The sequence below is a fragment of the Anomaloglossus baeobatrachus genome, chromosome 4 (genome assembly GCF_048569485.1).
Source record: "Anomaloglossus baeobatrachus isolate aAnoBae1 chromosome 4, aAnoBae1.hap1, whole genome shotgun sequence".
Lineage (NCBI taxonomy): Eukaryota > Metazoa > Chordata > Amphibia > Anura > Aromobatidae > Anomaloglossus > Anomaloglossus baeobatrachus.
In genome coordinates, this window is record NC_134356.1 from 114,649,341 (window position 1) to 114,718,584 (window position 69,244).

The window sequence follows — 69,244 nt, forward strand, 5'->3', positions numbered from 1 at the left end:
ATTTTTTAGATTTTCTGAGATGTTTAATTTTGATGACCTAGGATAGTCCATGGATATTTGATGGCTTACTCCCTATTCAGTGATTTCTAATATAGTAGGGTGAAATCTACAAGAAACACATGCGGGATTGTGTTATGGATTTGTGACCAAATCTGCAGCGGAAACCTTTGTGCAGAGTGTGAACGTGGCCTAAAACAGCTATCCATTTGTAATTGTTCCCAAGGGTTGTATCTGGTGCTGCAGGTCTGTAATATAGATGTAAATCTGACTAACCTACAGGAGCTGGCCATGGGTGGACCCCGACTAGTCTGGTCTCCGGCTATGGTCCCGAGTCGGTTCTTCACACTGTTCTCTCTGAAATGCCTGATCATTTCAGAGAAATACATACCTGTCTGAAATAGCATGACGGCATCGGATTGATGCTGCCTGCAGGAGGAGCAGTATGATTTTATGAAAAGGTTCCACCATATAGAAAAACGTTTTCTGCTCTCCTATAAAATTAGAGTAAAAATAAAAAAAAAATTGTCATACCAACGTGGCAGTCTGCAGAGCATTACTTGCCTCTTAGGCTATGTGCTCACGGGAGCTTACACCTGCGGATATATCCGCAGGTACGTCCGCAGGTTTCCCGCAGCAGCTCCCCGGAATCCGCAGCTATACATAGCTGCGGGATTTCAGCGAAATAGCTGCGGAAAACCTGCGGACATTCATGCGACTTACCTGCGGAAGTCCCGGCCTCTATCTCCATAGTGGAGAATAGTCAGGAGTAATTGACATGCAGTTATGTGCGGCTGCGGGACATCTGCAGCATATTCCGCAGCTGCACATACCGCAGCATAGACACAGACACTCCCCATGTGCCATAGGTTAACATAGGGAGTATCTGTACTTGCTGAAACCTGCGGATTTATCTAGAAAATCCAGATAAATCTGCAGGTTTTCTGCGGCAAAATCCGGAGGAGCGAGCTCCTGTGGGCACATAGCCTTAAACTTACCCCAGCTCTTATCCTCATACCCCAGTTTTCTGTGCATCCTGGGAGCATGACCCGCAGGATCAATGGCCATAGTGGTGATGTGCCTTAGGTGCTGTTCACATTACTTTTTCGCCATGCTAGAAGAGTGTTGGAAAAAAACAAACCTTTATTATGAGGGGCTGCTGATAAGTCTTTGGTTTTACCCAGAAAGAAACAAGATAGGATGATGAAAATTTACATTTACTCCACATACTCCACTGATGTCAACACACTTTTTACATCGGTTTCCAAGTTCTGTAAGCCTAACAAAAAGAAGGATTTAGGTCAGGGGTCTCAAACTCGGCTGGGTGTATGGGCCGCACAGAGGAAAAAAGGAGGAAAAAAAATAATTTGGGGGGCCGGCATTATTTGCAGGACAAAGTGACATTTTTATTGGTACCATATATAATATATATATATATATATTTTATTTTTTTACACACCTTGGGATCACTGATTTTGAACATTTTCACTTGTTCATTATAGCAAACGTGCACATTCTTTGTTTAAATATAAACATTTTTTTTTTTTTTTACATTTTATCCCTTTCTTGTAACTAATAGTCTTACAATTAGCAGTATATAGAAATTTTGACCAACATCTTTTAGTAATGTTCCCCATATTGTTGTAACGTGCCCATCCTTGTCCCCTTGTAGAATTGTGCCCCATCCTAGTCCCCATCCCACAGTAATGAGCTCATCCTTGTCCCCATCCTAAAGTAATGTCCCCAGCCTTGTCCCCATTTTGTAGTAATGTGTTCATCCTTGTCCCCATCCTATAGTAATGTCCCCAATCTATAGTAATGTGTCCATCCTTGTCCCCCATCTTATAGTAATCTTCCCCATCCTTGTCCACTTGTAGCAATGTCCCCATCCTATAGTACTGTCCCCATTCTATAGTAATGTGCCCATCCTTTAGTAATGTGCCAACCTTGTCCCCACCCTATAGTAATGTCCCCAGCATTATCCCTATTCTATAGTAATGTTTCCCATCCTTGTCCCCTTGTAGTAATGTCCCTATCCTACAGTAATGTGCCCACCTTGTCCCCATCCTATAGTACTGTCCCCAGCCTTGTCCCCATCCCATAGTAATGTGCGCACTTTGTCCCGATCCTGTAGTAATGGGTCAGCAGCTGCCGTCACCTAATCCACAGACGCAGGAGTGAAGCTGAGGGGAGTGGTCTGCGGCCCCAGATCCACAGTGATTGGACAGATCGGTCACAAGGCCGGTCTCTCCAATCAGAGCTGGGGGCGGGTGAAACACAGGTCACCCAGCTCCAGCCAATGATCATGGTTACAGCTGCACTGATCTTGGCTGGATTTCAATGTTTCAGCGATTTTCAATGGCTAAAACATTGGTGGCTGTGATTGGCTGAGCAGCGTTCGTCAGCCAATCACAGCCTCCGTAGGTCCGGGGAGGAGACACCACCCCTCCTGAGGTCCCCTCCTCCCCGAATCCTAGGTATTTGCAGCGATCGCAGCCACCGGGCCTGTGATTTCGCCATGACGTACTGGGTACGTCATGGGTCCTTAAGTGCCAGGGAGCGATAACGTACCCAGTACGTCATAGGTCGCTAAGGGGTTAATGTCACACTCTCACACTCACAAACCATTCTTCTCACCTGTCCCGCGCTCCCTCCGCTGCCTCATCTTTGCTTCGTGCGGCCCTCAGGCCCGGGCCCCGGTCACTATCGCGGCAGCTGCAGTGTCACTGTCAGTGATTTATGTCAGATGATTGTATTGCCGGCGCGAGAGCGCAGCACCGACAACACATTCATCTGACATAAAGCGCAGACAGTGGCTGCGGCCCCTGCACCTGCCGCGATAGTGACCAGGGGCACGGGCCTGGGGACCGCACAAACTCCCCTGAGGGGCCGCATGCGGCCCGCGAGCCGCGTGTTTGAGACCCCTGATTTAAGTTGTGCCTTAAACCAGGCATCCGTAGCAGCCATGGCATCAGAAATGGTGTGAAATTTGGTACCCTTGAGATGTTTTTTCAGGTTTGGAAACAGATGATAGTTGGAGGGAGCTAAATCTGGTGAACAAGGTGGGTGGTCAACCAGCTGGAAGCCCCGCTCTGCCAGTTTTGCTGTGGTTGCTGATGCAGTGCGAGCGGAAACGTCTTGCAGGAAGAAGATTCCTTTGGACAGCTTGCCGCGCCTTTTGGCCTTCAGAGCTGCCTTCATGTGGTCCAAAAGTTGAATCTACACCGTGTGTAGAATTATTAGACAAGTTGTATTTTAGCGGATTTTTTTCATTATTGATCAACAACTATGTTCTTAATCAACCCAAAAGACTCAGAAATATCAAAGCTTAATATTTTTGGAACTTGGAGGGTTTTTTTTAGATTTGGCTATCTTAGGAGGATATCTGTTTTTGCGGGTAACTATTACTGTGCAGAATTATTAGGCAACTTAATCAAAACCAAATATATTACCATCTCATTTGTTTGTTTTCACCAGGTAAACCAATATAACTGCACAAAATTTAGAAATAAACATTTCTGACATGCAAAAACAAAACCCCAAAAAATTAGGGACCAATATAGCCACCTTTCTTTATGATGACACTCAACAGCCTACCATCCATAGATTCTGTCAGTTGCTTGATCGGTTTACGATCAACATTGTGTGCAGCAGCCACCACAGCCTCCCAGCCACTGTTCCGATGCCCTCTGTAGAAGCCGGGAGCGAAACACGTGTCGGGGAATAGGACGTTTGCGGTATACACCACAGTCCCAGGTAATTACTGCTTTGGTGGTCTTGTTGCGATTTAGATGGAGCGCATTTTTGTTTCACATGGCGTTTATATACCGCTTGTTTGCGGATGCATAAGGAATTATTTTACTGGTATTACCTTGCATAGCTCCTTTAGTAGAGACCATCTCACAACATTGACCTTTTGAGTAACTGGGATAGCACGTACTTCACTTAGATGACCCATATTGCTGCTACAGTTTATATTGTGTATCCCTTATGGCCCCATGCGGCTTGCGCTGTGATGCTTTGATCTAAAGTATATGCATAGTTTATTATATTTTACCGCTATTTTGCGGACATATATAGGTCTGTCTGTCACGGGCAGTCTTTAGAGTTTTGGCTGCTTCACAGCAATGCCTTATGGAGCGATTGGGATTTAACACATGTGCTATTAATTGTGACTAAATTTCTTTGTTGCTCTTATTGAGCCTGCATATATAATATAGAACTTGTGTTTTAATAAGAACACTTTATATAATAGTATAATATCTTTAGCAATTTTGCACATATTTATATGGTTGCTCCATATGGGCTTCAAGCATGAGTAGCTTTATCTTCTTCTATATGTGCAATATTAGATTATTTAGCCTTGCATCTTTCTATAGGCTTGCAGCATAGGTCACTTTATTGACGTTTATGTGCAATATAATACCGCTAGGTCCATTTCTTCTGTTTTTTTAACTGCAATTTACTATTTTACTGGTGTGGTTTGTTTGTGGATATTTTTCATTGACATTAATAAAATTATTGATTAACTGGGACCTTGTGTGCTCCTTTTTTTTGGGAGGAAAATATGCTTATTTCCTTCTTGTGATATACTGTTCCGAGAGGTGTACTGTTTTCCCTCCCTGTAGATCTCACATTTTATGAGGGATCACAGGTTCTCTATGTGGTTCAGATTAGATGAACAAAAGGGCCATGTCATTATTTTTTCATCTTTTAGACCTTTACTGGACAGCCACGCGGTGGAGTAGTTGGATGCATGTGATGGAGATTTGTCCTGCATGAAAATCATGTTTTTCTTGAATGATACCGACGTCTTCCTGTACCACTGCTTGAAGAAGTTGTCCTCTAGAAACTGGCAGTAGGACTGGGAGTTGAGCTTCACTCTATCCTCAGTCCGGAAAGGTCCCACAAGTTCATCTTTGATGATACCAGTCCATACCAGTACGCCACTTTCACCTTGCTGGCGTCTGAGTCGGAGTGGAGCTCTCTGCCCTTTACTGATCCAGTCTCTGGCCCATCCATCTGGTCCATCAAGAATCACTCTCATTTCATCAGTCCATAAAACCTTTGAAAAATCAGTCTTAAGATATTTCTTTGCCCAGTCTTGACGTTTTATCTTATCGATGTGAGACTCGTAGGAGTCATACGCAAGTGGAACCGTACCCTCAGCCTGCTTCTCGCTCTGTATAGACGCTTGTCTGTACAGAGTGATGAAGCAGAGCTGACATTGCTCTCCCTGTGGACTATGTCGGACTAAGGATTTTTTTTATAATAAAGAAGGAGTCTCTAAATGGTTTTTTTTTGTTTTATTTCTAATAAAAAATTTTTTTATGTCTTGTGGTTTTTTTTACTGTTTAGTAGAAATTCATGGTGGCCATGTCTAAGTTGGCGTGACACCATGTATTTTGGGCTTAGTACCAGCTGATAATACAAAGCTGACCCTAACCTCTTTATTACCCAGTGTAATACCACCGCCATCAGGGAGAACAATGTCAGCTCTGCTTCATCGCTCTGTACAGACAAGCAGGCTGACACTGACAGGGACAGTCAAAGTTCAATCGAGTCCATGGCTAAGCATGGCTGAAAAAATCCAAAGACTGCCGAGTGACGAGCAGTGCAGTGAATACCACCGGAAGTTAATGATCGGACACGGAAGCAGAAGTGGCCGGGAGAAAGCGGCTGAGTAGGTCTGCAAGACGTGTCACGGGAATGGTAATTATAATGACAATGTTTATTATTAACTATATTCTTTATTTTACAGCCCCCATCACCCATTCCATAACTGTAAAGTCCAAGCCCGTGCTTCGGACATAAGTTTGCATTATCTTCGGCCCCGAACTCAAACTTTACAAAATGTTTGGGCGAGGCTCCCAATCTGAAACATCGTGGGTGTTCGCCCATCACTACCGGGCACCTTTGCATTGTAGTGCTCGTCCATCAAAAAAGGAAAACAAGTAGGCCAGAAGGTGCACTGAAATGTTTGGCCATGCCAAGGGTGCAACAAGTGTCTATGCTTTGTGTGTAGAGTCATTATGCTAATGGGGTCCCATTATAATGGCATTTTGCATGGAAATATTGTCATTACTTCCACGGCTGTAGCAGGCGTTTTTGTGTGTTCAGCTTATCAGATCATTGCAGAAGAAACAACTGCAACCTAGTATGAACATAATTTGCCAGGCATGGTGGTATGTAAAGTGGAGAAAATAAGTATTTGATACAATGACGATTTTGGAACTTTTCCCACCTACAAAGAATGGACAGGTCTGTAATTTTTATTGTAAGTACACTTCAACTGCGACAGACAGAATAAAAAAACCCATAACATCACATTGTAGGATTTTTAAAAACTTAATTTGCATTTTATTGCATGAAATAAGTATTTGATACAATAAGGAAACAGAACTTAATACTTGATACAGAAAACTTTGTTTGCAATTACAGAGGTCAAATGTTTCCTGTGGATCTTAACCAAGTTTGCACACACTGCGGCAGAGGTAGGGATTTGCCCCCTCCTCCATACAGATCCTCTCCAGATTTTTCAGGTTTCGGGGCTGTTTCAGGGCAACATTGAGTTTCAGCTCCCTTGAAAAATTTTCAATTGGGTTCTGGTCTGGAGACTGGCTAGGTCACTCCGGGACCTTGAAATGCTTCTTATGGAGCCACTCCTTAGCTGCCCTGGATGTGTGTTTCAGATAATTGTCATGCTGGAAGATCCAGCCACGACCCATCTTCAATTCTCTTACTGACTGAGGAAAGGAGTTTTTGGACAAAATCTCATGATACATGACCTCATCCATCCTTCCTTCAGTTTGTCCTGTCCTTTTTCAAGAAAATCACCACCAAAGTATGATGTTTCCACCCCCATGTTTCATGGTTGGGACAGTGTTCTTGGGGGCTGTACTCCTCCTTCTTCCTCCATACACGGCAAGTGGAGTTGATAGCAAAAAGTTCTATTTTAGTTTTCCTCTGACCATGTGACCTTCTCCCATGCCCCTTCTGCATCATCAAAAAGGTCATTGGCGAACTGCAAATGAGCCTGGACATGTGCTGGGGTGAATTGCGTGCCTTTCAGGATTTGAATTCATGACGGCATAGTGTGTTACTAACGGTAATATTTGAGACTGTGGTCCCAGCTCTCTTCATGTGATTGACTAGAGTTCTGGGCTGATTCCTGACCTTTCTCAGAATCATTCTTATACCACAAGACGAGATCTTGTATGGAAACCCAGACTGAATAAGATTGATAGACATCTTGTGCTTCTTCCATTATCTAATAATTGCACCACAGTTGTTGCATTCTCAGCAAGCTGCTTGCCTATTGTCCTGTAGCCCATCTTAACCTTGTGCAGGTCTACAATTTTGTCCCCTGTATCCCTGGACAGCTCTTTGGTCTTCGTCATGGTGTAGAGTTTGACGTGTGATTGATTGAGTGTGTGGACAGGTGTCTTTTATACAGGTAACAAGTTCAAACAGGTGCAATTAATACAGGTAATGAGTGCAGAGTGGAAGGGGTCTTAAAAAATAAATAAATAAATAATAGGTCTGTGAGAGCTAGAATTCTTGCTTGTTGGTAGGTGATCAAATACTTCTTTCATGCAATGAAATGCAAATTAATTATTTAAAAATCATACAATGTGATTTTATGGAAATTTTTTTGGATGCTTTGTGACGCCCTGGCCTATCAGGTCGTCACAGGGTATTGTACAATCTGGTGGGAGGAAACAACCATTTTTAACGTCAATACCCCTTGGTGGGCTTCCCTGATACTATACTGGGGGAGATACATAGACGACGTTCTACTGATTTGGGCAGGGACCTTACAAGAATTTAACCAGTTTTTTGGGTATATTAATCGAATTACAGCTCTCATTTTTGGATGTCATCATCAGTAAGAACGATGACGGCCTATTGGCAACCAAGACATATCGAAAACCTACCTCAACCAACAATTTGTTGCATTGGGATAGCTACCATCCAATGCCCTTGAAAAAGGGCATCCCTAAGGGCCAATACCTCAGGGCACGGAGAAATTGTTCGGGGGAACGTGATTTCTTTGAGCAAACTAGTGACCTGAGGAGGCAATTTAGGGAAAGAGGCTATCCTCAATATATCTTACATGGGGCATTCCAGCATGCGGCTGGTCGGGATCACAGCTCACTATTACAGACTGGTAAAAAGACAAAAGGAGAGGAGGGTTTGTTCAGAATAATTGGAACCTTTGATAACCAGTCTGAAAGAGTCTCCCAGATTTTACGCAGGCACTGGGGAATTCTGAGAGCCGATCCGGACCTTGCTGACGTCTTACCTTCTTACCCCAGGATAACATACAGGAAGGGGGGTTCAATTGGTGACTAACTTGTGCATAGCCACTATAGTCGACCAGTGCCGGGGGGAACATGGCTGGATAGGAGACCCCTTGGTACTTTTCGATGTGGCAATTGCAAATATTGCGATTGGATTCAACAATGCAAGTTTTGCATTAGTGCCAATACAGGTCGATGCTATTATATGAGAGATTTTGCCAACTGCAAGAGTGAGGGTCTTGTGTATTTGGCCAGTTGTAATTGTCCCCGTAATTACGTGGGAAAGACAACAAGAGAGCTGAGGAGGCGAATAGGGGAACATGTGGGGGACATTAGACACAAGAGAGACACCCCTATTGCTAGGCATGTGTAGGAATATCATCAAGGTGACCCCAAATCCATTCGCTTCTGCGTTCTCGACACCATCAGATGAAATCCAATGGGTGGGGACTGGGACAATAGAATCCTACGAAATCCCAGACCCCAAATGGCTTGAATGAAAGATTTAATTATACACCATTTATTGATTAGAGGACCTCACTGTCTCCCTTCAGAGTATTGAATTGTGAGGATTAGTGAGTTTTGACTTGGTATCGGCCCGAAACTGGGGTCAGTGATTCGACCCTAAATAGTTGACAGCAGAGATGGGGGACGGGTGTGCTGTGAAACCCTGAGAGTCCCTAGATATGAGATTATTACTGTTGCAGCCCAAGTTTAATATATCATTCTTGACAGGGGTTTGGGTTTTGTAACCCAACCTGTGTGTGTATGAGATATTACTTAGGGTGATTACACCATGGCGGAATCTAATGTGGCCTTAGTATTATCCTTTGGATTAGAGCTTGGTAGGGGTTAAAAAATTATTATAGAAATACAGATTACCCCTAATGTTGTAGGGACTGTTTGAGACCCCTCAGGAATATATTATAAACAAACATACCTAATTCCCCTATGTGCTGCTGTCGCGGGCGGAGGAGGGGACGCTGCTCTCTCCCACTGCTCGGGTCCGGCTGCCGCTGCTGCTGCCGCTGCTCGGTGGTGGCTCGAGCGGTGGGCCGGATCCCGGGGACTCGAGTGGCGCTCCTCGCCCGTGAGTGAAAAGGGGGTTGATTGGTTGTGGGGGTTTTGATTATGGATATTGTCCGTGACGCCACCCACGGTTGTGGTGATATTGGTGACACCACCGCTGCTCTAGACGGGGATCCCGGGAGCGGTGACAGGGAGCAGCTTTGTTGTTAGTTCTCCCCTCCGTGGGTAGGAGGTTGGTTGTCCCGGGGCCCGGTGATGGGGAAGGGATGGATGGCAGGCGGGTTATGGAGCCTGGCGAGGTGCAGGGTCGCGGGGCAGCGCTGTGCCGCACGGCACGGTGGTACTCACTCAGCCAGTAACACACACGGAGTCTCTGATGAAACAAACGGCTGGATGGACGAGTCCCACAGGCGGCTGCGGTGTTTTATTTCCCCTGACCCCAGGTTGGTAATGTAAGTCCTTTCCTGCACCTTCCATACGCTCCTCCTGCGCTCCGGTTTCCAGCTGGCTCCCCGGTTCAGTACCGGTGGGCCACCGCCCAGCCCCGGCTACCTCCGGTTCCACCAGACTGTCTTCCCGGCTCACACAGACGGCCACTACCGTCTGCCTCTCTGCTGCACGAGGGCCCTAGGCTCCAACCTAGGACCAAGTCTGCGTCTGCCTCTCTGCAGACCTCCTCTCTCTTCCTCTTCTAGACTTGTCTGGACCTGCTTCCTGCCTCAGGCCAGCTAGACTCTTCGGTGGGCGTGCCTATCTGCTTGACTCCGCCCACCTAGTGTGTCTGTCTGAACCCAAGGGAAGGAATCAGGTTTCACTGGGGATGTCTGCTGTGAACTGCTGGGGGTGGGGGTGTGTGTGTGTTGTTACCTGTGGCCCCTGGCTTGTCCAGGGCGACACATTCCCCCTTAGCAAAATGCAGACCGTCCACGGGCTGCCCGTCCATCGCCGGTTTTATTTTTCTCTTTTAACTGTAAAAGATTAAAATATTAAACACAAGCATTACTTTGCAAACTTCCCACAACGGGAGGCATATCAAACATTAAAACACTTTTAATAATAACAATGGAACGTGTCCTTCAGGCACCCACCCAAACAACCTGGCCCTGATGCTGCCCCTAAGAACTGGGCAGCACCCCTTGACCCCAGTCCAGAACTAGGCTGCCCAAATAGTTAACGGGATGGGTGCTTCGCTGCAGTTGCGGCCGGGCGGACTGCCGGAGCCGTCGTCATCGGCGGTGCGGCTGGGATGGAAGCCGGGACCGGTGGCAGGGCGGTGACGATGGTAAGGCCTGGGCCCTCCCTCACAGACGCTGCGAGCTCTGCTACCGGTGACAGGGGTAATGGGTAGGTCGGGGCGTTGGCCGCGGGCACGGACACCGAAGTTTCAGCGGTGCCGGACGGACGGGACATCTCGTGCAGCGGTGTTCCAGGAACCAAACACTGGCAGAGTCCTGGCGTCCCTGCTTCCACAGCCGCGGTTCACGTGCGGCCGGACGCCATCCCGTCCCCCTTAGTCTCTTTTTAGCACTTCCTTCTTCAGGGGGCGGGTCTCCACTTTCGCGCCTTTCCTGCTCGGGGAAGACGCTCAAGCGGGAATTCTTTGCGCCCAAGATGGCGGCTTTTCAAATTTTCCGGCCGGACACCTCTGGCGGTCACACAAGGCGCACTTCCACCAGTTGGTAGAACGGTAGGATCCTGTTCGTGACGCCAAGTTGTCGCGGGCGGAGGAGGGGACGCTGCGCTCTCCCACTGCTCGGGTCCGGCTGCCGCTGCTGCTGCGGCCGCTGCTGCTGCTCGGTGGTGGCTCGAGCGGTGGGCCGGATCCCGGGGACTCGAGCAGCGCTCCTCGCCCGTGAGTGAAAAGGGGGTTGATTGGTTGTGGGGGTTTTGATTATGGATATTGCCCGTGACGCCACCCACGGTTGTGGTGATATTGGTGACACCACCGCTGCTCTGGACGGGGATCCCGGGAGCGGTGACAGGGAGCAGCTTTGTTGTTAGTTCTCCCCTCCGTGGGTAGGGGGTTGGTTGTCCCGGGGCCCAGTGATGGGGAAGGGATGGATGGCAGCCGGGTTACGGAGCCTGGCGAGGTGCAGGGTCGCGGGGGCAGCGCTGTGCCGCACGGCACGGTGGTACTCACTCAGCCAGTAACACACACGGAGTCTCTGATGAAACAAACGGCTGGATGGACGGGTCCCACAGGCGGCTGCGGTGTTTTATTTCCCCTGACCATAGGTTGGTAATATAAGTCCTTTCCTGCACCTTCCATACGTTCCTCCTGCGCTCCGGTTTCCAGCTGGCTCCCCGGTTCAGTACCGGTGGGCCACCGCCCAGCCCCGGCTACCTCCGGTTCCACCAGACTGTCTTCCCGGCTCACACAGACGGCCACTACCGTCTGCCTCTCTGCTGCACGAAGGCCCTAGGCTCCAACCTAGGCTCCAGTCTGCGTCTGCCTCTCTGCAGACCTCCTCTCTCTTCCTCTTCTAGACTTGTCTGGACCTGCTTCCTGCCTCAGGCTAGCTAGACTCTTCGGTGGGCGTGCCTATCTGCTTCACTCCGCCCACCTAGTGTGTCTGTCTGAACCCGAGGGAACGAATCAGGTTTCACTGGGGATGTCTGCTGTGAACTGCTGGGGGTGGGGGTGTGTGTGTGTTGTTAGCTGTGGCCCCTGGCTTGTCCAGGGCAACACTGCTGATATGGAATAATGGTCCCCATCACAGCATGAGGAGACCTATGAGCATCAGATTATGAAGATATAGTGAAAAATGACTGGATCTCTGCAGACAGCTTGGCTATCTGCAGTTATAACACACCTACAATCTTAATATCAGGCGCTACTTTAATGACATTTAGCTGTTAACACAGTTATATTATTTCCTGGTAACAGCGATACTTATCACTGATTAGCTGCTCCTGCCCACGTGTATCGTGTTACTGGTATGCCCCTTATTGTGGTAAGATGTGTCTTTCCCTGAGCAGGCGCAGTGGCGCTTTACCGACAGTATGGGACATCATATCCTAGTTACGACAACGCAATCGTCTGATTGGTTTCCGAGGGCTTGACATCAGTGATACACGTGGTAATGCTCGGTCCCGGTCGTCCTGGTAACGGCGATGCAAACGGACGATTGGTTGCCAGGACTGATATGTCAGAGACATGCGCAGTAGTGTTAGGGCCAGATGGACGGGCAGACCCGGGAGGTGGATCCACTGGACCGAACTCCCCGATGAGGGAAAGGAGTCCGGTAGCCGGAGCACTTTAGGTAGCAAGACAGTCCGTGCACTGGAACACAATGGAGAAGTCCCTGGGACCACGAGGTCACTGATGGTGGTCCGGGTGACGGAGCTCAGGTTCGAAAGCCGTGATGATGTCTGGCGGGGTCCGGAACCGTTGGAGCGAGATGACGGGTCACCGCAGGGAACCGAGATGGTACGGACTGTCAGGATGGCAGATGGGCAGCGTTCGGGGTTCGAGATACAGCAGGACCGGATGGCGATGCAGGATCGGCTCTAGAAGACAGAGAGGTAAGTATCTCACAGAACACAAGGAGACCTGACTCCTAGCTTGGGAAAACACGAAGAACAGGCCCCGCTCCCTTGGACATTAACCCCCTTTATACCCTGTACCTGTATGCATCATTTCCTGTCAGTGGACACTGGCCCTTTAAGAAAGGGTCAGTGACCGCGCGCGCGCCCTAATGCGCATGCGCGCGGCCCGGGTGCCAGAAGCCAGGGCAGGAAGCTGAGAGGAGGACGCAGCAGAGCCGGCCAGGGACTGGGAAGCCGACGGGCGCCGGGAGCGGGGACCAGGAGGCTTGGGAAGCGCGGGCACTGGAGGCTGGAGAGCGGGGAGCGTGGCAGGTGAGCCGGGGAGTGGAGCAGAGGACCCGGGGAGCGGAGCAGAGGACCCGGGGAGCGGAGCAGAGGACCCGGGGAGCGTGACAGTACCCCCCCCCCCACGCCCCCCTCCCCGCAACCGGGACAGGAAGGCACGGATCAGAGGAGTGCCCACGTTCTCCCTGGGCTCCCAGGACCTATCCTCAGGACCATACCCTTCCCAGTCCACCAGGAAGAACTGTCGACCTCGTACGGTCTTCATGGCCACGATATCCCTTACCGCATAGATGTCGTCCTCAGCAATAGGAGGAGGAGCCGGACTGGCGGCAGCGGAGAAGGGACCAAGGACAACCGGCTTGAGCAGAGACACGTGGAAGGAGTTGGGTATCCTCATCGTGGCCGGGAGCTGTAGTTTGTAGGAGACCTCATTGATCTTGCCGAGGACTTTAAACGGTCCGATGTAGCGAGGTCCCAGCTTGTAGGATGGTATCTTCAGTCGGATGTATTTGGAAGCAAGCCAGACGAGATCTCCCGGAGAGAAACACGGAGGATCCAGACGTCTCTTGTCCGCGTGTCTCTTCATCCGCAGGGATGCAAGTGCAAGGGAGGCCTTAACTGAGTCCCAAATGGTTGTAAAGTCACGGAGTACTGCATCAGCAGCAGGGATGTCCGAGGAAGAGGATACAGGCAATGGGACAGACGGCTGAAGTCCGTAGACGACATGGAAGGGAGAACTGGAGGAGGACTCACTGACGTGGTGATTATGGGAGAATTCAGCCCAAGGAAGAAGCGTGGACCAATCGTCATGATGGGCGTTGACGTAGTGACGTAAGAAAGAGGTCAATATCTGATTGACCCGTTCCACTTGGCCGTTCGACTGAGGATGGTAGGCCGAAGAAAAGTCCAGAGTCACTCCCAGATGTTTACAGAGAGCCCTCCAGAAGCGGGAGGTGAACTGAGTTCCTCTGTCGGACACTATGTGTGATGGAAAGCCATGCAAGCGGAAGATGTGATGTATATAGGCGTCCGCGAGTTCCTGGGCAGAGGGCAGTCCAGCCATAGGAACGAAATGGGCCATTTTAGAGAACCGATCCACCACGACCCATATGACTGTGTGTCCGGAGGACAATGGCAAGTCCGTAATAAAGTCCATCGCTATATGTTGCCAGGGAACTGAGGGTATGGGCAGAGGCAGAAGACGGCCATATGGCAGGTGTTTGGGAGTCTTATTCCTGGCACAGGAGGAGCAGGCAGAGACAAAAGAGGCGACGTCCGTGCGAAGAGATGGCCACCAGTAATGACGTGCAATCGCACTCCATGTTCTCTTCTGACCTGCATGACCGGCTGTTTTCGAGGCATGGCCCCAGTGTAACACTTTTTTCCTGTCAGACTCAGAGACATAGGTCTTCCCAGGCGGTATCTGGGCCAGGGTGACAGGAGCCACCGGAATGATCTTACTAGGGCAGATGATGGGTTGGGATGTCTCCTCTTCCTGCTCCATGGGCATGAAAGACCTAGACAAGGCATCAGCGCGTACATTCTTGTTTGCGGGTCGGAAATGGAGCTGGAAGTCGAACCGGGCAAAGAACAAGGACCACCTGGCTTGCCGTGGGTTCAGTCGCTGAGCCGTCCGCAGGTATTCCAGGTTTTTGTGGTCCGTGTAAATAATGACGGGGTACACTGCTCCTTTCAGAAGATAGCGTCATTCCTCCAGAGCCAGTTTGACTGCCAATAGCTCTCGGTCACCGATGGTGTAATTGCGTTCAGGCGCGGAGAAGCTCTTGGAGAAGAAACCGCAAGTCACCATCTTCCTGGAGGAGGACTTCTGCATGAGCACTGCTCCGGCTCCCGAGGAGGAGGCATCCACCTCCAAGGTGAACTGGCGGTTTAACTCTGGACGGTGGAGTACAGGAGAGGAGGCAAAGGCTCGCTTTAGAGAGCCAAACGCGGCGTCGGCCGCAGGTGACCAGTCCTTTGGATTAGCCCCCTTCTTGGTCAAGGCGGAAAGAGGAGCAGTCAGAGCCGAGAAGTGAGGAATAAACTGGCGGTAATAGTTGGCGAATCCCAGAAAGCGTTGGATTGCCTTCAGTCCAGAAGGAGGAGGCCAGTTGAGAACGGAAGAGACCTTCTTTGGATCCATCTGCAGTCCGGTATCGGTGATGAGGTAACCCAGGAAGGGGAGAGAAGACTGTTCGAAGACGCACTTCTCGTACTTGGCGTACAGACGATTCTCTCTCAGTCTTTGTAGAACCAGTTGCACGTTCTCTCGGTGGGTCTGGAGGTCCGGAGAGAAGACAAGGATGTCATCCAGATATACCACCACACAAACGTAGAGAAGGTCCCGGAACACATCGTTCACTAATTCTTGGAAGACTGCTGGTGCGTTACACAGACCGAAGGGCATCACGCAGTATTCATAGTGCCCATCGCGTGTGTTGAACGCGGTCTTCCATTCATCCCCTGAGCGGATACGGACCAGGTTGTAGGCACCCCGAAGATCCAACTTGGTGAAGACACGAGCTCCTCTGAGCCGATCAAACAATTCGGGGATGAGCGGCAGGGGGTACTTGTTTTTTACGGTGATTAGGTTCAATCCCCGGTAGTCTATACATGGGCGTAGGTCGCCCTCTTTCTTCTTTACGAAGAAGAAGCCTGCTCCAGCAGGAGAGGAGGATCTCCAAATGAATCCCTTAGCCAGGCTCTCTGTGATGTACGTAGACATGGCCCTTGTTTCGGCTGGAGACAGTGGATATATCCGTCCTCGAGGTGGTGTAGTTCCCGGGAGCAGGTCAATGGCACAATCGTAAGGACGATGTGGTGGAAGTACTTCGGACTCCTTCTTATCAAAGACGTCCACGAAGGACCAATAGGCTGAGGGCAGTCCCGGTAGGGACTCGGGAACCGGAGGTCGCCGGATAGGTTGTATGGTCTTCAGACAGTTCTCATGGCAAGAAGACCCCCATCGAGTGATATCGCCAGTGCCCCAGCTGACTGAAGGCTCGTGTGTCCGCAACCAAGGAAGGCCCAGCTGGATTTGATGTGACATATGTGGGAGGACGTAGAGAGCGATGTTCTCGGTGTGCAGAGCACCGATACGCAGTTCAAGCGGCTTGGTGATCCAGGAGATGGTGTCAGAGAGGGGTCTCCCATCCACAGAGGCAATCACAAGAGGTTTAGCGAGTGGAGTAACAGGCACCTGGTATTTGTCCACCGTGGCCTGCTGGATGAAATTGCCTGCTGCCCCAGAATCGAGGTACGCCTCAGCCGTAAACCGCGTCTCTCCCGTTGTCACTTGCACAGTCCATGTAACTGGGTCTGAGAGAGTCCCAGCACCTAGGGTGGCCTCTCCTACCAACCCTAGGCTTTAGAGTTTCCCGGCCTCTCTGGACAGGAGCGTAGCAGGTGTGTGCCCTCTCCGCAGTAGAAGCAGAGACCCTTGGCGAGCCGCTCTGCTCGGCGTTGTTCAGACTGTCGCACACGGTCGATCTGCATGGGCTCATGGACGGAGACACCAGAGGCCGTTGACTGGAGTACGGCGGGCTTCTGTGGAGGAGAGAAATGCCTTACCGGACGTCTCTCACGGGACACCTCTTTGGACCGCTCCTGAAAGCGTATGTCCACTCGAGTCGCTAGGGTAATCAGGGCGTCCAGGGTGGACGGTACGTCACGTCCAGCCAGCTCATCTTTGATTCGACCCGAGAGTCCTTCCCAGAAGGCGGCGGTTAGGGCCTCGTTATTCCACCCGAGTTCTGAAGCCAAGGTGCGGAAACGGATGGCGTATTGACCCACCGTCAGGGTCCCCTGACGTAACCGGAGAAGAGATGAAGCAGACGCGGAGGCGAGTCCGGGTTCGTCAAAGGTGCTGCGAAAGGCCTGCAGGAACTCCTGGAGGTTCTTGGTCATAGGGTCCTCCTTCTCCCACAAAGGGTTCATCCACGCCAGTGCCTCGCCCTCTAGGTGAGACATGATGAAGGCGACCTTGGCTTGGTCGGAGGCAAACAAATGTGGCAGCTGCGTGAAATGGAGGGAGCATTGGTTTATAAACCCCCTGCAGGTCTTGGGATCTCCGGCGTACCGGGGTGGTGAGGCCAAACGCAGTCTGGAAGCATCCGAGGAGGCTGCCACGGGAGCGGGAGCCGTGGATTGACTAGTGGAGACCCGGGGCGCTGAAGATGTGACCGAGGCTTGTAGCGTGTTCAAGCGGGCGTCCACGGAGGTCATAAAGTTCAGCATGCGGGTCTGGACTTCACGCTGGCGTTGGAGTTCCTCATGCAAGGCCGCTAGTGCTTCGGCGGGATCCATGGCCTGTTCTTACTGTTAGGGCCAGATGGACGGGCAGACCCGGGAGGTGGATCCACTGGACCGAACTCCCCGATGAGGGAAAGGAGTCCGGTAGCCGGAGCACTTTAGGTAGCAGGACAGTCCGTGCACTGGAACACAATGGAGAAGTCCCTGGGACCACGAGGTCACTGATGGTGGTCCGGGTGACGGAGCTCAGGTTCGGAAGCCGTGATGATGTCTGGCGGGGTCCGGAACCGTTGGAGCGAGATGACGGGTCACCGCAGGGAACCGAGATGGTACGGACTGTCAGGATGGCAGATGGGCAGCGTTCGGGGTTCGAGATACAGCAGGACCGGATGGCGATGCAGGATCGGCTCTAGAAGACAGAGAGGTAAGTATCTCACAGAACACAAGGAGACCTGACTCCTAGCTTGGGAAAACACGAAGAACAGGCCCCGCTCCCTTGGACATTAACCCCCTTTATACCCTGTACCTGTATGCATCATTTCCTGTCAGTGGACACTGGCCCTTTAAGAAAGGGTCAGTGACCGCGCGCGCGCCCTAATGCGCATGCGCGCGGCCCGGGTGCCAGAAGCCAGGGCAGGAAGCTGAGAGGAGGACGCAGCAGAGCCGGCCAGGGACTGGGAAGCCGACGGGCGCCGGGAGCGGGGACCAGGAGGCTTGGGAAGCGCGGGCACTGGAGGCTGGAGAGCGGGGAGCGTGGCAGGTGAGCCGGGGAGCGGAGCAGAGGACCCGGGGAGCGGAGCAGAGGACCCGGGGAGCGGAGCAGAGGACCCGGGGAGCGTGACAAGTAGCCTGTTCCTGATGCTTTTGGGTGCTCTAGTGGCTGTTCTGAACAGACATGCGCATTAGCACTCTGAGGACTGTAGTCTTTTTCAGATGTCCTCTACAAGTGGACAACTAGTATTTGGGTCTGGTCTATTTAATCCAGCAATTCAGTGGCGCTGGCCACTACCATACATGTTGCTGAGAGCTTCCTTCATATATCTTTTCCCCTGGGCCTCCTGATGATCCGATGACGGGCGGAGAAACGTGTCGAGGCCATGCGTATAGCATCATCTTGAGGGAAGTACCTTGATCTCTCTTTTTTCATGTAAGAACAACATGCTGTGAGCATATTGTAGCAGCAGGTGTGTTTTCTGTACCTGGATTACTAATTTGAGGATATTGATCCTTGTATGCTATCAAATATTGAGCATTGGTACTCTTATAAATTGTAAAGAATTGTTGGGTGCAGTATCTTATTTTCTAACATATATATATGCCTTTCGGTAAAAAACACAGCCACAGGGATGACATGTAATACTAGTGTATCAAAGCATAAAGTAGCTATTTGTAACAGAAGGTGAAAGAGGCAGTGACATTATCATTGAAAAGCATACATAATATTACCACAGTGTAAAGTATCCACAGCGGGTATCGGTGCAACAGCCCCCACCAACACTGACGCGCGTTTCGCAGCTCGTGTGCTTCGTCCATACGAAACTATGTATATATAAATATTTTTCACATTATCCCTGCGATTAATGGTGGTATGTTTTATCACCATAGGTGCTGTGTCCCCCATCTTAAATATTCCATCCGTCATTGGGCGGTTCCATTTGATTAATATGTTTTTTAATTGTCATAAATAAAGGATTATTTTATTACAATTGTTGCATTTTTGCTTTCTTTTTCCCTTTTGGTGTTTCTGCAGCTACATGTGCAGAGAGCAGGGAGCCGGCACTGGCAGCGAGGGCTGACGCTGGTAACGAAGGTAAATATCGGGTAACCAGGGAAAGGTCTTCCCTTGGTTACCCGATGTTTACCCTGGTTACAGCTTACCGCAGCTGTCAGACGCCGGCTCCTGCTCCCTGCTCACTTCATTTCGTCGCTCTCTTGCTGTCACACACAGTGATGTGTGCGTCACAGCGGGAGAGCGGCGACCAAAAAAATGAAGCTGGACATTCAGCAACGACCGGCGACCTCACAGCAGGGGCCAGGTCGTTGCTGGATGTCACACACAGCGACAGCGACGGGACGTCGCTGCAACGTCACAGAAAATGGTGACGTAGCAGCGACAATGTTGTCTTCGTCGCTGTGTGTGACACCACCCTTAGTCAAGGCCTAATTAGCATAGGGACAGCGAGGTTTAGAAGTGGTTTTCTTAAACCTTCATATTAGTTAATAGCATTATACAGGACTGGTTAGACAGGGACTTTGGGCATAAAGCTATGAATGCTTCTGGGTTGCAGGGCATAGGGGACCTGGTAGGTCCCCTTTACTAAAGAAAGTGGTTGCCGTATCTTTAGCCTAAACAAATGAGGAATTTAATTTGGCAAAAGATCCCACTCCCATAGCAAACAGTGACCATAATTCAGCAAAATTTGTCACTTGCTCTCAAAGTAGTAGACTTGTTCAACCGTTCATCAAATCTGACTGCATGAGGCAAATCCTTTATATGCTGAGATTATTAGAGATGTTGCCCATGTGGTTACGGCTTTGCCTCCAACCCAAGTTAGTGTGGAGAGGGTGTTCTCCGGCCTTAAAATTATTAGGTCCGATTTGAGGTCCTCTATGAAGGAGGATTTGATGGAGGCAATACAATTTCTCAGCACAAATTTATAGACTGGACAATTATTACAGATGAGTCATGTATGAGGGACTCGGAATTAGGGAACTTGAGGAGTGGGAGGTTTGGCTTTCTGACTCCATAGCCCTGCTTATGGGGGCTTTGCTTTACTGGCAGGTCTTTGGCTCTGCCAATGTAACGTGGCACCCCCAAACCATTCCAACTAAATCTGAACTCTATGGTGCTCCTTCCTTTCTGAGCTTTGCAATGTGCCTCAAAATTAGTTTCTGAGCACATATATTGGCATATTCAGGAGACATTGTGCAACAAATTGTATGGTCCTTTTTTCTCCTATTATCCTTTATGAAAATTAAAATTTCGGGGCCATAGCAACATTTTAGTGTAAAAATAAGTTTTTATTTTCACAATCAAATATCCTATAGTTCCTTTAATCACATGAGGAATAACTTTCTCACTACACTCCTAGATGAATTCCTTGAGAGGTGTAGTTTCCACAATGGCCTCACTGGTTGGGGTGTCTGCTGTTTTTGCATGTCAGGGGATCTTCCAATGTGGCATGACGTTCACTATCTATTCCAGCCAAGTTTGCTCTCCAAAATTCAAATAGCGCCATACCTTCTGAGCCTTATAGTGCGCCCAAATAGTAGTTTTCCACCACATTTGGGGTATCTGTGTTCTAGGGAGAAATTGCACAACAAATTCTAAGGTCCATTTTCTCCTGTTTCCCTAGGGAAAATTAAAATTTAGAACTAAAGTAATATTTTTGGAGGGAAAAGTAAAATCTTCATCTTTTCCTTCCACATTGTTTTAATGCCAGTGAAGTACCTAAGGGGTTAATGAACTTCTTGAATGTGGTTTTGAGTACTTCGAGGAGTTACAAAATAGAAAATAGTCACTTTTGGATAGGACCCTCAGTTATTTCAAATGTGATGTGAAGACTAAAATTATTTTGGAAATTGCTGATTAAACTTTAACCCTTCTAACGTGCTAGTAATGATGGTGTGTGGGCATCAATATTTAAAATTCAAAAAATTGTAAACGTTTCACTTTTCTCAGATTTTTGATATTTTCATAAATGCAAATAATTTCAACCTAAATTTACTACGAACATGAAGTACAATATGTCACAAGAAAACACTCTCAGAATCACCGGGATCCGTTCATGTTCCATAGTTTTTACCTTTATAAAGTGACACTGGTTCAGAATTGTAAAATTTGGCCTGGTCACTAATGTGAAGACGGGCTGGTGGTGAAGGGGTTAATATGGACCATGTATCTATTTATAGATGTATTGATAAATTCACTGAGCAAATCAAGCCTGCGTTAATTCAACCCATTTCACTTTTGTAATTTGTGTTTTTATGAATTGCATAATAAAGTGCCCTTTTGTTGACAGGTGAACAAACCCATCGGGAAGGTTCAGATCTTAACTGCTGATCTGTCAGAAATTCCCCGTTGTAACTGCAAGGCCTCAGATGATAACCCTTGTGGTCAGGACTCTGAGTGCATTAATCGTATGCTGCTGTATGAATGCCATCCTTCTGTGTGCCCAGCGGGTGAAAGCTGCCAGAATCAAGCATTCTCTCAACGAGAATATCCAGAAGAGGAAATTTTCCGAACTCTAAGCAGAGGCTGGGGGTTACGTTGTAAGAGTGATATTAAAAAAGTGCGTGTCCTAAGTTACCTTTCTTTGAATGTATCGTACCAAGAGAAATATGCTATTTTTTTTCCTCTTGAACTGATCATTTTATTTTCCTATTCTTAAAAATTTCCATTCATGGGTAAAATGTGTTTATTAAAGTTAATCTGTCAGCAGGTTTTTGCTATCTCATCTGAGAACAGCATGATGTGGGAAAAAAGATCCTGAATCCAACAATATATCACTTAGATTACTGGCTGCAGAGCCCTGAGTGCTGTCCCTGCTCACTCCAGGCTTTAAGTGCACATTTCCATAGACACAAGCTGCTAATCACAGAAGGGGGCGGAGTTGGACTACAACTCAAGCACTGCTGAGACCCACTAATGGTAATGATAATCGGCTTAAACATTGCAGGTAAACAAAAGCAGACTGTGACATATGACACGCAGGGCTGAAATTTCTGTTTTTAATTCTTGCAGCATGTTGTCTTTTATGTTACGTTGCACAAACCTGCTGACAGTCCCTTTTTTAAATAGAGATTCTCTTTACTGAGATGACAGTTGGTGCTCATAAAGATCTATGGAAACTAACTGTTCCTTCAGAAGAATTTTAAAAGCATCAACTGTCAAAAATGGCAAACTCTCTTCCCTGAATACAAATTTTACTAGTGAATTGAGAATAAATGAGTTAAGCAGAAAGAGGCACATTTCTCTGATAAGATGTGTTCGTTTTTTATCTTCACATGTACCATTGATTTATGAAACAAAAACGACAGGTACTCTTTATATACATAAAAGATCAGTTATTTCTTCCGTTATTAATGTAATCTTTTCTTCTCTTCTGTGCTCTTTGTAGGGTGAATTTGTTAATGAGTATGTTGGTGAATTGATTGATGAAGAAGAGTGTCGTGCTCGTATTCGCTACGCACAGGAGCACGATATCACAAACTTCTACATGCTTACTCTTGATAAGGTAATATGTTTTTGCTTATTGATTTACCAGTTTTCAGACTGTATTATATAGTGAGCCACATTTGAAGAGCTTGTCCGGGTATATGATATTGATCAACTATTCTGAGGAGCCAGCAATAGTGTTTGCAGAGATTCTCATTTATATGTAGATGACAAGAGGCCTAAGAACTGTAACATTGCTTGTTTAGTCAAACGAGAATTATACTTTTAACCCCTTACTGCAAATGGTGTGTGTGTGTGTGTGTGTGTGTGTGTGGGTGTGGGTGTGGGTGTGTGTGGGTGTGTGTGTGTGTGTGTGTGTGTGTGTGTGAGTGTGTGGGTGTGGGTGTGGGTGTGTGTGGGTGTGGGTGTGTGTGGGTGTGTGTGTGTGTGTGTGTGTGTGTGTGTGTGACAGGATCAGGAGCTGGATTCACTCCACACGTAGCAGGTGTCAACAGTATGATACATCTGGCATTTACCCATAAGCTTCTTCCATTTGCATTCCTTTAACCGTTTAAATACAGCTGTCAATTACTGATTGCCACTTCTAAATGGTGCGATTGCCAGTGCTTGTGTGCACCATTCCTAATGGCCCCCTGTGGAGTTATTGCAGGATGGCCATGGATTACCATGGCAGCTAGGGGCCTAAGGGTATGTGCGCACGTTGCTTTTTACCTGCTTTTTACCTGCTTTTTTGCTGCTTTTTCTTCTGCGCTGTTTAATGCCAAAATGGATGTGTTCTTCTATTCAAGCAAAGTCTATGGGAATTTGGGTTTCTTGTTCACACTATGTTGTTCAAAATGCTGCCTTTTTGTGGCAGAACTTTGGTCAAAAACTCAGCTTTGCAGTGCAAAACCCAAATGGCAAAAACAATTGACATGTTGCTTCTTTGAAAAGCTGAGTTTTTGACCAAAGTTCTGCCACAAAAAGGCTGCATTTTGAACAACATAGTGTGAACAAGAAACCCAAATTCCCATAGACTTTGCTTGAATAGAAGAACACATCCATTTTGGCATTAAACAGCGCAGAAGAAAAAGCAGCAAAAAAGCAGGTAAAAAGCAGGTAAAAAGCAACGTGCGCACATACCCTCAAAAAAAACCCCTGTTAATTAACCCTCTAAAGGTACCGTCACACATAACGAGATCGCTAGCGAGATTGCTGTTGAGTCACAGTTTCTGTGACGCAGAAGCGATCCCGTTAGCGATCTCGTTATGTGTGACATCTACCAGCGATCAGGCCCCTGCTGTGAGATCGCTAGTCGTTGCAGAATGGCCAGGCCATTTTCTTCAAAGGCGATGTCCTGCTGGGCAGGACACATCGCTGTGTTTGGCACTGTGTGACAGGGTCACAGTGACTGCTGAGATCGTTATACAGGTCGCTACTGCGACCTGTATTGTTTTTGCATCATTGGTAAGGTCTGACTGTGTGACATCTCACCAGCGACCTCCCAGCCACTTACCAGCGATCCCTATCAGGTCGCATCGTTTTAGGGATCGCTGGTAAGTCGTTGTGTGCGACTGGGCCTTTAGGCTAAAAGTTATAAAAAGATATCATACTAAAGACCAGAATTGTAGTTTTGTGTTTGTTTTTTTTATCACTGCTCAAAAAATGCAATAAACAGCATTAAAAACGGATGCACCCCAAAACGGTATCAATAAAAACGCTAGTTCACCGTGCAAAAAGAAAGAAAAATCCCAGCTGTATTGCATATCTTTGCAATTTCATCTCATTTGATTTTTTTGCCCATTTTTTGAGGTCAGCTGCACCTGCTTTGTAGACACCGCCCCTTGTGCTTAAATAGGCAGATATCCCAGCAAGCTTTGCTGACTATAAAACTATTTGTATGAAAGCTGTCTTGGAGGAAGGAAGCTGCTAAGGATTGTCCAGAAGTCTTGTCTGCTCCATTTTTGGTTGTTTACCCCCTGTATATTTCTTATACCCTCTTGTCTCTTTAGTGCAGCAGTGGGTCTAGTGAACCTCACTTGCATCTCACTAGTCAGGGCCTCTATAGGCCTTCTCAGGGACCCAGGGTGCTGCACGGCGATAGTTGCAGAGACTGTATAGGGACTGGTTAGGAGAGTAGGCACAACTTGGGTGAGGTTAGAAGGCGTCCACCTACCCTCAATAGTGCCAGGGCCCACCATGGTTATTGTGTTCCCCCTTGTCTGCAGTGTTTTTTAGTGTGCTTCAGACCTCGGTTGGTCTGAACATGCTTGTTGCGTGACACTGTTTGAGGGCCATTATACTGTATGTAAGCCCATTATACTGCATAGAGGGATATTTGGGGGCACAGTTGAGAGAGATCATACTGTGTTGAGGTCACCATACTTTGCTGGATAGATTAGGGGTGTACAGAGTAGGGTCATTATACTGGGTGTGTGGATGTGTTCACTGTGTGGGTATCCTAGAGTGTTTGTGGGGGCACGTTTGTTGGAATCATTCTTTATGGGGGCAATAGAAGAGAAATCTAAAGGGTTCAATTGGAGGAAAAAAATACTTTGCAATAAAGTTGAGATGCTCTTCTGTGATGAGACGAATATACATATAATATACATATGTATGTATGTATAAACTAGAATTTCTGCTATGGGGCGGCATGATTTCTTTGTAACCCCCTACAGATGACACACTTTTTTTTTATTAGATGCCAGATCAGCAGCCATGCCTGGCTCTAGTTCTTGAGTATTGAGCGATTGTTAGTGTGTAGGGTGAAGTGCAGACAAAGCACACAACAAAATATGTGTAATTTTTTCTTATTTTATTTGAATAGCAATAAGCAACATTGTAATGAAAATATTACCGTCCCTTTACTAAATTACATAAGGGTCACAGTGACTTAGGTCCCGCACTGATGGAGACCACAGAACTTGCTGCAGACATTGCGGACCTGATAAAAGCCACCAGACCTAAAGATCCAGAGGAAGGCAAAGAAACCCCCCGGAGAATTCTAACTCAGGGGGGAAAAAAATTCCTTCCTGATCCCATTTCTGGCGATCGGATATTTCCCTGGATCTCGTCTATCCTGCTGCATATTGCTTTATAACTGTATGTCAGGGGCGGACATTGTCAGAACATGATAGGGTCACTGCCGGGTCCCAGCTGCCCAACGAGTTTTGGGCCCTGCCGGGTCCCAGCTGCCCAACGAGTTTTGGGCCGTGCCGGGTCCCAGCTGCCCACCCAGTTTTTGGCCGTGCCGGGTCCCAGCTGCCCACCCTGTTTTTGCCCGTGCCGGGTCCCAGCTGCCCACCCTGTCTTTGGCCGTGCCGGGTCCCAGCTGCCCACCCTGTCTTTGGCCGTGCCGGGTCCCAGCTGCCCAACCAGTCTTTGGCCGTGCCGGGTCCCAGCTGCCCACCCTGTCTTTGGCCGTGCCGGGTCCCAGCTGCCCACCCTGTCTTTGGCCGTGCCGGGTCCCAGCTGCCCAACCAGTCTTTGGCCGTGCCGGGTCCCAGCTGCCCAACCAGTCTTTGGCCGTGCCGGGTCCCAGCTGCCCAACCAGTCTTTGGCCGTGCCGGGTCCCAGCTGCCCAACCAGTCTTTGGCCGTGCCGGGTCCCAGCTGCCCAACCAGTCTTTGGCCGTGCCGGGTCCCAGCTGCCCAACCAGTCTTTGGCCGTGCCGGGTCCCAGCTGCCCAACCAGTCTTTGGCCGTGCCGGGTCCCAGCTGCCCAACCAGTCTTTGGCCGTGCCGGGTCCCAGCTGCCCAACCAGTCTTTGGCCGTGCCGGGTCCCAGCTGCCCAACCAGTCTTTGGCCGTGCCGGGTCCCAGCTGCCCAACCAGTCTTTGGCCGTGCCGGGTCCCAGCTGCCCAACCAGTCTTTGGCCGTGCCGGGTCCCAGCTGCCCAACCAGTCTTTGGCCGTGCCGGGTCCCAGCTGCCCAACCAGTCTTTGGCCGTGCCGGGTCCCAGCTTCCCCACCAGTCTTTGGCCGTGCCGGGTCCCAGCTGCCCAACCAGTCTTTGGCCGTGCCGGGTCCCAGCTGCCCAACCAGTCTTTGGCCGTGCCGGGTCCCAGCTGCCCAACCAGTCTTTGGCCGTGCCGGGTCCCAGCTGCCCAACCAGTCTTTGGCCGTGCCGGTTCCCAGCTGCCCAACCAGTCTTTGGCCGTGCCGGGTCCCAGCTGCCCAACCAGTCTTTGGCCGTGCCGGGTCCCAGCTGCCCAACCAGTCTTTGGCCGTGCCGGGTCCCAGCTGCCCAACCAGTCTTTGGCCGTGCCGGGTCCCAGCTGCCCAACCAGTCTTTGGCCGTGCCGGGTCCCAGCTGCCCAACGAACGAGTTTTGGACCCTGCCGGGTCCCAGCTGCCCAACAAGTTTTGGGCCATGCCGGGTTTCAGCTGCCCACCCAGTTTTTGGCCGTGCCGAGTCCCAGCTGCCTACCCTGTCTTTGGCCATGCCGGGTCCCAGCTGCCCACCCTGTCTTTGGCCGTGCCGGGTCCCAGCTGCCCACCCTGTCTTTGGCCGTGCCGGGTCCCAGCTGCCCTCCCTGTCTTTGGCCGTCCCGGGTCCCAGCTGCCCACCCTGTCTTTGGCTGTGCCGGATCCCAGCTGCCCACCCTGTCTTTGGCCGTGCCGGGTCCCAGCTGCCCACCCTGTCTTTGGCCGTGCCGAGTCCCAGCTGCCCACCCTGTCTTTGGCCGTGCTGGGTCCCAGCTGCTAACCCTGTCTTTGGCAGTGCCGGGTCCCAGCTGCCCACCCTGTCTTTGGCCGTGCCGGGTCCCAGCTGCCCACCCTGTCTTTGGCCGTGCCGGGTCCCAGCTGGCCAACCAGTCCCCCAGCTATGTAATGCGTGAATAGGCCCCCGAAACTGAGAGATGAGATACTTACCTGCACTTGTCACCTTCGTGCTGTCGGGGTCTAAAAACACAAAAAGAGTTCTTTGTACATTCTATTGTAATTGTGATGATGTGGAATGTTGGTGATGTCATGTGACCTGTGATGTCATCAGAACGGTCACTGCTGTTATGGATCAAGTTTACAACATCAAGGAAGGAGTTAATTTAATAAATGGGTAAAACCCCTGCCTCATTTTAAAATCATGAGACGCACATTTAAAGGAACCCTTCTATTTTAATCCATATTATCTAGTTTCCTTTGTATTAAAGGAAAACTCAGGACTCCATATTGGGGCTCGTGATTACAGTAAATGACAACTCCCAGGCCACCCCGTGATTCCACAGGAACAAAAGAGCTGACACCAGAGACTAATAGCATTTGCAACTCGATTTCTGTTCCAAAATGCTTTTATTTGTCCACCTGATGAGTAGAGAGCTGTGGAAAAGAAGCGCAATAGGGTTTTACCCCAATAACACAGGGGGTAAAGACAGGGAGCAGTAATACTCACCAAATGAAGTTGTGAAAGTCACAACTACTATAGAGGCATGGAAAACTGGGATCACGGCAGCATCAACCCAAACGGCAGATAACAGAGAACAATAGAAGAAAATCGGGTTTTTATCAGCCGCACCAATGATCACTACCTGAGAAGTGATCATTGGCGCGGCTGCCAAAAACCCGATTTTCTTCTATTGTTCTCTTTTATTTGATCACCTAAAATGGCAAAACTATTCAAAAATGGAGCTGCGTGGAGTTGTCTCCACCCGTGTCTGTGTGTATATTGAGGTGTGTATAATTATATATATATATATATATATATATATATATATATATACATAATCAGCTCATGTTCTGCAAGATCCCACAAAGCTCTATTACATAGTCACCCTCGTATTGCAGCCCTTATAATAGCGTATGTGTCCTGTAGGGGCTTCTACTTCCCACAGCAATAACAGCTGATTACAGAAGGTTTTAGCTGCCATCCCCCTATAAGTAAAGAGCCACCTACCTGCACTCGTCTCCTTCCGCTGTCAGGTCCTAGTGGCACAAGATGGTTCTGGTGCAAAGCTTTGTACATTCTATACCCATTGTGATGTCATCTGAAGTCATGTGCCCTGTGATGTCATCAGAACTACCTAATAATAATACATTTACCTGTTGTAGACAAGTACTACATCCAAGATGGCGTACATGCCCTATACTATAGTTCCAGACGTGTTTCACCGGATTTGATTATGGTGTCAAATTTATTTTAACCCCTTCAGCCTCCGTGCGTTTTGCGTTCCCCCTTTTATTTTTTTTTTCTTCCGAGAGTCGTAACTTTTTATTTTTCTGTCAATCTTCCCATATCAGGGCTTGTTTTTTGCAGGACGAGTTGTACTTTTAAAATAAACCATAAGTTTTACTATATAGTGTACTGGAAAACAAAAAAAATTTCAAGTGTGGAATAACTGCAAAACAAAGTGCGATCTCACAATCGTTTTTGGGATATTTTATTCACCATGTTCACTATATGGTAAAACGGATGAGATGCCTGACGTCAGTGCGAGTTTGTAGACACAAACATGTATAGGTTTACTTGTATCTAAGGGGTTGAAAAAAAATCACAAGTGTTTCCAAAAAAAGTGGCGCATGTTTTGCGCCATTTTCCAAAACCCATAGAGTTCTCAATTTTTGGGATCTGGAGCTCAGTGATGGCTTATTTTTTGCATCTCATGCTGACATTTTTAAATGGTACAATTTCCGCGCAGATGCTACGTTTTAATCGCCTACTATTGCTCTTTGCGCAAAACATGCAGCAACCAAAAAACGTAATTTTGGCGTTTTTTTTGCCGCTATGCCATTTACCAATCAGATTAATTGATTTTATATTTTGATCGGGCATTTCTGAACACGGCGATAAAAATGTCATATGGTATATTTCCAGATCTCTTGAGTCTCTCTGTCTGTGTCTCTCTCTCTTATTCACACTCTCTCTTATTCACACTCTCTCTTATTCACACTCTCTCTTATTCACACTCTCTCTGTCACACTCTCTCTCTCTCACACTCACTCTCTCTCACACTCTCTCTCTCTGTGCCTCTCTCTGTGCTACTCTCTGTCCCTCACTCTCTGTCCCTCACTCTCTCTCTCACTCTCTCTCTTATTCACACTCTGTCTTATTCACACTCTCTCTTATTCACACTCTCTCTTATTCACACTCTCTCTCTCACACTCTCTCTCTCTCACACTCTCTCTCTCTCACACTCTCTCTCTCTCACACTCTCTCTCTGTGCCTCTCTGTGCTACTCTCTGTCCCTCACTCTCTGTCCCTCACTCTCTGTCCCTCACTCTCTGTCCCTCACTCTCTCTCTCACTCACTCTCTCACACTCTCTCTCTGTCTGTGCCTCTCTCTGTGCCACTCTCTGTCCCTCACTCTCTGTCCCTCACTCTCCCTTTTACGGCTCCAACGCCACTCTGCTCTCCTTAGTGACCTCACTGCCACTCAGACTGTCCAGCTAATTCTATGCTCAATGCATGAGCTGGAGGTCTCTTACAAAGTAAACCTATGGAGCCTTGTTTTGAAATTCCATAGTCCTACATTGTAAAAGCTACTCCCAGGTCAGGCAGAGCAGTGGCATTGTGGCGCCCCTGACCTGGTCAGGCACCACTGAGTACTGCACCCATGCTGGGGACAGTACAATACAGGTAATCCAGAAGGCTGACCGAGGTGTGACTACACAGGCGCATAGTGATCAGGTCTCACACATGTACCTTTGAGAGGACCCCTGGGGATCCCAGGAGGGGGCAAAGCCTTCACCTCCACTTGAGGAGTGGAGGGGGCGAAGCCTCCATCTCCACTCAAGGGGTGTGGTAGAGAGCCTGGTTGCTAGGTGGCGTAGGCAAGAACAGGAGAGGAGGAGCAGTGAGCCGGTTTAGTGTGCAGTCCAGGGAGAGCAGACGTCAGGAGCAGACCCCTGGGGCTGTGACAGTCTAACAGCGTCCGCGCAGTGACTACCGACGGGGGAGAACGGTCACCTAGTAGTGCTACCCGAAATCCATCTTCAGCTAAAGAGAGAGCAACGGAGTGGGAAGTAAGGAGACTGCTAGGGAGTTACCAGGCCCAAACGGGTAGCAGGTCCCAGTGCAGGGATAGATCCACCTTTCCTTGCCAAACCTGCATGGGGGGGCACTTCATACCCCCAAGACCACACTACAGAGTCCGCAGCCACGTCGCCACAGTTAGGGCCCATAGTTCACAGGAGGCAAGCAGCCGGAGTGTCCTGGTCCAGGCTACAAGCAAACGGGCCAAAACGAAGGGGAGAGAGGCTTCAGCAACTTCCCTGGGTGACCCCCATAGGGACTAAAAGTCGGGGTTACCCCAAAACGCAAAGGGCTAAGGAAGGCGAGTCGGTAGTCACCCTCATCAGTCAGCCTGAAGGACACCTGGTTCCAGCCTGGTTCATCCCAGCTACGCCCGGGTTACTCACTCTGCCACCTTCTGTGAGTAAAACCCCTGAAAGACCTTCTGCTTGTGTGGAGTTATTCTGCGCCTTGTGGTTCTACACATCTACACAGGGCCCTGGGGCTTGCCTCACTCTCAGGAGGCTATTACAACTGACTGCACCCACCATCAGCCCCAGGCGTCCCTCAATCTGCAGTGGCGGTCCCCACTGACCGCAATTCTGAGAGTGGCGTCACGACAATCCTAGATAGAAGATTTCCTACCTGTGACAGGATCCAACCGAGTGGAGTCCCTGAAGGTAATGCACCGACACAATACTTGCGGGGCTTCACAGCATCACTGAGAAGAGCAAAACTGCACTGTATCATGGTGAAATCTGAGGTAAGTAAATATATAAACACTTTTGTGACCAATGACGTATTTTTACATAATCGGTCGTGACCCTGCTCTTGATGCGGGCACACACGCTGAGCCTGAATCTTTCACAGCACTTGACAGCTGATTTAATTAGCCATCAGAGTGCATCTCCTGTCCACACACTGCTTTTAATCAGTTAAATGCCACTGTCAATCACTGACACGCTGATGAGAAGAGCATCTTTGATCCCGCCCATCTGCGTGCTAGTCATGTGATCGCAGGGCACTGATCGGTTATGACAGCCAGGAGTCATCTGATGTTCCCTATGTCGGTCATCGCGCATCTCCTGTGAACGCTGACTGTGACTCGCCCACCCCAGGGCTATGGGACACCCGGTGCCGGGCCGGACTAGTCCGGTGGTAGTCAGTGGTGGCTGGGCCCGGCTCCGTGGCCCTGGTGGGTGTCAGTAGAATATGTGGCTGATGACTTTAAGTTTGTATTCGTGACGCCACCTGTGGTATGCGGCTATTAAGCCGCCGCTGCTGTGTAAGGCCTCCGGGGTGATGAAGTGGCAGCAATGGTGATACTGCTCCCCACAGGTGGAGCAATGCCCGGGGCACAGTTGGTGCTTGTGGAAGTCTATGGTGTTGTGTGACTAACACGGTGCAGGGCCGACAAGCAATGAAAGAAACAGGCACAAACAGTAGTCTCTTTACCTTCTCCTCTTTTACTCGGCAGAAACTTAGTCCAGGGAGACCGTCACAGATGGTAAAGATGGTCCTGCCGGCCTGGAAGTGCCTGGGGTGATCTTTGGCCAGTTGAGTATGAGGCCTACTCCTTAATCTTTCTTTGCTGTTTTAGGACACTGCACTTTGGGTTCGCAATTGCCCTCTTGCTGCTGGGACTTGTTGTTCGTCCCTTTTTCTGTGTGGTAGACTGCGCAGGCCCTCTCTGGTGCTTCTCTGCTGGAGTCCACACCGGGCCCTTGGAATGCAGCTGTACCTTCAGATTACTTCTGGGCCAGGGGCTTGCAGCTCTCCTGCCCTCCGGATTCAGCTACCAGGGATGGATTTTATGCCCTGGCAACTACAGACTCCGATGTCCGAGTCTCTGCTGTGCCTCTCTGCACCTCTTGCTTCACTGGGCCAAGCTATCCCAGCTCTAGGCCCCAGTTCTACAAGGCAGCACTACTCTGCGTCTGTCCTCCTTCACTCCTGTCTACAGACTAACCACTACTTCCTCCCTCCAGCCAGACTTAAGGAATGCTCCCTGAAGTTCCAGGTTCAGAGCTCCCCCTGCTGGCCGGAGGGAGAACTGTGTTGGGTGTTAACTTACTGGCCAATAGATCTCCCAATTACCTCCAGGCTCAGCATTAACCCTTTGGGAGGGCAATGCTGTTGTGGCGACCAGGTCCTGGGGCGCCACACTCCCCCTTAGTTAAATTCACTACTCCCGGACTGTAGAAACAAACATGACATGTTAAAACATTCCATCCCATTATGGGAGGCGCATTACTTGAACGTTACAACCTTAAACATTACTACAAGAGTCCAGTGTGGCTCCCTGCCGGGTGTCCATTACACTGCTCCATGGGGGACCCGCCGCGTTCAAACCCCCAACTTAGGCTCTGGGCGTGCGTCAGAGCATTGATGACCCCACTCTATGCACGCCGGACGGGTTTTTCTTCAGGGGTGTTGAGCACACTGGTGCTAACTATGAACAATTTAGGTGTTGGCCACCCATAGTCCAGTGGCCCAATTGTCCATTTTTGCAATCAAAGAAAAAGAAAAACATTTTGTACACAACATGACAGACATTTCACATAACTATTTACATTCTAATAAGTACTCTTCCCCTTATACAGTTGACTCTCTATACCTTGGAGGGGGTTGTCCCCGGGTGCTGCGTTGAGACCTGCGTAGCTCTGGTGTTTGCCCCTGACTACTTGGTGTGTTTTCTACCTCAGCACTACAGGTAGGCCTAACCCCGATAGGTAAGCGTGATGATTGCCTATGTGGTCTAAGAGTCGCCAAGGGTATGACAGGTTCACCACTGACAGGGGGTTGATCCTCCTGTTCCACTGCTGGCGTGTCATCTCGTGTTGGAGCGGACGGTTCTTTAGGTGGATTCGGAACCTCTTCTGTTTCTGGCTCGACCAACTGCGGAAACGTCAAAACTGGTACCACTATGGCATTGTTTATTCGGGTCCAAGTTTTGGGGAATTTTCCAAGGATTGTTTGGATCATCTCCCCCTCTCTCTCTTGACTTTGGGGACTTCCTTGTACTTCTTCCATTTCTCTTTGGATTCTGCACCGTTCAGGGCATGCTTTCAGGCGGTCTCGAGAGATTGCTTGATAGGTCTTGCCTTCATCCTTGCTTATGAGGCATACCTTACTGTTGTCAAAGTTGGAGGGGATAATGGTGTAGGGCTCGTTTTCCCACTGATCATCCAATTTATGCGTCCTCCGCTTCTTCTTGAGGACTTGTTCTCCAGGTGCTAAGGGAGTTGATGGGGCTGTTTGATTGTAATGCTGCTCTTGTCTCGTTCTTGCTTGAGACAGGGCCCTCTCTACGCATTCCTGGACCTTACGGTACCGCTGCTGCCGCTCTGTATCCCAATCTTCCATTTCCTGAACCGCCTCAGGTGACACAGTCCCCATCTCAAAGTCTACAGGTAACTTGCCAGGTCTGGCTCGCATCAGGTAAGCAGGGCTGCAGTTGGTCGAATTTACCGGGATATGGTTGTACAAGTCTACCAGATCTGGTAACTTTTCTGGCCATTGGTTCCTTTCTTCCAGAGGTAGAGTCTTGAGCATGTCAATAACCACATGGTTCATCTTCTCGCACAATCCATTGGTTTGGGGGTGGTACGGTGTGGTTCTGATTTTCTTACAACCGTACAGGTTACAGAACTCTTGGAACACTTCTGCCTCGAATGCAGGACCCTGATCAGTCAGTACCCTTTCAGGGTAACCGTGAGGTCGACAAAAGTAGGCCTGAAATGCTCTCGCTGCTGTTCGGGCTGTCTGGTCCTTCACGGGCACTACTACCAGGAAACGAGAGTAATGGTCCACAATGGTGAGGGCGTACACATAACCTGACCGGCTTGGTGTTAACTTCACGTGGTCCAGAGCCACCAACTCCAGGGGCTGCTTTGTGACAATTGGCTGTAGGGGAGACCTCTGGCTAGCATCATCTTTCCGCCTCAGGTTACACGGACCACAGTCTCGGCACCACTTCTCGACTGTCTTTCTCATGTTCACCCAGTAGAACCGATCACGGAGTAGGGTCTCCAACTTCTTCCACCCGAAGTGTCCTGCATTATCATGATAAGCTGCTAGGACCATTGGAGCATCCCTCTGCGGAACCACTATCTGCCAGACGAGTTCATTCGTTCGCCAGTTGACATATCTCTTACAGAGCTTGCCTTGATAGGTGAACAGCCGTCCCCTCTCCTTCCACAACTGCTGGGCTTCTTCTGGAGCATCTGGGCCAAGATGAGTCTCAGCTTGTGCTAGCTTTTCTTTGACCAATCGCACGGCCGGGTGACCGTTCTGCGTCTCTTCCCAATTATGGTGGAGTGTCACGCTCCCCGGGTCCCCTTTGCTGCCCTCCGGCTCACCTGTCACGCTCCCCGCTCTCCAGCACCCCTTGCCAGCGCGTCCCCAGCGTCCTGGTCCCCGCACCCGGCGTCCGTCGGCTTCACAGCCCCATCCTGGCCCTGCTGCTTCCTCCTCGCAGCTTCCTGCTCTGGCTTCTGGCACTCGGGCAGCGCGCATGCGCATTAGGGCGCGCGCGCGGTCATTGACCCTTTCTTAAAGGGCCAGCGTCCATTAACAGGAAATGATGCAAAACAGGTACAGGGTATAAAGGGGGTTTATGTCCAAGGGGGCGGGGCCTGATCTTCGTGTTTCTTAAGCTAGGAGTCAGGTCTCCTGGTGTATATGTGTATATACTCACCTATCTCTCTTGTAGAGCCGTGCCTGCCTCGCCATCCGGTCCAGACCGAATCCCGAACCCCGAACGCAGTCCATCTGCCATCCTGACAGTCCGTACCATCTCGGATCCCTGCGGTGACCTGTCATCTCGCTCCAAAGGTTCCGGACCCCGCCTGACATCTTCTCGGCTTCCGAACCTGAGCTGCGTCACCCGGACTACCACCAGTGACTCCGTAGTCCCAGGGACTTCTCCGTTATACTCCTGTGCACGGACTGTTCTGCTGCCTATAGTGCTCCAGCTACCGGACCCCTTAACACCATCTAGGAGTTCGGCCCAGTGGATCCACCTCCTGGGTCTGCCCGTCCACCTTGCCCTGACAGTAAGATCAGGCCATGGATCCCGCTGCAGCACTAGCAGCCGTACAGGAGGAACTCCAACGCCAGCGAGAGACTCAGACCCGCATGCTGCAATTTATGTCTTCTGTGGACGCCCGCCTGAACACGCTACAAGCGGCAGTCACGGCTTCAGCATCCCGGGCCTCCACTAGTCAAGCCACGGCTCCAGCTCCCGTGGCGACTTCGTCAGATACTTCCAGACTTCGTTTGGCCTCACCACCCCGGTACGCCGGAGACCCCAAGACCTGCAGGGGATTCTTAAACCAATGCTCCCTCCATTTCACGCAGCTGCCGCATTTGTTTGCCTCTGATCAAGCCAAGGTCGCCTTCATCATGTCCCATCTAGAGGGTGAGGCACTGGCGTGGATGAACCCCTTGTGGGAGAAGGGGGATCCTGTGACCACGAACATCCAGGACTTCCTGCAGGCATTCCGTGGCACCTTTGATGAGCCCGGACGCGCCTCCGCGTCTGCTTCGTCTCTTCTCCGGTTGCGTCAGGGGACTCTGACGGTGGGCCAATACGCAATCCGGTTTCGCACCTTGGCTTCGGAACTCGGGTGGAACAACGAGGCCTTAACCGCCGCCTTCTGGGAAGGACTCTCGGGGCGAATTAAAGATGAGCTGGCGGGTCGTGACGTACCGACCACCCTGGATGCCCTGATTACCCTAGCGACTCGAGTGGACATCCGCTTTCAGGAGCGATCCAAGGAAGTGTCCCGTGAGAGACGTCCGGTACGGCATTCCTCTCCTCCGCAGAAGCCCTCCGTACTTCAGTCGTCAACAGCTGGGGCCCCCGTCCACGAGCCCATGCAGATCGACAGAGTGCGGCAGTCTGAACAACGTAGAGCTGAGCGGCTCGCCAAGGGCCTCTGCTTTTACTGCGGAGAGGACACACACCTGCTACGCTCCTGTCCTGAGAGGCCGGGAAACTCCAAAGCCTAGGGTTGGTAGGAGAGGCCACCCTAGGTGCTGGGACTCTCTCAGACCCGGTTACATGGACTGTGCAAGTGACAACGGGAGAGACGCGGTTCACGGCTGAGGCATACCTCGATTCCGGGGCAGCAGGCAATTTCATCCAGCAGGCCACGGTGGACAAGTACCAGGTGCCTGTTACTCCACTTGACAAGCCCCTCGTGATTGCCTCTGTGGATGGGAGACCCCTCTCTGACACCATCTCCTGGATCACCAAGCCGGTGGAACTGCGTATCGGTGCCCTGCACACCGAGAACATCGCTCTCTACGTCCTCCCACACATGTCCCATCAAATCCTGCTGGGACTTCCCTGGTTGCGGACACACGAACCATCAGTCAGCTGGGGCACTGGCGAAATCACCCGATGGGGCTCTTCGTGCCATGAGAAGTGCCTGAAGACCATACAACCCATCCGACGACCTCCGGTTCCAGAGAACCTACCGGGGCTGCCCTCGGCCTATTGGTCCTTTGCAGACGTCTTTGATAAAAAGGAATCCGAGGTACGTCCGCCACATCGTCCCTACGATTGTGCCATCGACCTGCTCCCTGGAACTACACCACCTCGAGGACGGATATATCCATTGTCTCCAGCCGAAACAAGGGCCATGTCTACTTACATCACAGAGAGCCTGGCAAGGGGATTCATCCGGAGATCCTCATCTCCTGCTGGAGCAGGTTTCTTCTTTGTCAAGAAGAAAGAGGGCGACTTACGCCCATGCATAGACTACCGGGGTTTGAATCAAATCACCGTAAAAAACAAGTACCCTCTGCCGCTCATCCCTGAATTGTTTGACCGGCTTAGAGGAGCTCGTGTGTTCACCAAGCTGGATCTTCGGGGTGCTTACAATCTGGTCCGCATCCGCTCTGGGGACGAATGGAAGACCGCGTTCAACGCTCGCGATGGGCACTATGAATACTGCGTGATGCCCTTCGGCCTGTGTAACGCCCCAGCCGTCTTTCAAGAACTGGTGAACGACGTCTTCCGGGACCTTCTTTACGTCTGTGTGGTAGTATATCTGGATGACATCCTTGTCTTCTCTCCGGACCTCCAGACCCACAGAGAGAACGTGCAGCTGGTTCTACAAAGACTGAGAGAGAATCGTCTGTACGCGAAGTATGAGAATTGTGTCTTTGAGCAGTCTTCTCTCCCCTTCCTGGGGTACATCATCTCTGATACCGGACTGCAGATGGATCCAAAGAAGGTCTCCTCCATTCTCAACTGGCCTCCTCCTTCTGGACTAAAGGCAATCCAACGCTTCCTGGGATTCGCCAACTACTACCGCCAGTTCATCCCTCACTTCTCGGCTCTGACTGCTCCTCTCTCCGCTTTGACCAAGAAAGAGGCTAATCCAAAGGACTGGTCACCTGCGGCCGACGCCGCGTTTGGCTCGCTGAAGCAGGCATTTGCCTCCTCTCCTGTACTTCACCGTCCGGAGTTAAACCGCCAGTTCACCTTGGAGGTGGATGCCTCCTCCTCAGGAGCCGGAGCAGTGCTCATGCAGAAATCCTCCTCCGGGAAGATGGTGACTTGCGGATTCTTCTCCAAGAGCTTCTCAGCGCCTGAACGCAACTACACCATCGGTGACCGAGAGCTCTTGGCAGTCAAACTGGCTCTGGAGGAATGGCGCTACCTTCTGGAAGGAGCAGTGTACCCCGTTATCATTTACATGGACCACAAGAACCTGGAATACCTGCGGTCTGCTCAGCGACTGAACCCACGGCAAGCCAGGTGGTCCTTATTCTTTGCCAGGTTTGATTTCCAGCTCCATTTCCGACCCGCGGACAAGAATGTACGCGCTGATGCCTTGTCCAGGTCTTTCATGCCCATAGAGCAGGAGGAGGAGACTACCCAACCCATCATCTGTCCTAGCAAAATCATTCCAGTGGCTCCTGTCACCCTGGCCCAGATACCGCCCGGGAAGACCTATGTCTCTGAGACTGACAGGCAAAAAGTGTTACACTGGGGTCATGCCTCGAAAACAGCCGGTCATGCTGGTCAGAAGAGAACATGGGGTGCGATTGTACGCCATTACTGGTGGCCATCTCTTCGCACGGACGTCGCTGCTTTTGTCTCTGCCTGCTCCTCATGTGCCAGGAACAAGACGCCCAAACACCTGCCATATGGCCGTCTTCTGCCTCTGCCGATACCTTCAGTTCCGTGGCAACACATAGCGATGGACTTTATTACAGACTTGCCATTGTCCTCCGGACACACAGTCATATGGGTCGTGGTGGATCGATTCTCTAAAATGGCTCATTTCGTCCCTATGGCTGGATTGCCCTCTGCTCAGGAACTCGCGGACGCCTACATACATCACATCTTCCGCTTGCATGGCTTTCCATCTCACATCGTATCCGATAGAGGAACTCAGTTCACCTCCCGCTTCTGGAGGGCTCTCTGCAACCATCTGGGAGTGACTCTGGACTTTTCATCTGCATACCATCCTCAGTCTAATGGCCAAGTGGAGAGGGTCAATCAAATATTGACCTCTTTCTTACGTCACTATGTCAACGCCCATCATGACGATTGGTCCACGCTTCCTCCTTGGGCTGAATTCTCCCATAACCACCACATCAGTGAGTCGTCCTCCAGCTCTCCCTTCCATGTCGTTTACGGACTTCAGCCCTCCGTCCCATTGCCTGTATCCCCTTCTTCGGATGTCCCTGCTGCTGATACTGTAGCCCGTGACTTTGCAACCATTTGGGACTCTGTCAAGGCGTCCCTTGGGCGTGCTTCCCTGCGGATGAAAAGACACGCAGACAAGAGACGTCTGGACCCTCCGTGTTTCTCTCCTGGAGATCTAGTCTGGCTTGCATCCAAGTACGTCCGATTGAAGATACCATCCTACAAGCTGGGTCCTCGCTACATCGGGCCGTTTAAAGTCCTCAACAAGATCAATGAGGTCTCCTACAAGCTACAGCTCCCGGCCACGATGAGGATACCCAACTCATTCCACGTCTCCCTGCTCAAGCCGGTTGTCCTGGGTCCCTTCTCCGCTGCTGCCAGTTCGGCTCCTCCACCTATTGCCGATGACGACATCTATGCGGTAAGGGATATCGTGGCCATGAAGACCGTACGGGGTCGACAGTTCTTCCTGGTGGACTGGGCAGGGTATGGTCCTGAGGATAGGTCCTGGGAGCCCCGGGAGAATGTGGGTACTCCGCTGATCCGTGCCTTCCTGTCCCGGTTGCGGGGAGGGGGGCGTGGGGGGGGGGTACTGTCACGCTCCCCGGGTCCCCTGTGCTGCCCTCCGGCTCACCTGTCACGCTCCCCGCTCTCCAGCACCCCTTGCCAGCGCGTCCCCAGCGTCCTGGTCCCCGCACCCGGCGTCCGTCGGCTTCACAGCCCCATCCTGGCCCTGCTGCTTCCTCCTCGCAGCTTCCTGCTCTGGCTTCTGGCACTCGGGCAGCGCGCATGCGCATTAGGGCGCGCGCGCGGTAATTGACCCTTTCTTAAAGGGCCAGCGTCCATTAACAGGAAATGATGCAAAACAGGTACAGGGTATAAAGGGGGTTTATGTCCAAGGGGGCGGGGCCTGATCTTCGTGTTTCTTAAGCTAGGAGTCAGGTCTCCTGGTGTATATGTGTATATACTCACCTATCTCTCTTGTAGAGCCGTGCCTGCCTCGCCATCCGGTCCAGACCGAATCCCGAACCCCGAACGCAGTCCATCTGCCATCCTGACAGTCCGTACCATCTCGGATCCCTGCGGTGACCTGTCATCTCGCTCCAAAGGTTCCGGACCCCGCCTGACATCTTCTCGGCTTCCGAACCTGAGCTGCGTCACCCGGACTACCACCAGTGACTCCGTAGTCCCAGGGACTTCTCCGTTATACTCCTGTGCACGGACTGTTCTGCTGCCTATAGTGCTCCAGCTACCGGACCCCTTACCACCATCTAGGAGTTCGGCCCAGTGGATCCACCTCCTGGGTCTGCCCGTCCACCTGGCCCTGACATGGAGTAATGGGTTGACCGAGACTTCGTGCTGGCTCGAGCGCTTCACTCCTACAGCATGCTCACACTGGGACACACCTTGGTGATGGAAAGCCGGTAACTCTATTTCTTCAAGTTCATCCAGGTCTTCTCCAGACTCGGGTAAGTGCGGCATTCTGGACAGCGCATCAGCATTGCTATTCTTCTTGCCAGCCCGATACTTGATGGTAAAGTCAAAGTTAGACAGCCGGGCCATCCATCGCTGTTCCAACGCACCTAACTTGGCTGTTGCCAGGTGTGTCAACGGATTGTTGTCCGTGAAGATGGTGAACTTAGCCGATGCCAGATAGTGCTTGAAGCGTTCAGTCACTGCCCAAACAATAGCGAGGAACTCCAGCTTGAAGGAACTGTAGTTTTCTGGATTCCTTTCTGTGGGCCGTAGCTTCCTACTGGCGTACGCTATCACCCTCTCTCTACCTCCCTGCACCTGGGACAGAACTGCTCCCAGTCCCACGTTGCTGGCGTCTGTATACAGTACAAACGGCTGGCTGTAGTCAGGGTAGGCCAGAATCTCTTCTCCCGTGAGAGCCCCTTTCAGCCGGACAAAGGATGTTTCTAGTTGGCTGCTCCATTCAAATGGAGGGCTCTGCTTCTTAGCCTGCTTTGGCTGGCCCACCAGGAGATCTTGAAGGGGCGCTGCTATCTTGGTGAAACCATCAATGAACCTTCGGTAGTAGCCCACCAGCCCAAGGAACTGCCGCACCTCCTTTACCGTGGTGGGTCTTGGCCAGTCCTTGATTACGGTGACTTTCTCTGGATCAGGTGCCACACCTTCTGCGCTGACCACATGACCCAGGTAATGTACCTTTGGCTTCAAGAGGTGACATTTGGACGGCTTTATCTTCAGGCCATATTTCGACAAGGACTCAAACACCTCTGCTAAGTGCCTCAGGTGGTCTTCATAAGTCTTGGAGTAGACTATAACGTCATCCAGGTACAACAGCACGGTTTCAAAGTTGTGGTGGCCCAAGCAGCACTCCATCAGCCTTTGGAATGTCCCTGGCGCGTTGCAGAGCCCGAATGGCATACAGTTAAACTCACAGAGGCCCATTGGTGTCGTGAATGCAGTCTTCTCCTTGTCCGCCTCTGCCACGGGAACCTGCCAATACCCACTGGTGAGATCCAAGGTGGAGAAATAGTTAGCTGACTTTAAGGCTGTTAGTGACTCCTCTATTCTGGGCAGTGGATAAGCATCTTTATGTGTAATGCGGTTAATTTGCCTGTAATCTACGCACATTCTCATTGTACCATCTTTTTTCTTTACGAGCACTAGGGGAGCTGCCCAGGGGCTACAACTATCTCTGATAACCCCAGCCTCCTTCATTTCCCGTAACATTTCTTTGGCACGCTGGTACTGTGCGGGGGGTACAGGGCGGTATCTCTCTTTATTGGTATGATGATCACCTGTGGGGATTTGATGTTTAACCCCTTTCACCTGCCCAAAATCTAGGGGGTGTTTGCTGAAGACCCGCTCGTACTCCTGTACCACCCGGTAAACCCCATGCTTTTGGTGTGAGGGGGTGGAGTCGGTGCCCACATGTAAGTTTTGGCACCAGTCTTCCAGCTGCCCCTTGGAGCCATTGTCTTCCGCCTGGTCGGACGGGATCAAGGGTTCCACTGCTTTAATGGTATTGTTGCTGACAGTGTACAGTTTTGCTACAGTGGCATACCGGGGCAATTTGGCCTCCTCCTCCCCACAATTCAGGACACGGACGGGCACTCTCCCCTTGCGGACGTCTGCCACCCCTCTGGCTATCAGGACTCCCGGCCTACTGTCTGAATACACCGGTTCTACCAAGGCCTGGTAATCCTGACCCTTGAGGCCTATTGCTGCCCGACACCATATCAACATTTCACTTCTTGGGGGTATTGCAATGGGGAGGGGGTCACTTACCCTCACACTGCCAATTTCTCCTCCGGCCAGCTCTACCTGCTGCCTCCTCATCAGGGCTCTGATCTCCCTCTGTAGGGCACGCTGCTGCCCGGAGCTGGCAGTTTCAGACGCCTGTTGCAACAAAATTATCACTTCGGCAATACAATTTTCTATCACATTTGTACCAATGGTTAGCAGTGGTTCAGATTCTTTGCGAGCTATATCTACAATTATCATCCCCTGACATGGCAATTTTACCCGCCCCACTTTAATGGTTACTTCTTTGTACCCAATTTGGGGTAAGGGCTGACCATTACTGGCCACAATTGTTAAATCATCATCTGGGCCATGGTCCATGTCTGAATCAGCCCAATATCTTTTGTACAGTTTGTAGGGGATGGTTGTTACCTGGGACCCCGTATCCAGGAGGGCATTCAAAGGGATCCCGTCCAGCACAATAGGAAGGACCGGGCGTCCTCCCACACACTTGCTGCGACTGGGGGTTGAGCCGGGCTTCCTCACACCTGGGGGTTGGCTCCTGGCCCCAGGCTCGGCCCATTTAAAGGACAGCGTCGTGCAATGTGGCCCGCCTGGCTGCAGCGGCGGCAGATCGGTTGTCCCGTTGAATCATACCGGTCTGTGTCTCTGCCTCGGGTCGGCGGAATCCTCCTCTGTCGCATCCAGGGGACGTCATCTGGGCTGGAGGCCAACTCGAGTCTTGCAGGCGATGGGGTCACTTGTAGAGACTGCACGGTCTTGGCAAGGGCAGCTACAGTCTTGGTCAGCTCCTGGACCTGCTGTCTGAGCTCTGCAGTCGGATCCTTATCCAGGGACTGCGCCTCAGCCCCTGCAGCGGCTCGTGTTGCAGGCACCACCCCGGGGTACGTGATAGCAAGAGGCCGGAGGGATACTGGGTCATTCGGTGTAGATTCTCTCAGTACCCGGATGGCCTGGTCCTTAAACTTTGCAAAGTCCAGAGCAGGGTTCTGCAGGACCATGATACGCAGCTGGGTCCTGTGGGCATCTGACAGGAGCCCTTCTATGAACTGCTCAGTTAGGAGTTTGTGTTCTTCACGTACACTCTCTGGGTCCACCTGTTTAACTGCTTTCAGGGCCTCCTGCAAGTTTAAGGCATAGTCCCTTATGCTGTCTGTGGCCTGTTGTTTGCACCCAAAGAATCTCATCTTTATTTCTGCTGCGGTGCGGGTGTCAAAAGTACTCTTTAGCTTGGCCAATATCTGGGTTACTGTCCCTTTATCTGTATCAGGCCAGGACTTCACTTCACGCTGGGCTGCGCCGGCTAGCTGTCCCATTAATATGCCCACCTTCTGGCTCTCAGTCAGAGGATACACCCGGAACAAGCTGTGCAGACTTTCTCTGAAGTCGCTCAAGGTATGGGACTCCCCGGAGTACTGCGGTAACCATTCTGCTCCCGGGATGTACGGCATTGTGATCGGCATTACCGGCGCTGCAGCGGGGGCTGGGGCGACGGCGACAGGGATTGCTTCGACTGGTGCTGCGGCGTCTCGGGCTATGGCAGCCACCTGCTCTCCCTCTGAGTCGGACATCTTCCTCCCCCTTAGTGAACCTTACCAGGCTCCGTTCACTTTTCAAATTTCCTTCCGGGTCGCGCGGGGTTAACAGCGCTCTGCTCTGATGGCGTGCTCCCTTCGCGCTGTTTGTCAGGCACGCCCCCCTTCTTCCTGCGCTCGGCGAGGCTAATGGCGGCGGCAGTTTGCAGACAGTACACAGTCTTTTAAGCACAATTCCTGCAGGCGCACAGTACCCGGTGTGACCGGGCACGAAATCCTGTTCGTGACGCCAAAAGTTGACTCGCCCACCCCAGGGCTATGGGACACCCGGTGCCGGGCCGGACTAGTCCGGTGGTAGTCAGTGGTGGCTGGGCCCGGCTCCGTGGCCCTGGTGGGTGTCAGTAGAATATGTGGCTGATGACTTTAAGTTTGTATTCGTGACGCCACCTGTGGTATGCGGCTATTAAGCCGCCGCTGCTGTGTAAGGCCTCCGGGGTGATGAAGTGGCAGCAATGGTGATACTGCTCCCCACAGGTGGAGCAATGCCCGGGGCACAGTTGGTGCTTGTGGAAGTCTATGGTGTTGTGTGACTAACATGGTGCAGGGCCGACAAGCAATGAAAGAAACAGGCACAAACAGTAGTCTCTTTACCTTCTCCTCTTTTACTCGGCAGAAACTTAGTCCAGGGAGACCGTCACAGATGGTAAAGATGGTCCGGCCGGCCTGGAAGTGCCTGGGGTGATCTTTGGCCAGTTGAGTATGAGGCCTACTCCTTAATCTTTCTTTGCTGTTTTAGGACACTGCACTTTGGGTTCGCAATTGCCCTCTTGCTGCTGGGACTTGTTGTTCGTCCCTTTTTCTGTGTGGTAGACTGCGCAGGCCCTCTCTGGTGCTTCTCTGCTGGAGTCCACACCGGGCCCTTGGAATGCAGCTGTACCTTCAGATTACTTCTGGGCCAGGGGCTTGCAGCTCTCCTGCCCTCCGGATTCAGCTACCAGGGATGGATTTTATGCCCTGGCAACTACAGACTCCGATGTCCGAGTCTCTGCTGTGCCTCTCTGCACCTCTTGCTTCACTGGGCCAAGCTATCCCAGCTCTAGGCCCCAGTTCTACAAGGCAGCACTACTCTGCGTCTGTCCTCCTTCACTCCTGTCTACAGACTAACCACTACTTCCTCCCTCCAGCCAGACTTAAGGAATGCTCCCTGAAGTTCCAGGTTCAGAGCTCCCCCTGCTGGCCGGAGGGAGAACTGTGTTGGGTGTTAACTTACTGGCCAATAGATCTCCCAATTACCTCCAGGCTCAGCATTAACCCTTTGGGAGGGCAATGCTGTTGTGGCGACCAGGTCCTGGGGCGCCACAACTGCGAGCCGGCATTCATAGATCATGATTTCTGCTATACAGAGCAATGCCGATCCACTGCTCTGCACAGCACAAGAGATCGGACAATCGCAGCATCAAGTCCCTGAAAGAGTCAAAATACAGTTAAAAAAACAAGTTTAATTCACCCTCTTTTGCCTCATTAAAAATAAAACAATTAAAAATACACAGTTTGTATTGTGCTCAGAAATGTCCTATATTTCAAAATATAAAATGTATTCAGATTTTTTTGGTTGCTACAACATATTGCAATAAAGGCTAACATATCTACCCCCCCCCCCCAAAAAAAGGCCCCCATATGTTTGGTGTCTTCATACACATACTGACCTAAGGAATCGTATTGCAAAGTCACTTTTACCATGTATTGAACATAGTAAATAAAGCCCCAAAAGACATTGTGGAATTGCACTTTTAGAGCTGAGTCCTGTCAGCTCACACCAGGCTCTCTAGAGCTTGTACATTGACAGTGAGATGTCAGAGTAGTCTAAGCAATGACAAGTCCTGCTTCTTAAACAAACATTGCAAATAAACAGATTTGACCTTGACAAGAAAGGCATCCTTGAATTCTATGTTTTAACCCTTGCAGCATGTGTTCTTCAACTTACATAGCAAAAACCTGCTAACCGATTCCCTTTAGAATAAAACTTCATGAGAGGGCTTCTTTAAATAAGTGGTGTCATTTAAAATTACAACTGATTCTGCAAAAAAATCAAGATTTGGCATCTTTGATAGTTTGAAGGAAAAACACAAAATGAAGATTCACCCTGTGTCCTTGTGTAATATTTTGTTCTGAATTTATTCTATCCCTTTTTAACATGGTAAGCTTTGATATGATTGATTGGAAGCTAGTGGTAGATTTTTGGTTGCCATAGCAACAGTCGGCTCTCTGAGGAACTAGTGGAGTGACAGAGGGAGCCATCTCCTTCTGTCGCACTCTTTAGATTCAGCAGTTGCAATTGACTGTAGCATTTAAGGAGTTGAGCTTCTGCATACACTGACGGCGCTCAAATTCACTCTGCAATACCTTTGTGAATAGGCGATTGAACTCCTACAGTGAGAGCCCAATACCACGATTATGGAGTGAATCACTGCCTTTTTTACACCGTAATATAAAGGGACACAATGTGAAAGGGCCAGGTTCTGACAGAATGTTAAACAGCTTGAGGTGCAATCTTTGTTTTTTCTAAGCTAGTTTCCTGGTCCTTGAGCTCATAACTTTGTCAATCTTCTTCATAGGATCGTGTGACTGATGCTGGGCCAAAGGGAAATTTTGCACGCTTTATGAACCACTGCTGCCAGCCAAACTGCGAAACTCAGAAATGGACTGTGAACGGTGACACCCGAGTGGGTCTTTTTGCCCTGTGTGATATCAAAGCTGGTGAGGAAAAAAAGTTATAACTTGCCTATTGCTTCTATTCCTTTTTTGTGTTCAATTTAACTGACAAAATGCCAGTTATAGATATTTTGAGACCAGTTATAAAGGTTTGTGTAGAATGTGTGCCTATAGTGACTTTGAAATGTCAGGTACTGTTAATAAGAGATCCAGTAACAAACATGGTTGGTAAAGGCATCTCATCAGTTTGCAAATCTTAGGTTTAAAGGGACCTGTCATGTGATTTTTGCTCCCGCATTTCAGATAAAACCTACTTTGAATGGCTGACGAGGGACTGTGTCTCATCAGACTGTAGCAGGTTTCAGAGTAAAGCCTTCACAGCTACTAAAGTGCCGCCATGCATGGTGTGGGCAGCCTGAATCACGTGACCAATTGCCTTTAACCTCTAAAGTATATTTGACATAACTATACATCATCATCAAGAAGGGGTTCTGACAAATATAGTTACATCATGGCGATAATCCAGTCCCACAAGCTGTGCCACGAACGATTGCTGCCGGGGGCTCAGCTGTTATAATTGAGCTCTGGCTGTCCCAATCAGAGGCGTGCCCTTGCTGCCCCCTGCTGTTTAACTCCTGTAAATGCCACAATCAACAGCGATTTCAGCATTTAGAAGTGGGAGGGGGCTTCCTGTCCCACCCAATCAGCATTCCTGTGATTTAAATCATGGACTGACCATGGCAACTGGAGTTCAAACATTGACCTCCGAGTTTGTCAGCTACGGTGACCCTTTGTACCATGCAAGGAGCATGGTCGAAAAGGCGTTTTGTCAATGTAGCACTGACAGGTGTAATGCATTTCCAATGCATGAACACCAGTGATGAGAGTTGTAAAAGTTAGACCCAAAGAGGAACTAAATATATATATAAAAAATGTAAATAGTAAAATATTATACCAATAAATACGTGTCTTTGTATAAAACTAAAAAGCCCACATATTCGATATCACCATGACCAGATTGACCCGATTTACAAAAACAAAGTTGCAAAAAAACTATTTCATTTACAACCCAGAAAAAGTTAAATGTAAATAACAATGGTATCTCTGAAAACTGAAAAATAAAAAGCTAAAACTCAGAAAATAGTTATGCAAAAATATTTATATAAGAAATATATAATCTCTATCATCTGTTTAATTGCATAAAAGCTGCAAAACCTAAAAAAAAAAATTATATATATATATATTTATATTATTTATTAACCCCTTCAGCCCCCGGGCACTTTCCGTTTTTTGTTTTTTGCTCCTTTTCTTTCGAGAGTTGTAACCTTTTTATTTTTCCGTCAATCTTGCCATATGAGGGCTTGTTTTTTGTGGGACGAGTTGTACTTTTAAATGAAACCATAGGTTTTACCATATAGTGTACTGGAAAACAGCAAAAAAATTCCAAGTGTGGAAAAACTGCAAAAAAAGTGTGATGGCACAATAGTTTTTGGGATGTTTTATTCACCGTGTTCACTTTATGGTAAAACTGATGTACCGTATCTATGTGATGCCTCAGGTTGGTGCGAGTTTGTAGACACCAAACATGTATAGGTTTACTTGTATCTAAGGGGTTAAAAAAAATTCACAAGTTTGTCCAATAAAAGTGGCGTACGTTTTGCGCCATTTTCCGAAACACGTAGTGTTCTCATTTTTTGGGAATTATGGCTCAGTGACAGCTTATTTTTTGCATCTCGAGCTGACATTTTTAATGGTATCATTTTTGCGCAGATGCTACGTTTTGATTGCCTGTTATTGCATTTTGCGTAAAACATGCGGCGACCAAAAAACGTAATTTTGGCGTTTGGAATTTTTTTGCCACTACGCCTTTTAGCAATCAGATTAATTGATTTTATATTTTGATAGATCGGGCATTTCTGAACGCGGCGATACCAAATATGTGTATATTTATTTATTTTTTAACCCTGTAATTTTCAATGGGGTGAAAGGGGGGTGATTTGAACTTTTAAGTTTTTTTGTTTTTTTTTATTTTTTAAAACTTTTTTTTTTACTTTTTTTTTATTTTACTAGTCTCCCTAGGGGGCTATAGCGATCAGCAATCCGATCGCTATTATCTATCTGCTGATCACAGCTATACAGCTGTAAACAGCAGAAATAGTCACTTTCTTTTTCCCTCTGCTCTCGGCCGAGGAAAAACGAAAGTGAAACTTCGTAGCTGCAGGCGTCATCACATGACCCTGTGCTACGATGGCAACCACCCGTGGGGGCGGCGGTAAGTAAAAAACATGGCCGCGCGCATTTAGATCTTGCTGCCAGACTTTGGCAGCAAGATTTAAGGGGTTAATGGCCGCGGGTGGAAGCGATTCCACCTGCGGCTAGCAAGCACACATGTCAGCTGTTGAAAACAGCTGATATGTGTGCCGACCGCCACCTGCCCGCGGCAGGGAGCGGGGCTTAACGGGACACGATCCATGACGGATAGATCCGTCCAAGGTCGTGAAGGGGTTAAATGCGTGTGGTATCATTCTAATCATACTTACCCGAAGACTAAAGCAGTCTTACTATCAATTTTACACTATGGTGAACGGCATCAGAAAGAGCCCCAAAAAGTTTTTTGTTAATTCTGCCTCCCAAAAATTGTAATATAAAGTGATAAAAAAAAAAAAATGGTACTAATAAAAACTTCAACTCATTGTAGCCAAAAATATATATAAATCTGGTATCGCTGTAATCTCATAAAGCTGTCAAATCACTAAAACATTATGTTGAGTGCTGTAAATACAATAAATTCTTGACTTGCTGCTGATTTCTTTATTCTGCCTCCCAAAGTTCGAAGTAAGGCTGCTTTCACACTACGTTTTTTTAACATGCATCATGGATGTTTTTTTTCTGTAAAAGTGGATCCTGTTTTTACAAAGAAAAAAGCATTTAAACGCATGTGTTATTTTGCAGGATCCTGTCACTTGAAGTTTATGAGCCGGCATTGAAGTCATGTGATCAGTAGTGAGGGGAACTGAACGTGATAGATTGGGAGCCGGCATCTGACAGCTGCGGACGATGGTAACCAAGGTAAACATCGGGTAACTAAGCGCTTTGCTTGGTTACCCGATATTTACCTTGGTTACGAGCGTCTGCCACTCTCGGGAGGGGGTGAGAGGGAGGGAGTGAGAGGGAGGGGGTGAGAGAGACTGATCATGCCAGGCTGGTTTCTGGGCATGCTCAGTAGAGTAAGCAGGATCCTGTCTATCAGCATGCTAGCGTTCACATGCGTTTGCGTGCAGTATAGTCAGGATCCAGTGAAAAACTATATTTGGATGCAGCTCAAAAACGCTACAAGTAGCGTTTTTGAAAAAAGTTAAAAAACTGCAAGTCGCTGGATCCTCACTATAACGCATGTGAACGCATGTTGACGTGAGTCCATTAAAAATGCATTGAAATGAAAACGCATTTGCACTGGATCCGTTTTTGCTTTAAAAAAACGTTCATGACGCATGTTAAAAAAACGTAGTGTGAAAGCAGCCTAAGGTGTGGCTCACATTTATCCTGTGCTCTATGCTGAGCACTTGCATCTGAGTTTTCATGTAAATCTCAGAAATATGTGATTCAGTTAAGGCCTAAGACACACGGCAATCGGAAAATCGGAGCGAGTGGAATGTGATTAAACATTGCATTCCACTCGGACCAATATTACTCTATGTGCCAGCACCCATGAGCGATTATTTTCTCAGCTTTAATCGGACATAGAAAACAGTCGTAGCATGCTGCTGGTGCAATGCGATCCTTGTTTCTCTCGCACCCATTCAAGTCTGTGGAGAGAGAAACATGGCACTGCACTTGACTTCCATTACCCGCTGCGTTCTCAGCAATACACGGGAGCCCGTGACGTCACCGCTAATGACAGTCTCGGGGCGCCCGCGAGACGTGATGTGAGAACGCGGCGGGCAATGGAAAGCAGTGACAACGCTGACGTCAGGAGAGCAGGAGATCGTCACAGCAGGTAATGATCTCATCTAAGGGGGCGTGGCCTGGACGGCAATGTGAGGAGACGTGTCTGTGGAGCTCTCCTGCAAACACCCATGATAAATACCTGAACACCGCTGTTATCACTGCCTCAGCCAGCTGTCAGGAAGATAAGGTGGTGAGGACTTGTCTGGGGTGAGTCTGGTGGATGCAGAGCGGTGCCATGGTCCGTCGCAGGCAAAAAGATAATGGAGGCGGGAAAGTCCCCAGCTCTCAAGATGGTGCCATGATAAGGGAGGACGCTGAGAAAGCTAATGCAGCCTGTCAACAAAGAATGCAGGTCTAGCAAGGCTTGAGAAGTTTGCCTGGACTCCAGAGAAATCACTTCAGCATATAGATAACAGAGGTGAGAAAGGAGAGGATGGGGAAGATAATGCCAGCTCTGATGAGATGGGGTATGGTGAAGAGCAGCAAGATAATACAGGAGAGATGGAGAAAGCACTTAGTGCAGAAGAGGCTACAGAAACCCCACTTTAAAGGACGTTTTTGCAGTGGTGTCTTTTTGTAAAGAAGCTCTGACTACCCTGACAAAGCAAATTAAGGGATTACAGGCAGAGGTTGCTGGCATTAAGAAAAACCTCAAAAAAGCAGACCTGAGAACAGGAGCTGTGGAAGAAAGAGTGGGGTAAACAGAGGATCATATTACAAAACTACAAAAGTTTGAAAAAACATTTGCGCAGCAGATAGCTGAAATCATGACAAAAAACGATGATTTAGAGAATGGCTCTGGAAGGAATAACATCAGGATTGTCGGCATCCCTGAGAAAGCGGAAGGAAGAAACCCCACTGAATATGTAGAAAACTGGCTTAGGGAAAAAATTGGGGCTAATGTCTTATCCAAGCTCTATGCCGTGGAACGTGCACACAGAGTCCCGATGCAGCCACAACCAGCAGGCAAGGGCCCTCGCACTATGCTAGCCAAGCTCCTCAACTACAGTGACAGGGACACTATACTGCGAAAGGCAAGAGACATGGAGGATCTTATGATTGACGGCCAGAGAATTTCCATATACCCGGACTACTCCATTTCTGTCCAAAAGCTACATATGACTTTTACTGGAGTAAAGAGGCGCCTGCGAGAGATTGGGGTGCAATACTCAATGATGTTCCCAGCAAAGCTAAGAGTGACGGCGTTGGAGCGGGTGCACTTTTATACAACTCCGGAGGAAGCCATGCAGTGGTTGGACGCAAACGAAAAGCAGATCCGTTTGAAGGAATGAGCTGACTGAATCTGCAGTGTGTTGGAGAAGGCCGGCTGAGGCTCTACGACATCCTTGGGAGCTTACAGGGGACCCTTCTTGTTTTTTGTTTTTTTTTCTCCTTCCCTTTGGGATTGAGGTAGTATGCAGGGGGAATGCGAAGGGTTTGATGTGAGCTTCGCATGACATGGGGACTGCCTAATTAGGCGCGGTGGTGGTGTTTACAATTTGAGATTCCAGTTTAATTACTGTTCACCATTTTACTGTTAAATTGGTTGAGTGGAATGTGATTATACATATAAAGGGTGGGAGTGGAGGATTGTTGGAAAAGGGACGAGTTTCAAAATGTGTCTAAGAGGAGAAGGCGAGGGAGGTGGGGGGGAATTTAGTAGGGATTATGGATCAGGTTTGGAAAACCTGATGCTTCATGGGAGTATTCAAAAACAGGAAGTGGTGGGGAGCAGGAGGGGAGGGGAGCAGGGGGGGAGGAGGGAAAGGGGTAGGGTAGAGGCAGCATGGGGAGATACTACAAGGTTTGATGGTTTTACTGGGTGGGATAACGGGGGATAGAATTAAGGTGTTGAGTTGGAATATTAGAGGGTTATCAGAGAGCGGCAATAATTAAATATGTTCAAGACCAGAACCCGTCAGTAAGATGTCTACTAGAAACGCATCTAACAAAGGAGACAACACATGTTTTAAATAGGCCTTCTGCACCCATCTCCTATCATTTCACCTTTTCCAACTATGCAAGGGGTGTAACACTGCTGATCCATAACTCTGTGCAATATGAAGAGATAGAAGTGTATGTGGATAAAGAGGGACAGTGTGTGGCCATCAAGTGTAAAATATTTGGCAGACTCATGTGTATAGCTGCAATATATATACCACCTCCATATATGTGCACCAAACTAAGGGAGATAAGGGAGTTCTCTGAGAAGGGGGGAGTAATCCCTTTTTTACTGGTGGGGGACTTCAATAATGTGATAGATCTGTACTGGGATAGGAGTAGTAGACCTCCAGGTATCCAGGATAGTTGGATGACTTCGTTTGGCACTCTTATTGGGGAACTTGGAATGGTGGATGCCTGGCGAGTGAGGAATGGGAGGGTATCCTGCTTCTCTTGTTATTCGGCTTCACATAACACTCTGTCCCGCATTGACATGGCTCTAGCTAGTGATCTGATGGATGCAATGATAGGCGACGTGCAATATCTGACAAGGGTGATTTCAGATCATAGCCCGATTCTAGTGTCCATACGACGGGGGACCCTGACAGGGGGAAGGAGGGGAGAGTGGAAGCTTCCTCCAGCATGGATCTGTCATATTAATATGGGGAATATAGAACGGGATCTCGGGGAATTCTTTATCCACAACGAGGGTAGCACTGGTCCCCTGGTGGTATGGGATGCGATGAAGGCATACCTCAGGGAGCTCCTGTTCAGGGATATCTGTAAACATAAAACACAGACAAGGCAGGATGAGAAAGATAGCCTGGAGGCCTTAGATAAGGCAGAGCTGGAAGCAATTCGGAGTAATACTACGGATGCGAAGCAAAATCTTAGGCAGGCGCATGAACAGGTTAATAAGATGCTTTTGGAGAAGGCGGTAAGGAAGCAGGCATTCCAAAAATTGCATTTTTATGAGGAGGGAGAAAAAGTGTGTCATCTATTATCGGTCATAGCTGCAGCTCAAAGGAGTAGTTCATTTGTGCATGGTATGGACACGGTGAAGGGGACACAGGTCACTGAGGTTGAGGACATCCTTGGGGTCTTTAAAGATTTCTATCGCACGCTATATTCTTCTAGCGGAGAGATGAGGGTGGAAGAGGTGGACTCATTTCTTGAGCGAGGTGAGCTTCTGGTGTTGTCTGTGGCGGATAGAGATAAACTGGAGTCACCTATTACTATTGATGAACTGGAGGGCGCTCTGCATGGCATGAGCAATGACAAGGCACCGGGAGCAGACGGGCTACCAGTTGAAATTTATAAACAGAAGAAATCCTATTACCCAAACTATTGAAAGTCTTTGAGGTGGCGGAGGGGGAAGGTGTATTGCCTAAATCTATGAGAGAAGCAATAATAGTAGTAATTCCTAAGGAGGATAAAAATCCGAGGCTTCCAGACTCATATAGACCAATCTCGTTATTAACAGCGGACGTGAAGCTTCTGGCTGAGGTGTTGTCAAACCGGCTGACTGGAGTTATATCTAACCTAATACATATGGACCAATCAGGGTTCATGGCCAATAGGTCGACAGCTGCTAATATCAGGAGATTATATCTTAATCTACAGTTGCCGCCTGACAACCCTGGCCGGAGGGTGATCGCTTCGCTAGATGCCCAGAAATCAGTCGATAGTGTTGAGTGGGGGTATCTATGGAAAGTGTTGCAACATATGGGTTTTGGCCCACGGTTTGTAAAGTGGGTGCAGCTGTTGTATAATAGGCCTAATGCTAAAGTTAGAGTTAACAGTATGACCTCCTCAGCGTTTGAGTTGCACCGGGGAACGAGACAGGGCTGCCCACTATCGCCGCTCCTATTTGCTATTGCAATAGAGCCTCTCGCGGCGGCCATTAGGAAATCGAAGGGGATCCATGGATTTAGGTATGGAAACTTAGAGGAGAAAATAGCTCTTTATGCTGACGATTTATTACTTTTCTTGGGGGATCCGTCAGCCTCATTGGATCATGCCATGCAGATAATAGAGAAATTTGGAGAAGTTTCGGGACTGACCATTAATTGGTCTAAATCGAGCCTCTTTAAAGTGGATGGGGAAGTAACCTGGACAAATGATGATACTGGGGCTGACAAATTGAAGAGTGTGGACGAATTTAAATATCTAGGTATCCAGATATCTCTGCCAGTAGAAAAATACATACAGGTGAACTTATGGCCGCTTCTTAAAAAATTGAGAGCCAAAGTGGATGCCTGGAACAAGCTACATTTGTCAGTTGTTGGAAGGGTTAATTTACTAAAGATGGTAGTAGTAATGCCTAAACTCCTATACATACTGCGCAATGCCCCTGTTTGTATTTCAAAGAAAAGATTTAAAGGGATAAACTCGCTGTTTAGGGACCTGGTGTGGGGTAAAAAGCAGCCTAGGGTGCGATTAGAGACTTTACAAAGGCCGAAAGATTAGGGGGGTCTAGCAATCCCAAATCCGGAATTGTATTATATGGCGGCGCAATGTCAAAACTTCAGGGGCTGGTCTGATCGAGAGAAAGATGGGGGCATTAAAGAAGTGCTGGAATACATAGTGGGTAGAAGTACATTGGTAATGGGACTAGAGGATGGTGCGGTGGGGATCTTGGGTGGAACGTCTCCTACAATGGCACTTATAAACAAGACCTGGGATAGGCTGAAAAGGGTGAGAGGGGTGACCCGGTTAACTAAGTTTACACCTATCTGGGATAACAGTAATCTCCCGGAGATTCAGAAAATGGGGAATATTGAGGAATGGAGACTCAAGGGTGTAATATACATGCATCAGATATTGGACGGAGGAATTCTGAAATCGTTCCCACAGTTAGAGTGAGTTTCAGTTACCGGCGTCCGGCTGGCTTCACTACAGTCAATTAAAACATGCGATTGCAGCCCAAGCGGCTAAACAAAGTGTGGACATACAGACTGACCTGGTACTGGAGTATGTGTGTAAGGGGGGAGGAAGCACTAAAGGGATCATTTCTGGCACGTATAAAGATATATTACATACCTTTCTTTTAGACTACCCAATTAAAACTAAATCTAAATGGGAGGAGGAAGTTGGGCCGATAACGGAGGAGGTGTGGGAGAGTATCCTGGAGTATGTACCTAAACTCTCTATGAGCGAACCGGCCAGACTATCTCGCCTATACGTGATTCACCGGGTATATAGGTCTCCCTTACTGATGTTTAAAATGGGATTGAAAAGGAATTCGGAGTATCCAAGGTGTCAGGGATCTGACGCAGGTATTTTTCATATGATGTGGTCTTGTCCGAGACTGGTCTCCTTTTGGACTAAGGTTATCCACAAGATAGGAAGAACATATGGGTGTGTCCCAGGGAATCATTGTTATGCCTATTGAGATATGTTGAGGAGCTTGGGGTGGAAAATACTATGAAAATTGCCATTGCTAGGCTGTTGTATACGGCAAGAAAGCTAATCGCCAGGTCCTGGATTAAAAAAGACCCCCCGACCAGGGGAGAGTACAGTAAAAGGGTGAAATGTATTCTTCAGCTGGAACAGGGAGTGTATGAAAGAAGGGGGAATGTTAAAATGTTTGAGAAGCTATGGTCTCCTTGGCTGCAATGCGAATAGGACGAGTGATGGACCAGTAAACTGGTCTGGGACCGGGATAGCCGTTGGAGACCTCTGATGTGTGTGTTTTGTTTTATTTGTGTTACTAGTTGTTCCTCCTGCACAACGGGATGGTTGCTATACTACAATTGGAGGGTATTCTAAGTGTGTACTAAATGGGATGTAGTATCGGGGAGAAGTGTTGCTGCCGGGGTGGGGGAGGGGGCTGGAGGGGGAGTTAAAGGGGTAATAGATGTGATAAACTTAATTTGGATGCCGATTTGTTATTCTGTTATATGTATTGTGTTTTAATAAAAAAGTATCTGATTTAAAAAAAATGATCTCATCTAACCTGACAGCAGCGCTCGTCATCCCCGCGCCTGCCCGCACTGCTGTGTGAGAAGCTGCTGATACTGCAGTGCGGGCAGCCGCGGGGCTGGCAGGGAACGGGGCACAGACTGCACGGGCACCCGACGGAGGTCACATGGAAGTGCTTCCGTGTGGCTTCCAGGGATTGAGTGTGATCTGTGTGTGTTTACTCTTTCTTTAGCTTCCTCTTCCCTTCATAATGACATCACTTCCCTGCAAACCGTAGGCAGTGATGAACATTATGTCCCGAAAAACTTGAAATAACTTGGGAATAACGCAGGAAAACGCAATGAAATGCACAGAATTTGCTACCTGCATTATTCCCTGCTTGATTTCATGATTACATTACAGTCAGTGGAGTGAATAATGCAGTTGGCTGCAGAAAAGAAGTGACATGCTCATTCTTTTTCTTAAGAAAATCTACTGAAAGAATTTTCTTAAGAAAAAAACGCAGTTGTGCACACAGTTAATTTTTTGTTGCCATAGGTTTTGCTGGGAAATGTCTGCAGAAAGGTACAACCATTTTCTCGTTCAAATGATTATTAGGTTTTGTAGTTAACAAATCTTGAAATCATGCGTTAAAAAATTTAAACACATATAGATAGTAATATCAAAGTTAAGAAAATTCTCAAGAAATTTTTGCAGGTAAAAACGCAGTGTGAACATAGCCTTAGCCCCAAAAAATGCACTGTACAATTTGTTGTGCAATTTGGAGTATAGATTTTCCTACAATAGTTTAATTTGTGTACTCAATTTGAAGAGCCCTTAAGTGCCAGAACAGCGTAAGCCTCGCCAAGTAACTAAATTTTATAAAGTGCATCCCTCTGGGAGTTGATCTATGGGTGTAGTGCTGATTTAATCCCTGGAAAACACCCATGGAGTCAAATGTAATGAATGTTACTGAATTTAAAACTGCAAATAAGCCCTTGTCGTGACCAGTACAGTGTAGTGACCGTACATAGTACCCAGCTCGTGCTTCTGGAAACCTGCATCTGTAAATTAAGCAGGCTCTCCTCCCTACAATAATGCCAAACATGTGGATGTTAATTGTGGTTTAGGCACATTATGGGATGTGAGAGGGAGCATTTGAGTTTGGGAGCGCAGATTTTGCTGATTTTCATTTTTTGGGGGTAGCCAAATTGCTTTTCCAGGGTTTTTGTGCTACCAGTAACATTTAAGCACCCTATATTTCCCTTAACAGATGATGGACCTGAGTGGTGACTTGTGTTTTTGTGGGTTAAGTTGATTACTATTTGGTGGAAACTTTGGTACAGATCATTTTGGATCAGTTTACATTTATCCTGTGCTTTATGCTGAGCATTTACATGGGGGTTTCCATCTACATCTCCAAAATACTTGATTCAGGTGATACCGCGACGGACCCATTCACTATGATGAGGCATTCATTAGTGGTACTCGGGATCAATTTGGCCTCTGTTCTGCAGTGTCCAGCTTTTCAAAGGTCCACAAAACTGTTGATGACTAGACTTTTGTGCACATCTAAAAAAATAGACACTGCCAGAAAACAGGCTATATGGGAGTGCAAAGTGACTCCCTCTGCCTCATTGCAGTGAATTTACACGTAGTCCCCGGTGTAAGCATTCAATGTAGAGTGCAGGATAAATGTGAGCCCCACCATACTGCGATCTTCAGAAGTCAGAATGAACAAATCAACAGCAGTTGAAGAATTGACTTTATTTTTTTACGCCAATTCACAGTGCTGTAGAAGTGATTATTCGGCTGTTAGCAAAATGAGAAATTGCTGATACTTTTAACCCTTCTAACTTCCCAACAAAAAAAATGTTTAAAAAAAATAGTGGTGATGTAAAGCAGATACATGGTAAATGTTTGTTTTGTATCTGATTATAACAATCTGGTTTAAGGGCATAAAATGTGAAAATTGCAAAAAAAAGTTACATTTTCCATATTTTCATAAATCTAATTGTATCAACTAAAATTTACCATTACATGAAGTACGTGTCATGTTAAAACATTCAAAGAATCTCTGGGATATGTTGAACCGTTCCATAGTTATTGCATCATAAACTGATGCTGGTCAGAATAGTAACATTTGGCCTGGTCAGGAAGGTTAGAGCAGGCTTGGGGTGAATTTGATGTACTGTGTATCATTATGTGTGCTCTGACCATTTAACATTTACAGGAACTGAACTAACTTTCAATTACAACCTGGAATGTCTTGGAAATGGGAAGACTGTGTGTAAATGTGGTGCTCCGAATTGCAGTGGTTTCCTTGGCGTTAGGCCTAAGGTATGTAACGTAAAATGAAAACCTAATCTATTACGCACTTTTTTTCTATAGCTGGGATCCGTCCAGACATTTGTGTTTAAGTTACAGAGGTTGTTTCAACTTTCTTTTTAATCTTTTACATTGTGTTGGTTTTGTTTTTTCTTGTGGTGGGGGGGGTTTCATTTGGTTGAAGTTTAGTCATAGGTGCTATATACACTGTTTACAGAATTAGGCAAGTTGTGTTTATAGAGGCTTTTTTTTATTATTGATCAAAAACTATGTTCTCATTCAACCCAAAAGACTCAAATATCAAAGCTTAATATTTTTGGAAGTTGGAGTGAGGTTTTTTTTTTTTTTAGATTTGGCTATCTTAGGATGATATCTGTTTGTGCAGGTAACTATTACTGTGCAGAATTATTAGGCAACTTAATAAAAACCAAATATATTCCCATCTCACTTGTTTATTTTCACCAGGTAAACCAATATAACTGCACAAAATTTAGAAATGAACATTTCTGAAATGCAAAAACAAAACCCCAAAAAATTTGTTGAAGGAACAAAAGTGGTCCTCTCCTTTCTCTAAACACTTTGATGCTGCCACAAGCAGTGACAACGACATCTAAGCCTCGGTTCATCCATGTGCATTGTTTTATGGTGGTTGTCAGGTCTAAAATGACAAGTGAATCCTCACATCGCATGCAATGTGTACTGTGCTGTGAGGATGTTCCTGTGTCAGAGCCAAGAACAGCAGTCACATGGCTGAAAGTATGTGATATGTAAACTGCAGGCCAGAATTCGCCTAGATGGGCGCATTCAGTGGAAGTGTGGTGAGCGAGGCGCGTCCATCTAGTTTGGTTCTGGCCAGTGCGTGCGATTTGAGGATTTACAGGTCTACAGACATAGTGACTACAGACTTGTTGTTTTACATGGGACAACCCCTTAATTGTTTCCCAGAATACATGCGTAACATTAATCACCAGAGAGGAGGCTCCCTTAAAATCTAAATCTTTGTTTCGTCAGATTAAAAGGTGATGTTCAGAAGCAGTAGGCCGACATGTTTCAGGGGAGCACATCCATAATCATGACAAGCCTACTGCTGCTGACCAGAACACCTATATAGTGTACTTCTAATATGCCCAAATAGTCTTACATTTTTATAGTGCCCGCTTTCTGGTGCTGGAGGTTTGCTTTTTCGAAGATTTCCCCTCTGCCCCAGCACTCCCCTCTACAACTGAATTCATGTCCAGTATGTATCCGTAGCAGAGGGCCCCAATGACTAATCATGTTGTCCGTCTGTTATGTATCAATTTCAAACCGTAAAAGTTCAGCATTGTGCACTTATTTAGCAGTTTTCAGAGCAGAAATAAAAATGAACTTGGTCTGACCCCATATCTGTTAATGAGACCTTTCTGCTTCATTTGTGGAATTGTTTTCATTTTTGGACCTGAATTTAGTTAATTTGTTTCTAAAATGAAATTAAAGAACGCAGCTGTGAACTTTGTGTATGGAGTTACACTGAAGTGATCAGAGCAGCAAACTGTATGAAACAGGACCTGACATTTCCTGTACATGCGAATCACATGTTGAGAACGTGGTAATCTGTGTCATAGTGTTAAACAGTCTGAATCCCATCAATTATGTTGTCATTTATGTTTGCTATCAAAAATATAAATGACGACAATTTTATTTTTTTTTTCTCCAATTCACACCCAGAACCAGCCGACTACTACTGAGGATAAACTTAGTTCACAAATGCAGACATCAATGTTAAAAATACTTCATGTTGATGGTTCATAATGATATTTTATAGTTCCATATACTGGAAATTATATTGAAAATATATGGTTTGGTTACATCTCCATGTTTTTTCCCTGTATTCCATTATTGGGTTTTTATAGGCATCACCGCGCGTTTCAAATTTTATACTTTCCCCCACCCGCCCCCCTTGTTACCGTCCCACAACCTTGTTTTTTCCCTTGTTTTGCGGTGCAAAGATGAATTCTTTGCCTGATCATCCTCTTTTTCGTTACTTGGAATGTTCTTTTTGTCTTGAGTTTAAATGCACTCTTTTTTCTGCTTTCAGCACGGTCGGGCAGGGTCCCGTTCCACTTAATTTGCGATTATTATAATATACACCTTATTCATGGCACGATTACGTGCAATCCCCCCTTTTTTTTTTTTTTTCTTCAGTTGCTGCGGTACTGTGTGCGCGCACGCGCGCTACAGGTGATTCCCACGCTTCTGAACTTATTTGACCTCACTGTGAGGATCCTGCTACTTTCCATGTGCAGCGCGCCTGCGCCTTGTATTTTTTCCCACGGCTTGAACTCACTTCACCTCGTCTGGTAAGAGAATCTTCTCTATCTTCACGCATGCGCACAATACTATCTTTTGGTTTTTCTTCTTTAGATTCGTTCAGTAGTGTCTGAAATGTACACTTTATCACTTCTTATTTGTAAATGCATTTTTCACATGTTTTATTGTTTTATTAAAATCTAACGATCAAAATTAATAATAATAAGAATAATAAGATCAACAAATGGTTACACCAATAACTTAGTCTGCATATATACACGCTGTGACCATATACAGTGCATATTCTAGCATATGTTTTTTTACGCCCGGGTGCTAATGATCTTGATTGCAACTGACCATTAGTCACTATCAAGACACTGTCCTTTCAGTTATAGTAATGGGTGTAAGGCAGCCTGCAAATTTTTATGGTTTCTTTGGGTGTACACTTATATATGTCTTAGTTTCCATGTGTCCCCACATTTGCATTTTTATGTGTATATATATGCATAGATCTATATGAATATGAATATTTCCATTATTTTCATTATTTTCAATTTATTTTTTTTTGGTATTTCTTAACAGTCTCTTGTCTATGATGCTGTTTATGATGGATGATCATTTAAATTTATATGTAATATATGTGATTATTCAATGTGACTATGACGCGGTTCTATTCCATGTGGCTATGAGTCATCGCTCTGTAGCACATGGTGAGCTGACGTCATAGGCAGGGATTTCCTTCCTTTGTCTTCCCTCCCCTTTTCATTGCTTCATAAAAGGACTCTTCCTTGGCTTCTGTAAAGTTCTTTTCCCTGAAGAAGGAGACAGTTGGGGTCTCCGAAACGCGTAGGAATGAAATAAAAAGAATCATCTGTTTGACATCAATGTCTGTGGTCTTCAAGCGCGGCAAAAAACCTGTTTTTCTCTAGTTTTTCTTTTGATAATACCTGTTCAGGGTAGCCATGAGGTCTGCGAAAGTAGGTTTGGAATGTTTTTGCAGCTGTTTGTACAGTCAGGTCTTTCACTGGTACCACAACAAGGAACCTGGAATAATGGGCTACAATGGTTAGAGCAAAAGTGTAACCACTTCTGTTTGGTGTCAATTTGTCATGATCTAAAGCCACCAGCTCCATGGGCTGTTTGGTAATGATGGGCGGCAAAGGTGCTTTCTGGCTACCACGGTCTCTTCTCCTCAAGCTGCAGGGTCCACAATTTGTACACCAATCTTCGATGGTTCTCCTCATTCCAACCCAATAAAACCTGTCACGTAGGAGTACTTCAAGTTTCTTCCATCTGAAGTGTCCAGTCCTGTTATGGTATGCGTCCAACACCATTGGGACATCTCTCTTCGGCACTATCTGGTACACCAATTCCTGGGTTTTTGGGTTGATGAAACGCCTACACAGCTTTTCCTGATGGCGAAACAGTTGACCTCTCTCTTTCCACAATTGTTGTGCTTCTTGGGGTGCATCTGCCTCCAGATGAGCATTTGGTTGGGTTATCAGTTCCTTGACCATGACAACAGCTGGATCACTGTCCTGAGTCTCCTTCCATTGATGGTGTGGTAAGGGATTCAAGACTCCTTCTGCTTCTCTGCGGTGAGTTTGCTGACATTGTGATGGTTTCAGGTGATGAAAGGCAGGCAGCTCAATTTCTTCCAGCTCCTCTTCATTTCTCCCATCATCTGGCAGTTGTGGCATTCTGGACAAGGCGTCTGCGTTGCCATTCTTGCCATGCTCTTTACTTGATTGTAAAGTCATAGTTTGCTAGTCGAGCTACCCAGCGTTGTTCAAGGCGCCCAGCTTTGCAGTGTCCATATGTGTCAGGGGATTGTTATCCGTGAACACTGTGAATTTGGCAGCTGTTAGGTAATATTTGAATCTTTCTATCACTGCCCAGACCAAGGCAATAAATTCCAACTTAAATGAGCTGTAATTAGCTGGATTTCTTTCTGTAGGATGGAGCTTCCTGCTGGCATTGGCAATTACACGTTCCTTACCCCTCTGTACTTGTGACAACATGGCTCCTAGACCCACGTTGCTGGCGTCGGTATACACCGTGTGCAGAATTATTAGGCAAGTTGTATTTTAGAGGATTTTTTTATTATTGATCAACAACTATGTTCTCAATCAACCCAAAAGACTCATAAATACCAAAGCGTAATATTTTTGGAAGTTGAAGTGTTTTTTTTTTTAGATTTGGCTATCTTAGGAGGATATCTGTTTGGGAGGTAACTATTACTGTGCAGAATTATTAGGCAACTTAATGAAAACCAAATATATTGCCATCTAACTTGTTTATTTTCACCAGGTAAACCAATATAACTGCACAAAATTTAGAAATAAACATTTCTGACATGCAAAAACAAAACCCCAAAAAATTAGGGACCAATATAGCCACCTTTCTTTATGATGACACTCAACAGCCTACCATCCATAGATTCTGTCAGTTGCTTTATCTGTTTACAATCAACATTGCGTGCAGCAGCCACCACAGCCTCTCAGACACTGTTCCGAGAGGTGTACTGTTTTCCCTCCCTGTAGATCTCACATTTTATGAGGGACCATAGGTTCTCTATGGGGTTCAGATCAGGTGAACAAGGGGGCCATGTCATTATTTTTTCATCTTTTAAGGCCCCATCACACACAAAGATAAATCTTTGGCAGATCTGTGGTTGCAGTGAAATCATGGACATTTTGTTCCATATGTACACAGCCACAAACCTGGCACTGATTGTCCACAATTTCACTACAACCACAGATCTGCCGCAGATTTATCTCTGTGTGTCACAGGGCCTTTAGACCTTTACTGCCAGTCACGCTGTGTAGTACTTGTATGCATGTGATGGAGGATTGTCCTGCATGAAAATCATGTTTTTCTTGAAAGATACCGACTTCTTCCTGTACCACTGCTTGAAGAAGTTGTCTTCCAGAAACTGGCAGTAGGTCTGGGAGTTGAGCTTCACTCCATCCTCAACCCGAAAAGGTCCCACAAGTTCATCTTTGATGATACCAGCCCATACCGGTACCCCACCTCCACCTTGCTGGCGTCTGAGTTGGAATGGAGCTCTCTGCCGTTTACTGATCCAGCCTCTGACCCATCCATCTGGCCCATCAAGAGTCACTCTCATTTCATCAGTCCATAAAACCTTTGAAAAATCAGTCTTAAGATATTTCTTGGCCCAGTCTTGACGTTTTATCTTGTTTCTTTTTCAAAGGTGGTAGTTTTTTCAGCCTTCCTCACCTTGGCCATGTTCCTGGGTATGGCACACCTTGTGCTTTTTGATACTCCAGTAATGTTGCAGCTCTGAAATATGGCCAAACTGGTGGCAAATGGCATCTTGGCAGCTTCACGCTTGATTTTCCTAAAATCATGGGCAGTTATTTTGCGCCTTTTTTGCTCATCACGCTTCTTGCGACCCTGTTGGCTATTTGATATGAAACGCTTGATTGTTCGGTGATCACGCTTCAAAAGTTTGGCAATTTCAAGACTGCTGCATCCCTCTGCAAGACATCTCACAATTTTGGACTTTTCAGAGCCTGTCAAATCTCTCTTCTGACCCATTTTGTCAAAGGAAAGGAAGTTGCCTAATAATTAAGCACACCCTATGGTGTTGAAGTCATTACACCACACCCCGCCTCATTACAGAGATGCACATCACCTGATTTCCTTAATTGGTAGTTGGCTCTCAAGCCTATACAGCTTGGATTACGACAACATGTATAAAAAGTATCATGTGATCAAAATACTCATTTGCCTAATAATTCTGCACACAGTGTACAGCACAAATGGCAGATTGTAATAAGGGTATGCCAGGATTTCTTCACCTGGAATGGATGGTTGGAGGACTTGCCTTTTGTCTTCTGGCCTACCAGGAGATCCTGCATAGGTGCCGCCATCTTGGTGTAGCCTGGGATAAACCTCCTGTAGTATCTCACCAGGCTCAAGAACTGACGTACTTCCTTGACAGTGGTGGGCCTAGGCCAATTCTTGATAGAAGTGACCTTATCCATATCTGGTGCTACGCCTTCTGCACTACATGTCCCAGGTACTGTACCTTGGGTTTCAGCAGGTGGCATTGGGAAGGTTTTAACTTTATTCCGTACCTTGACAATGCTTCAAATACCTCAGCCAGGTGTTTCAGGTGCTCCTCATAGGTCCTGGAATACACAATGACGTCGTCCAGGTAAAGTAGCACTGTTTCAAAGTTGCAGTGTCCCAGGCAGCATTCCATCAGCCGTTGGAAGGTCCCAGGGGCGTTGCAGAGTCCAAATGGCATGCTTTTGAATTCACATAGTCCCATGGACGTTGCAAATGCAGTCTTCTCCCGATCTCCTTTTGTTACGGAGACCTGCCAGTACCCACTGGCAAGATCCAAAGTAGAAAAGCAGTTAGCAGCTTTTAATGCAGCTAAGGATTCCTCTATGCGTGGTAAAGGGTAAGCATCTTTATGTGTTATGCGGTTTATTTGCCTTTAATCTATGGATATTCTCATTGTACCATCTTTTTTCTCTACTAGGACCAGGGGAGCTGCCCAGGGGCTACAACTGTTTCTTATAACCCCAGCCTCCTTCATGTCCCTCAACATCTCTTTGGCATGTTGGTAGTGTGCTGGTGGGATAGGCTGATACCGCTCTTTAATGGGGGGATTGTCACCTGTGGGGATGTGATGGTATACCCCTTTTACCCTCCCAAAATCCAATGGATGCTTACTAGGTGATGGTGATGAATGTATTCGCCACTATTTGGTATCCGACGGAAAACAGGCTATTCGAGACATTCGGTATCCGACGAATAAAAGAACTCCGATACTTTCATTTTCATTTCTCACTTCCTGGCGCCTGTTTTCCAGCCAATGAGCACATCTGACGTTGCTTGCCCTCACAGTAACACCACAGCCATCTTTATTGTGGTGTTACTGCGATTGGCTTGGCTGCACAGCATCATAGGGGCTATATACGCCAGCGGCCATTTTGTGAACACGCAGTCATTGGGGAGCTGGAGGGAGCTGGCGGTGTAGATAGACTGTCCGTTGGTCTCTCTCTGTCTCTCCCTCTCAACCCCTCTCTCATACTCACCGATCACTGACCGATCACTGGCGTGGCGCTACACAGCTGTCACACTGCGGCAGCTTCTCCTGCTTCTGAAAATGCCGGCCGATCATTATTCCATCTAGTATTTACTGTGTCCCCCGCTCACGGACGCCTATGATTGATTGCATTCAGACCCGCCCCCACACTGAGTGACAGCTGTCTCACTGCAACCAATCACAGCCACCGGTGGGCGGGTCTATGTAGTGCAGTAAAATAAATAAATACATCATTTAAAAAAAATGGTGTGCGGTCCCCTCCAATTTTGATACCAGCTAAGATAAAGCCACACGGCTGAAAGCTGGTATTTTCTGTATGGGGAGCCCCATGTTATGGGGAGCCCCCAGCCTAAAAATATCAGCCAGCAGCCGCGAGGAATTGCCGCATCCATTAGATGCGACAGTCCCAGGACTCTACCTGACTCATCCCGAATTGCCCTGGTGCGGTGGCAATCGGGGTAATAAGGAGTTAATGACAGCCCATAGCTGCCACTAAGTCCTAGGTTAATCATGGCAGGCGTCTGAGACACCCCCTATGATTAACCTGTAAGGGGTACTTTGCACGTTGTGACATCGCTACTGCGATATCGTCAGGGTCAAATCAAAAGTGACACACATCCGGCGTCGGTAACGACGTCGCAACGTGTAAAGCCTAGATGCGCCGATAAACAATCGCAAAAGCGCCGTAAATCGGTGATCTGTGTAGTGTCGGACATTTTCATAATGTCGCACCAATAGGAGATACGATGTTGTTCGTCGTTCCTGCGGCAGCACACATCGCTGTGTGTGAAGCCGCAGGAGCGAGGAACATCTCCTTACCTGCCTCCACCGGCTATGCGGAAGGAAGGAGGTGGGCGGGATGTTTACGTCCCGCTCATCTCCGCCCCTCCGCTTCTATTGGACGGCTGCCGTGTAACATCGCTGTGATGCCGCACGACCCTCCCCCTTATGAAGGAGGCGGGTCGCCGGCCAGAGCGATGTCGCAGGGCAGGTAAGTGCGTGTGAAGCTGCCATAGTGATAATGTTCGCTACGGCAGCTATCACAAGATATCGCATGTGCGACGGGGGCGGGTACTATCGCGCTCGGCATTGCTAGCATCGGCTAGCGATGTCGCAGCGTGCAAAGTACCCCTAAGTTAAAGAAAATAAACACATACACCCAAAAAATCCTTTATTTGGAATAAAAGACGAAAAAAAAACACCCTCTTTCACCACTTTATTAATCCAAAAACATCCCTCCAGGTCCGACGTAATCCACACGAGGTTCCACAAAACTTTCAGCTCTGCTACATGAAGCTGACAGGAGCAGCCGTAGAACCCTGCCGCTCTCTGTCAGCTCCACGCAGCAACTGAAGTGAGCCACGCGTTCAGCGATGACGTCACTCAGGTTACCTGAGGCCACCGCTCTCAGATGGAGGACTGCAGCTGGCCGTGGATAACCTGAGTAACGGCACCGCTGATCGTGCAGCTCACTTCAGTCACTCAGGGGATTTGCAGTCTGCGGTGAGTCTTTCACCTGTGATCGCAAATCAGGCTCTGGCACAGACAGAGCCGCACGATAACAATGAAGTCGGGTGAAGTTCATCCGAGTTCATTCTGATCACGCGGCTCTGTCTCAGAGCCAGCCATGCTCTATGGGGATGTAGCAGTGCCAAGTGGGACGACACTGTAAAAAATGCATCCAAAATGCATTCAAAATGCATCCAAAACACAACGTTTTGGATGCTTTTTGAAATGCACATGCAGTGTAAAGTATGGGGAAGGGAATGTGAGTGAGCAAAGCTGCAGTGTAAAGCATGACAAAAGGGAATGTAAATGAGCAGGGCTGCAGTGTAAAGCATGCAAAAGAGAATGTGAATGAGCAAAGCTGAAGTGTAAAGCACGGGAAAGGAAACGTGAATGAGCAGAGCTGCAGTGTAAAGCACGGGAAAGGAAACGTGAATGAGCAGAGCTGCAGTGTAAAGCACGGGAAAGGAAACGTGAATGAGCAGAGCTGAAGTGTAAAGCATGGGAAAAGAAACGTGAATGAGCAGAGCTGCAGTGTAAAGCACGGGTAAGGAAACGTGAATGAGCAGAGCTGCAGTGTAAAGCATGGGAAAGAAAATGTGAATGAGCAGAGCTGCAGTGTAAAGCACGGGAAAGGAAATGTGAATGAGCAGAGCTGCAGTGTAAAGCATGGGAAAGGAAACGTGAATGAGCAGAGCTCTAGTGTAAAGCATGACAAAAGGAAACGTGAATGAGCAGAGCTGGAGTGTAAAGCATGACAAAAGGGAATGTGAATGAGCAGAGCAGCAGTGTAAAGCATGACAAAAGGGAATGTGAATGAGCAGAGCTGCAGTGTAAAGCATGGGAAAGGAAACGTGAATGAGCAGAGCTGCAGTGTAAAGCATGGGAAAAGAAACGTGAAGGAGCAGAGCTGAAGTGTAAAGCACGGGTAAGGAAACGTGAATGAGCAGAGCTGCAGTGTAAAGCATGACAAAAGGGAACGTGAATGAGCAGAGCTGCAGTGTAAAGCATGGGAAAGGAAACGTGAATGAGCAGAGCTGCAGTGTAAAGCATGGGAAAGGAAACATGAATGAGCAGAGCTGCAGTGTAAAGCATGGGAAAGGAAACGTGAATGAGCAGAGCTGCAGTGTAAAGCATGGAAAAGGAAACATGAATGAGCAGAGCTGCAGTGTAAAGCATGACAAAAGGGAATGTGAATGAGCAGAGCTGCAGTGTAAAGCATGACAAAAGGGAACGTGAATGAGCAGAGCTGCAGTGTAAAGCACGACAAAAGGGAACGTGAATGAGCAGAGCTGCAGTGTAAAGTATGACAAAAACAATGTGAAAGAGCAAAGCTGTAGTGTAAAGCATGATAAAATGGAACGTGAATGAGGAGAGAGAGAGAGACAAGGCATAATTCCAGATGATTTCCAACCTTCTACAGGCTGTGTCCATACTGTTTCTTCTCAATTTCACCTCATTTACTTTGGATTGAGAGCTGTTCTGGCGACTACGTAAAAGCTCATGTCATTTTTTTTTCATTTCATGAAATTCATGAAATAATTAAAAAAAGGGCTTCCCTATATTTTT

General features: G+C 48.2%; 1 protein-coding gene across 1 annotated transcript; it reads left to right on the forward strand.

The window, feature by feature from the left end:
• Positions 1 to 20,100: 20,100 nt before the first annotated feature.
• LOC142302327 (histone-lysine N-methyltransferase NSD2-like) lies at positions 20,101 to 60,582 on the forward strand. The gene is made up of 6 exons (XM_075343389.1): positions 20,101 to 20,214; positions 21,437 to 21,706; positions 22,535 to 22,651; positions 46,578 to 46,719; positions 58,700 to 58,806; positions 60,499 to 60,582. Exons 1-6 carry the CDS (start codon positions 20,101 to 20,103, stop codon positions 60,580 to 60,582), a joined length of 834 nt encoding a protein of 277 aa, XP_075199504.1.
• The last annotated feature ends 8,662 nt before the right edge of the window (positions 60,583 to 69,244 follow it).

Coding starts and splice junctions, on each gene's coding strand:
- LOC142302327 (XM_075343389.1), top strand. CDS start 20,101: ATGTATGAGGGACTCGGAATTAGGGAACTTGAGGAGTGGGAGGTTTGG. Junction 21,707..22,534: donor GTAAGAGTGATATTAAAAAA/GTGCGTGTCCTA, acceptor TGCTCTTTGTAG/GGTGAATTTGTTAATGAGTA. Junction 22,652..46,577: donor ACATGCTTACTCTTGATAAG/GTAATATGTTTT, acceptor TCTTCTTCATAG/GATCGTGTGACTGATGCTGG.